This window comes from Delphinus delphis, chromosome 21 (genome assembly GCF_949987515.2).
Source record: "Delphinus delphis chromosome 21, mDelDel1.2, whole genome shotgun sequence".
NCBI lineage: Eukaryota > Metazoa > Chordata > Mammalia > Artiodactyla > Delphinidae > Delphinus > Delphinus delphis.
In genome coordinates, this window is record NC_082703.1 from 12,092,303 (window position 1) to 12,147,464 (window position 55,162).

At 42.7% G+C, this 55,162-nt stretch overlaps 1 protein-coding gene across 1 annotated transcript; it reads left to right on the plus strand.

Moving 5' to 3' along the window:
• Positions 1-1,369: 1,369 nt before the first annotated feature.
• On the plus strand, positions 1,370-46,477 carry GSR (glutathione-disulfide reductase). The gene is made up of 13 exons (XM_060001070.1): positions 1,370-1,688; positions 17,200-17,226; positions 19,800-19,888; positions 21,422-21,491; positions 24,176-24,323; positions 27,188-27,242; positions 32,418-32,517; positions 36,781-36,867; positions 38,323-38,481; positions 40,042-40,153; positions 41,864-41,995; positions 43,083-43,216; positions 45,547-46,477. Exons 1-13 carry the CDS (start codon positions 1,392-1,394, stop codon positions 45,694-45,696), a joined length of 1,560 nt encoding a protein of 519 aa, XP_059857053.1. The 5' UTR covers positions 1,370-1,391; the 3' UTR covers positions 45,697-46,477.
• The last annotated feature ends 8,685 nt before the right edge of the window (positions 46,478-55,162 follow it).

Below are 55,162 nucleotides of genomic sequence, written 5' to 3' on the forward strand. Positions count from 1 at the left end.
TTTTAAGGAGTACAGGCCAGTTATTTGAAAATTTCCCTCAATGTAGCTTTTCCTGAGTGTTACCTCACGAACAGACTCAGGTTATGGATTTTTAGCAGGAATATTACGTAAGTGAAGTTGTATACTTCTTACTGCATCGCAAAACCAGGCACACGATGACAGCTGTCTCATTCCCAGCAATATTCACCTTTGACCACTTGGATAAGGTGGTGTGTGGCCCACCGTAAAGCCACCATTTTCCCCTTTGTGATCAATAAGCAATCTGTAGGGACATAGTCTGACTGTAAACAACCTTTTCCTCATCAAACTTTCACCCAGTGGTTTTAACATTCACTGATGTTTAATGACAGTGATCACTATGATAGTTGTAAAGTGATGATTTTTCTAACTCTTGTTTAGTCTACATTTATTACATGGCAGCCTAGTGGAAGGAGGATCGTTCCCTTTTTTCCCTCTATTACTTTTTAATCAGGAAAACAAAACAAACAAAAAACCTAAAAAAATAACTGGATACCATTCTAACTGGCGTGCGGTTGGTCGCCCTCCCCTTCAGCGAGCTGGGCCTAGCTTCTGAGACCCGGACCTTTACTCCTTTGCCTCCAGTGCTCACAGCCTTGTGGGTGATGGGCGTCAGCCACACAAACTGACTGATTTACTATTTTGTTGTGCAATTGGTTGCTCCAGATATTCTAAAATGACACCCCAGTCTCTACAGCTTGGGAGGAAAATGCTTTTGTGTCTCCACCTCTACGCTATCTTTATGCTTCATCTGTGGAACACAAAAACATTTGTTCCAAAGCCTCCCAAATTAAATGTGCTGAAAGCCGGGGTGGGGGGTGTTTAAAATGTAGATTGCTGGGGTCCTGCTCCAGAGGGTCCGATTTAGTAGATCTGGGTTAGGGCCCAGAGATGAGGTGGTCTGCGGATCAAACCTTGAGAAACATCACCCTCAAAATGATGGTGGGCAAGTCTCCCTTCCTGGAGAAGTCGGCGCCACTGGCAACTCCCAAAGGGCGCGCTCAGAAAAGGCTGGGGAAACAAAAGGGGGCGTTCATCCTTCCTCGCCCCATCAGCCTTCAGAAACCTACATTCGGCTGATGCCACTCGGGCGCGGGGACCCAGATGCTGGGGTGAAGACGGAAGCGGAGAGTTCCCAGAAGAGAGACCCTCCCTTGGAGCAGGGCGGGCTGGCTCGCGCACAGCGGGACGGAGTGGGTCGACTCCCCCTGCCCCGGTCCGGCCAAGCCGGGTAGCCCCATCGCCAGCCCCCAACGCCGCCGCGCGCCGGCTGAGTGCTTAGTCACCGTGAGGCTGCGCCGGCCCCCGCGCGCCCTCCTCCTTCCCCGGGCCCGCCCACGGGCCGCAACCCCGCGGCGCGCACTTCCGCGTGCATGGCCCTGCCGGCCCGGACTCTGAGCGCGAGCGAGGGGCTCGGCTGGAGGCAGGCGGCGCGCACCTTCTCCGGCTACGCGCCACCTTGGGCCCGGGCTGCCTGCGCCTTCTCCCGCGCCATGGCGTTTAGGCAGGGGCCGCAGTCTTCGTGCCCGCCGCCCGCCGCAGGCGTCGCGGCCTGCTACGACTACCTGGTGATCGGGGGCGGCTCGGGCGGGTTGGCCAGCGCGCGCCGGGCGGCCGAGCTGGGCGCCCGGGCCGCCGTGGTGGAGAGCCACAAGCTGGGCGGCACTTGCGTGAGTACCCGCTCGCTCCCGGCGCTTCTCTTCATGCCTGGGTTCCTGCAGCGCCGCGTCCCGCCGTCCCGCTTTGTCTCATCCTCTCTCTGCAGGAACAGCCTGTGCCCTTGCCTAGTGCGACCTCCCCCGACTCCCTGAGGATGGGCCCCCAGCCCTGCGCTGTCCGCTTTCCCACGCGGGTCGGAGTTAGGATCCCAGCGGGGTTTGATGAGACAAGTGTAAAGGGGCTTTTCCGCAGACCCCGAAGCTGAGCCTGTGTCTGTTCCAGCGCAGGTATCATAATAACGCTGGCCGGAGCTGGTGAAATCTAACATAACTTTCCTGCATCCTCACTCCTCAAGGTGGAAGGGTTCCATGCTCGATCTCATCACCAGATCCATGAAACATAAAACTGCATCTAGAATAGTTGCAGCTGGTCTGAGTCTCTGTGGGGAGAGGGGAAGGGAGGATGGAGCCCGTGTCACTGAATTAGGATCCCGGTCCTCTCCCTTCAGTTTCAAGGGCGGAATTTACAGCAGCGGTTCTCACTGTTGCCTGCACATTGGAATCACCTGAGGAGTTGAAAAAATTCTGCTGCCTGGGTGCAGCCTCGGCTTTGGGTGATTCTTAATTGCAGCCAAGGTTGAGAATCACCAGCTACAGTTGACATTGATGTAGAATTTATCGTTAAATGACTTTACAGACGTTTTGTTTTGGAGGGATTTTAAAACTACCTCCCCCCAAAAGAGGGTTGTAAATCCTGCGATTGAGGAACTATTACTTTAAAAAATAAGTTTAGTTCCCAAGTTATTGGTGTGGGCTCTTCTGTCACAAGACTTGGGCGAGGTACTTGCTGTTAGTATTAAAATGTATCCGAGTGTAACCTGGGCTTGGGCATGGAGTTCTCGAAGTTCCTTTGGAGAGGGATGCTTAAATTACACTACACTGGGAACTCCTTAAGGGCAGAAATGGGTTCATATGTTTGCAAACTCTCATCGCCTTAACAAAGAGCTTGCTCAATAACCGTATGTGAATGAAACTCAAAATTAACAGCTGTGAAAGGGCTGTCTCCAGTGTCCCGTGCTCACTTTTTAAGTTCAAAACGGAAGTGGGAACGAGGAAAGGAAAAATCCCTCTTAATTATCAACTTGCACCTTGACACCTTAGTCTAGACAGACTCTTAGGAGAAGTCTGGCTCTGCAGAAAGCAGATGGAGGGGTGTCACTAAGAGGCCCCCCGGGCAACTGGTGACAACACTTGATAACTACTCATCTTTGTCCCTCTCTACTTTTCTGTTTTCCTCCTTCGCCATGTGTGTCATAATCAGCTTGTGGCAGCCTTCATGGTTGCCTGGTTCCACTGGTATTGATCAAGAAGGGGCTGACCCCATTTTTAGGTTCCTGTTAGAAACGTGAAATGCTTTAAGAGATCAACTACTTCCGAGAGCAAGTAAAGGACAGCTTAGGAGTCAACCATTTACTGCTTCCTTATGGAGTGCCTGGCCTTGCTTATCTCATTATGCTGCAGCAACTTTTATTTTTTAGTAAGCATTGATCTCTTGGGGTAAATCCCCTATTTAATATTTTTATTTCATTCCATTTGGGCTCTTCTCAAACTGCCTTTTGGTTTTGAATTCAAGGAAAGATGTAGTATGCCTTAGAATATCAGAGAAGATAAAACCGACTGATAAGACCTGTTTAGATTTGTCTCCGTATTCTAGTTATCTGGGTTATCCACAGATGCATTAATAAACTTCTTAGTGCAGTGATTTCCAAACAGGTGTTAGGGAAAATCGAGGCATTCTGAAGCATGTTTCATTTGTTGCTGTCTTCACTTCTCGTAATCTAAGTGCTAAGTATTTGGATTGGGGCTGGTTGAGATAAAAGGGTAGATACCAACACTTGTAAGACAAAGGTCCCTTCCCTCAAGGAATTCGCGATAAGGTGGGGGGAAGCAAAATGTAGACAGTCAACCCCAGAGTGAGGGGGTCTATGTTAATTGCTGTTATGGTAGTTGAGAGAAGAGTGTAATTATCACTTCTGCTTGGGCACATTGGATAGTTTTGGGATGGAGATAGTATCTTTGTGAACTTGAACTGGATGAATATCATTTTTTGACAGGGTAGGTCAGGGGCAGAGGCACAGAAGCAAGGTATGTTGTGTAATCAAATTTGACTGGAGGGCTTCCCTGGTGGCACAGTGGTTGAGAGTCCGCCTGCCGATGCAGGGGACGTGGGTTCGTGACCCGGTCCGGGAGGATCCCACGTGCCGCGGAGCGGCTGGGCCCGTGAGCCATGGCCGCTGAGCCTGCGCGTCCGGAGCCTGTGCTCAGCAGCGGGAGAGGCCAACAGCGGTGAGAGGCCCGCGTACCGCAAAAAAAAAAAAAAAAAAATTGACTGGAGCAGAGGGCGTCTCCTATAAAGCTGATGGTCAGGTGGTAGTAAAAAGGTAGAGTTTCTGGAAGCACAGTGAACTGTGGAAGGGTTCTGAGCAGGAGAGTGACACGATAAAAGTGGCTTTGTACTGGAGATACTATTGAGAAATGTCCCTTGGGAAAGTCAGAAGTTTCTTTACTGTTGACTCTCCAACCAGGTTTTTTTTGTTTTCCTAAATGCTAATTAATGCATGTTAATTCTAAAGCTTGGTAAAATTTTTAAGTTGCTGTGGATACCAGTTTTTGTTTTTAGCGTTCCTCCATGAAAACTTAGACTCATGGACTGATGGAGTTGGAAGTGATTTTGGAGATCTACTAATCCAGTCTGACTATAGTTGTTTTTTGTTTGTTTGTTTTTTTAATAGGAAGCACTTACATAAGCTTGCTGACTTAATTTTTTTTAGAGTAATGATCATTAAAAAAATTCTTCTATCACTATCATTTTCATCAAGAACGATTTTTTGATTAAAAGTAGGAAGCTTATAATTTCAAGTAAGGGATAGCCCTTTATTTATTTAACTCTTTTTTGTGGGGGGGGGGGGCTGCCACGCAGCTTGCAGAATCTTAGTTCCTCCACCAGTATCAAACCCGTGTCCCCTGCAGTGGAAGCAGAGAGTCCTAACCACTGGACTGCCAGGGAAGTCCTGACTGTCCTTTAAATTGAATACTTTTAGCTTTATAAAAACGGAGCATGGGCCCCATTGCTTTCATTTCATTAAGGATCCAACTTACACAAATCCTTATAGGAATTTAGAAGCACTGTTCCAGCCCTGGACCCTCATTTTTACCAAGGAGCAAATTGAATGTCAATTAAAATGTGATTGAAAACAAACCAAGTGTAGAATAACCTATGGAATTAGCATAGGTTATTAGCTGTGCTAATTAGCAGCCAAACCATGGCTTCTGTGTAATTGTGTGGAGTAATTTATGATTTGATGAACATTTTTAAGCATTCTTCTCAGCTACAGGGGAGGAACCTTCCTACTTCTGCCTCTTAGGAAACAGTCATTATTTACTTTAAAAGCACTTATCTACTAGGTGGGTCTCCACTTCACAGCTCCTGATCTAATAGGTCTGGAGTGAAGCTCCAGCAGGTGTATTTTTAAAGAGCCCCATTCTGATTCTGGTGTACCTGAGCCCAGCTCAGCGCTGGGGGTTTCATGGGGAGCAGGAACTGTGTGAAGACTTTAACCCTATGGAAGCATTAGAATCAATCTGGAGAACCCTGCACAGTTGTGGGCATCAGATGGTAATGAGTTTGGGCCTAGAGTCATTCATTTCCTGGTTTCATAATTTCATGCTTCTGGAGTAAGAGCCTTCCATGGGGGTCTGTATGGTGTGACTGTTTGCCTTGATCTCCTGACTCCTCCTCAGTTTTCCTTTTCCGGAATGCTTTTTTTTTTTCTCTTCTGTGATACAATGGAGTAGGCCCCTTCCGAGCAAACGGGTAATTTCAAGATGAGTGACCTGTGTTGGTGTACCTGAGAGTTCACTTTTCTTTGATGGAGTTTATCACTTTAAGCTGTTAAGAAACTCAGGTATGAAATGACTTTGCTCTGTATTGTGTTAGGGGAGGAAAAACTTTCTCTCTTCCCATTTATGTTCAGTAGCTGGGGCCTGCAAATTAAACAGAAAATGGACAGATTATGGGAGAAAAGGTTTATTTCATATGCACACATGAGTGTCACAGAAAAGAAGTGGGGAAAAAAAGGAACTCTTAGGCCTGGGAGCTTAATGCCAACTTAACAAAGGGTGACAAATTGTGGAAAAGTGACTAGACAAAGGAAAGGGGGCTTGGGCTTCTAGAGGCGGTAAATTGTGGGAAGGTAAATATATGGGGGGAAACTAATGGAAGATAAGGGTTACTTTAATAAGGTTTTTTTGTGCAGATTCATCTCAGTGCTACCTTTCCATCTCCAGTGATAAGGGTTTTTCTGCTGCTGGTACAGGATAAGGGTGGGAAACACCTTCATAAAGGGAAATTTAACCTTTGCTTTTAGGTAGAAAGGGGGAGAGCAGAGTTTCTCCTGTGTCTGCTGTTTCTTAATTGTCTTCACCTCAAAATAATTTTTATGTCAAAGGAGCATGTTTTGGGGTGGCATATTCTGATCGCCTCAAGTTCAGAGTGAAATAAGCAATGAGAGCCAGTACTGCTACTAAACTTCTGTTGGGTAAACTAGGTCAAGAGGCAGGTGTAGCTCTAATAACATTCCACTCTTTTTTTTTTTTTTTGGCCACATTGCGTGTAGCATGTGGGATCTTAGTTCCCCGACCAGGGATCAAACCTGCGCTCCATGCAGTGGAAGCATGGAGTCTTAACCACTGGACTGCCAGGGAAGTCTCCAACATGATTCCACTCTTTTTTTTTTTTTTTTTAATTTTTGGCTGTGTTGGGTCTTCATTGCTGCACGCGGGCTTTCTATAGTTGTGGTGAGCGGGGGCTACTCTTCGTTGTGGTGTGCAGGCTTCTCATTGCAGTGGCTTCTCTTATTGTGGAGCACGGGCTCTAGGCACGCGGGCTTCAGTAGTTGTGGCACGTGGGCTCAGTAGTTGTGGCTCATGGGCTCTAGAGCGCAGGCTCAGTAGTTGTGGCGCACGGGCTTAGTTGCTCCGCGGCATGTGGGATCTTCCCGGACCAGGGCTCAAACCTGTGTCCCCTGCCTTGGCAGGCAGATTCGTAACCACTGTGCCACCAGGGAAGGCCCAGATTCCACTCTTAAATTACTCTTTATTTTTCTGGATCAGGCAAAAAATTATAATAGTACTAGGTTAGGCATTAAAAGAGGGAAACTGAAAGAAATCATCTGTTTTTCTAGGATTCAATTAAAAATAATCTTTTAGTGCCTACTGCGATTAAGTAATTTCTCAGAGCAGAAAAATACATGAGTTAATTTTCAAGTTCAGATTTTGGGAGTCTCCAGAAAGGTAAATATAGGCATAACTCATAGCACTTTGCAGGTTCTGCTTTTTTTTTTTTTTTTTTTTTACAAACTGCAGGTTTGCAGCAACCCTGCGGTGAGCACATCTGTTGGCACCATTTTTCCAACAGTATTTGCTCATTCGTGTCTCTTTGTCACATTTTTGTAATTCTCGCAATATTTCAAACTTTTTATTAATTAATTAATTAATTTATTTTGGCTGTGTTGGGTCTTCATTTCTGTGCGAGGGCTTTCTCCAGTTGCGGCAAGCGGGGGCCACTCTTCATCGCGGTGCGCAGGCCTCTCACTATTGCGGCCTCTTGTTGCGGAGCACAGGCTCCAGATGCGCAGGCTCAGTAGTTGTGGTTCACGGGCCCAGTTGCTCCGCGCCATGTGGGATCTTCCCAGACCAGAGGTTGAACCCGTGTCCCCTGCATCGGCAGGCGGAGTCTTAACCGCTGCGCCACCAGGGAAGTCCCTAAACATAACTTTTACATGCACTGGGAAACCAAAAAAATTGTGTGACTCCTACGATATTCACTTTATTTCGGTGGTCTGGAACTGAATCTGCAATATCTCCAAGGTCTGCTGGTATAATGCTTCTCATGATCAAGTGCAAACCAAGAAGAAATGCACAGATGGCCCAAAGCCAAGGTGAATTAGAGCCCTCTGGGAGCTTTGTCTCTGCTATTCAGGGCGGTTCAGTTCTCTGCCCATGTAGATAAGGGAAGAGTCAGGTTGAGGAAAAAGTTCTTTCTGACTTACTATTCCCTTTGCCCCAGGCCTGTAGGAGCATGTGTTCCAGTGTTCTTTCTGACTGTACTGATTCTGTGGCAAAGACTGACCCACTTCTTGTGGTATAGGCGTACAGTTCTTACTAATAAGGACTGATCACCAGACAAAACCTTTTTTTTTTAAGTTGCAGTATAATTGACATATAACATTTTATTACTTTGAGGTGTACGCATAATAATTCGATATTTGTATATATTGGGAAATGATCACCACCTTAAATGTAGTTAACATCTGCCACCATACATAGTTACGAGTTCTTCTTGTGAGAACTTTTAAGATCTACCCTCTTAGCAGCTTTTATGGACAGCTACATGTAAAAGAATGAAATTAGAACACTTCCTAACACCATACACAAAAATAAACTCAAAATGGATTAAAGACCTAAATGTAGGACGAGACACTATAAAACTCTTAGGGGAAAACATAGGAAAAACACTCTTTGACATAAACCACAGCAAGATCTTTTTTGACCCACTTCCTAGAGTAACGGAAATAAAAACAAAAATAAACAAATAGGACTTAATTAAACTTAAAAGCTTTTGCACAGCAAAGGAAACCATAAAAAAGACAAAAAGACAACCCTCAAAATGGGAGAAAATATTTGCAAATGAACCAACAGACAAAGGATTAATCTCCAAAATATACAAACAGCTCATCATCAAAAAAATAAACAATCCAATGAAAAAATGGGCAGAAGACCTAAATAGACATTTCACCAAGGAAGACATACAGATGGCCAAGAGGCGCATGAAAAGATGCTCAACATCACTTATTATTAGAGAAATGAAAATCAGAACTACAATGAGATATCACCTCACACTATCAGAATGGATACTATAAAAAAATCTAGAAACAATAAATGTTAGAAAGGGTGTGGTGAAAAGGGAACCTTCCTGCACTATTGGTGGGAATGTAAATTGATACAGCCACTATGGAAAACACGGAGGTTCCTTAAACTGAAAATAGAAGTACCATATGACCCAACAATCCCACTACTGGGCGTATACCCTGAGAAAACCATAATTCAAAAAGAGTCATGTACCACAGTGTTCATTGCAGCACTATTTACAGTAGCCAGGACATGGAACCAACCTAAATGTCCATCAACAGATGAATGGATAAAGCAGATGTGGTACATATATATAACGGAATACTACTCAGCTGTAAAAAGAAATGAAATTGAGTTATTTGTAGCGAGGTGGATGGATCTAGAGTCTGTCATACAGAGTGAAGTAAGTCAGAGAAAAACAAATACCGTATTCTAACACATATATATGGAATCTAAAAAAAAAAACAACTGGTACTGATGAACCTCGTTGCAGAGCAGGAATAAAGATGTAGACATAGAGAATGGACTTGAGGACACGAGGTGGGAGGGGGAAGCTGGGACCAAGTGAGAGTAGCATCGACATATATACACTACCGAATGTAAAATAGTTGGATAGTGGGAAGCAGCAGCATAGCACAGGGAGATCAGCTCGGTGCTTTGCGATGACCTAGAGGGGTGGGTAAGGGAGGGTGGGAAGGAGGGTTAAGAGGGAGGGGATATGGGGACATATGTATGCATACGGCTGATTCACTTTGGTGTGCAACAGAAACTAATGCAGTATTGTGAAGCAATTATACTCCAATAAAGATCTATTAAAAAAAATAGTGACAAGCCGTGTAAACTGCAAAGTATTGATATAATGATTTTCTTTTGTTAAGTGAACATTTTTGCTTGCACATAAAGTATTTTTATGAATGTGAATCTTTATTATTGAAATTTAGTGTCTTATTTTTTCATTTTTAAATTTTTATATCATTAAAAAAATTACTTTCCGTTTACAGTTATTACAAAATATTGGCTCTATTCCCCATGTTGTACAATACATCCTTGAGCCTATCTTACACCCAGTAGTTTGTACCTCCCACTTCCCTCCCCCTATGTTCCCCCTCTCTCCCTCCCCGCTGGTAACTACTAGTTTGTTCTCTGTACCTATGAGTCTGCTTCTTTTTTGTTGTATTCATTAGTTTGTTGTAATTCTTAGATTCCACATAGAAGTGATGTCATTCAATAAAAAATACATCTATGGAATACAGTGTTATTAACAATAGTCACCATGCTGTACGTTACATCCCCGTGACTTGTTTTTTGTTTTTTGTTTTTTGGGCGGTACGCGGGCCTCTCACTGTTGTGGCCTCTCCCTTTGCGGAGCACAGGCTCCGGACACGCAGGCTCAGCGGCCATGGCTAACGGGACCAGCCGCTCCGCGGCATGTGGGATCTTCCCGGACCGGGGCACAAACCCACGTCCCCTGCATCGGCAGGCAGACTCTCAACCACTGCGCCACCAGGGAAGCCCAAGTTGTTTGTTTTATAACTGGAAGTTTGTACCTAGCAAAAGCCTTCTTGATCATTAATGTCACAGTGAGCTGTGCTGTACACACCAGTTGGAGAGGCCAGCAGGAGGAGCGGGGGCTTTGGAAGAGGCCTGAGAAACAGGCCCCTTGGTGGGTTGTTTGTATTCATCTAGGCCGAAAACAACTACTCAGCGACATGTAAATCAGAAACTAACTTGGAGGTGATAGCGTGTACTTTGATATTATAGTGTCTGTATCCCCAGTAGGCTGAACATGCTTTTCTTCTTCTTTTTTTTTAATGGTAAGAATACTTAACTCGAAATCTACCCTGTTAACAAATTTTGAAGCATACAGTACAGTATCGTTGACTGTAGGTACAACGTTGTACAGCAGATCTCTAGAACTTACTCATCCTGCTTACCTGAGATTTGGGGCCCATTGATTAGTAAATCCCCATTGCCCTCTCCTACTCCCTACCCGCCCAGTCCCTGGCAACCACTGTTCCACTGTTTGATCCTATGAATTTGACTATTTTAGATACCTCGTATAAGTGGAATCACGTAATATCTGTCTTTCTGTGACTAGCTTATTTCACTTATATTAGTATGCTGTTCCAAGTTTGAACATACATTTTTATTTTTTTTTAATGTTTTTTCACAGTATAATGGTTTTATTCATAAAGTTCAATATAGTATTTTAAGGCAATGTCGTTTGGTGTTAAAACATCCTTTCTTATATGAAATGAGCATGATAGTAAAGAGTTGTATGATTTAAAGTAGGTATTAGCAAGTAAAAAGTTGATGGCCTGTGTCAGTCTGGTGATATTTTGTTCATAAATCGAAAAGTCTGAACAAAGATGAGCAGACAAGAGTGGATGTCTTTTATGGGTTTGACTTGGAAGGAAAATGGTGCTGGGGAACTGAGATTATCATTATTGTAATGATTGTTGTGATTTTCATTCCTTTTGTTCCTCATAAACAAGGAGCAGCATTAAGTAAGGACTGTTTTCAGAAATGTTTGGGAATTACAGAACCAAGTTCACCTGAATGTGCTAAACCACATATACTTCATGTACTACAGCAGCTTCAAAAATGTTTTTCATTTTCTTCTCAGTAATACTGGCTCATTGTAAAAAGTTTACATAGAAGTGAAAGTCCCTTCTATTTGAACGTGAATTTTTAAATGGACATTTACTAAAAGGAGATCTCAGTTTAAGGAACCCTGCCATTAGTTCCTTCTGTATTGACAAGGTTCCCTCAAAACCAGAAAAGAATTCTAATTTGTTTCCTGGGTTGAGAGTTTCATAAAATGCGGCACGCCTGTGTTCATAAATGCCAAAGAAAGGAGTGATAAGAAAGGGTAGGGTTAGTTCAAGCAGGCAAATCCTATTATTGAAATTTGTCTTTTGATTTACCTTATTTTTTCTTGAATTTTATTTTATTTATTTTTTTATACAGCAGGTTCGTATTAGTTACCCATTTTATACATATGAGTGTATATATGTGATTTACCTTACTGTTTGTTTAATCTTTTGCATCAGTCTTAGTAATTACTGCTTTGCCGTCTGCCTCAGAACCCACTAAATCTGCAGGGCCAGAAAAAGAAAGACTTCCTCTTGATCCCTCAGAGTTCCTGTTTCTTTGCGAAAGGTACCTTGAACAAGTAGCAGCAGAGAATTTTTCTGGTAGAGTGGAATTAAAGGAATTTTACGGCAATCCTAATGACCTTCCGCATTTGTAAGTGGATTTCAAACAGTCATAATTAGTAACCATTTATTCACTGGGTGTTACAACATGAGATATTAAATAGGATATGGGATCCCAGATCCTTTTTCTTTTGAGCGGGGGAAGCAAGAGATTTGGGGCCAGATATAACTCAGTGGGTGTCAGGTGGTAGAGAAAACTGACACTCCAAAGCTGTGTCAGAACTGACACTCTTGTAGCTGTGTCTGGGTCTCCCCGGATGCCCCAGAGTAAGAGTTCATTGAAGTTTGATCCCTGGGACTGGAGACTTCACATTCATCTAAAGTTCTGCTGAAATAAGAATTGAACCAAAATAATTTTAGTTCTAACATTTGAATACCTCTTGTATCAGTTCATTTTCTTACTTTAGATTCTGCCGTACACAGAATACTTTCTCCTTCTTTCTTTCTCCCTTTCTTTCTCCCTTCCTTCCTTTCTTTCTCTTTCTTTCTCTCTCTCTCTCTCTCTCTCTCTCTCTCGTTCTTTCTCTCTCCCTCCCTCTCCCTCCCTCTCTCTCCCTCCCTTCCTCTCTCTCTCTCCCCTTCCTTCCTTGCTCCCTCCCTCTTTCTCTCTTTTTCAAGGTAGATGCCTTACTGGGCTAACCTTTATCTGAAATTTGAAGGTAAAAACATGGATGTTGAATGTTTAATATGTGCCAGAGTGTGATACTGGATTTATAACAAGAAATATGTATTTGGCCTTTGTACCCATTTCTAGCACAGAGTTCCTGGAACCCTTGGAATTTACTACATGCTGAGGGGTAGGGGTGTCTGGATATTGAACCACACCTGAGTTTGTGTTAATGAGGTGTCTTCTGGAAAGAACATCAAATGGGGGCTGGTTGGTAGAGGAGCCAGCCGTGTGATAGAGGGTTGAAACATCAGCCTTAACCCCCTGCCCTTGGCAAGGCGAGGACAGGGTCTGGAGGTTGACCATCACCAGTGGCCAATGATTTAGTCAGCCGTGCCTATGTAACGAAGCCTTCATAGAAAACCAAAAGGACAGAGTTCAGAGAGCTTCTGGGTTGGTGAGCACATGGGGTTTTGGGAGGGTGGCGTGTATGCCCAGAGAGGACACGGAAGCTCCACACCCCTTCCCAGGTACCTTGCCCTGTACATCTCTTCCATTGGGCTGTTCCTGAGTTATATTATAACTTTTTATAATAAACTGGTAATCTAGTAAGTAAAATGTTTCATCACATGTTTCTCTGAGTTCTGTGAGCCACTCGAGCACATTAATCAAACCCAAGAAAGGGGAAGGGGTCTTTGGAACCTTGGGTCTATAGCCGGTCGCTCAGAAGCACAGCTGACAACCTGGACTTGTGGTTGGTGACTGAAGTAGGGGCGGGGGGGATAGGACAGTCTTGTAGGACTGAGCCCTTCACCTTTGGGATCTAATGCCGTCTCCAGGTAGATAGTGTCAGAATTGAGTTAATTGCTTGATTGTGTGGAGAAATAAGACACACATCAGAGTTAGTGTCAGAATTGTGAAAGGACATGGGCAAGTGGTGTCCAGACAGCATCTTGCTTGATAACTGTTGGTGTAAAGCTGATAAAAACAGGGGTCTTTATCTGTTCTGGTCAGCAATACCGAGCCCCTAGAACAGTGTCTTGCACAATCTGAAAGAATGTGCTGATGAACCAATACTGTTTTGCTTAGTGAATGATGACTGGTCATCTTGTAAGTGCTCCTTCCTCATATCAGTCCTGAACTAGATAGGAACCATTAGGCAACTCTGTGATGGGGAACAGAAAGGGGGAAACCAGAGGAAGGAAGCTTCCTATTACTTAAGCACAGGTGACATTCTCGACAGGTGAGGTTGTAAATTAACCAGTGACATGGGCAGTGTGCGGTTTTTACTTATCTGGACAGAATTGAAGGTAAGAGCGCCAGCCCTAGGGAAGTGGAGAACCTCTGAATTTTGCCACAGGTATCATCAGACTCCTCACATGTTCTGTCCCTGTTTGGAGAGGCCCCCGTCCTCACTGTGAGCCGGTGCTGGCAGGCCCACGGAACGGAAGGATTCTGAGCACTAGATTGGAAGAGGGAGTTCTCAGAGACGGACCGTCAGTTTGCAGAGGGAGGCAGAGCTGCAGGAATCTCTCTGGCACTGGGTTGTCTCTGTTCCTATTGCTTATTGTTGGTGAGTGCCCACCTAGAGAATGCGGGCTCTGCAGGGGGATTTGCCAGGTGGAAAGCATGGTATGCTGCAGGTCTTAGCTGTGTGCACTCCTGGGAGGTCAGAGCCCTGACAACCCGTGACCCTAGTGCCCCATTCTGGAAGGCACGCTTTCTTTGCCATCTGTTGATCTGTTTCTGAAAGGGAGCCGGCCACCGGGGAATCTATCTCCTCTGTTTGCCATACGGCTTTTGTACCCGTGGGGAGCTGGCAGACTGCAGGAATAATTCAGAGGGGTCGATGGCATCATCACACCTATCATGAATTAGAAAAGAGGTGCTTTACATACATTATCTCTGATCTTCGCAAAATCTCTGGAATGTAAGTATTATCATTCCTATTCTATGGAATGGGAAACTGAGCTCAGAGGGGTTTAGAAAGCTACCCACCAACTTCCAGGAAGTGGAGGATTCAAACTCTTGTCTGTCTGACTCTACGCCCGAGCTCTCTTTCTGACAACCTAAGGCAACCTCAGCTGGAGAGCGAGACGGAGGCTTGAACAGGACTGCACAGAGCTCTCCACCCCGGCTTCCCCAGCTTTGTAGGTAACCAATTGTTCTTTTCTTCCCTTCCAAGTCAAAGAGCCATCTGATAATCAGTTGTGTTGCGCTGAAGTGTTCGAGGTTTCTGAAACCGTCGGAAACCCTGGAGGCCTATCACTAGGAGTGCTTCAAGGTCAAGGGCTTCCATTCTGCCATAGCCCCCGGACCCAAAGTGTGCCGTGCTGGAATACAGATTCTCCAGCCCCCGAAGCTCACAATTTTCTACCACCTTCTTCCTCTGATTTCTGGCCGAAGACTTGGAAATTTTAGGGAATGTGGCTGATTCTGCTGCTGTCTCTTGAGCCAGCATCTTGGATAGGCTGAGCACCTCTCCCAGGTCAGGACCGTGGGCTCCATGAGAGCAGGGACCATATCCACTGAGTGCTCTGCTTTGCATAATGCCTGGCAGCAGTGAGTGAGCACTTCATCAGTACTTCTGAATGAATGAATGGTCGCAAGTTAAAAAGTTCAGAAACTTCTAAAAAATTAACGTTAGTCATACACTTGGCACCAGACATGTGTTCTTTGGACACCAAGAGAGCCCGCCTCTTTCCTTATGGTCATGATCAGCAGAGCTTACAGGCACCTGACATCAGTTATGTCTAGAAGGCATTTGTTTCCATATAAAAGGAAAATAATTGTATTATAAAAAATATTGAAAATAAACAAGAGAGATCAAAGAATCACCCATCTAAATTCCACTACCCAGATAAAATCATTTTGGTTTATTTCTTGGTCTAAATGAATTATACAGTAATGAATGACATTATAAAAAGTATTTAGAGTGAAATATGAAATTTTTCTCCCTCCCCAGAGATGACTGCTGTTAAGAACATGGAATATTTGCTCAAACTGTTTAAATGTATGTGTACATTTGCAATTATATATAATGCAGATTGGAACATGCAGAACAAATTGTTCTGCAGCTTTCTTTTTGTCACCTAATATCCTAAGAACACCTTCTGTAACAGTAAATAGAAATCTACTGTGTCCTTTTAACGGCTGCAGAGTATTCCATAGGCTCAGCGTACAATAATTTCCCTGTAATAATGCTTCCGTACTGTTGGGTAGTTCACTTGTGTCCAGTTATTCACTGTGACAGCACTACAGGGAACATCCTTATACATGCATCTTTGGATGCTTGAACATAACATGTGACTCTTTCTTGTAATAAATTCCTAAATTTAGAATTGCTAAGTTCTAATGGTATGTGCCAAATGGTATGTGCAGTTTTAATCAGTCTTACTCTTTAAAAAATATTTTTTAATTGTATAAGTTTGACATGTAACATTGTGTAAGTTTAAGGCGTACAGTGTGTTACTCTGATTCATTTATAGGTTGTAATATCGCCCATGTAGCGATATTTATCATATTACATAATTATAGTACAGTGTCATTGTCTAAATTCTAATTAGTGTTACTCTTAACCACAATTTTTTTCCAGGTTATTTTAGGATGTGATCAAAAGGAAAAAACAGATATAAACAAAAATGTGTGTATAAACATATACATCACAGTTTACAAGGACTGTTGCAAGGAATTTCTTTCTAGTCTGAGGGGTATGAATAGTTACTTTCTTAAACAACTGTCTAATTTTTACGTGAAATCTTACAACTATTTGTGTTTTCCTTTGTGTGTAGGCTGCCAGAAGGCTGAGTCAAGTTTGTGTCTATCTCTAACAAGTATATAAGCATGGAGATAGATCAATAGCTAGCTGGCTAGATAATAGCATGGATGAACTTGACTGCTTGATTCATCAGTTGTCCTTTGATCTTGAAAAATAATGTAGTTTTCCACTAGAGATTTTCTCAAAGGGGACATTCTGGGTGTTTCACCCAGCATAGGCCATGGTAAGTTTCCCAGAAATCCTTTAGGACAGTTGCTCAAATGGTTCAGTTGCCTTTATTCAGCTGGTGGATCCTCTCACCTCCGTGCTGCTGTTTCTCTCTGCTTTGTTCCTTTGGACCTGTGCAAGCTCAGGCTTTGGTCACCTCCTGACCTATTACCATCCCTGCAGAGCATCCCCCTCCCCCGGAAATGGAATTGTCCTCCCTCCCTCCCTTCTTCCTTTTCCCTCCTTTCTTCCCTTTCCCTCCTCTCCCCTCCCCCTCCTCCTCGTCTCTTCTCAACTGCTTTTTTTTTTTTTTTTTTTTGCGGTACGTGGGCCTCTCACTGTTGCGGCCTCTCCCGCTGCGGAGCACAGGCTCCGGACGCGCAGGCTCAGCGGCCACGGCTCACGGGCCCAGCCGCTCCGCGGCATGTGGGATCCTCCGGGACCGGGGCACGAACCCGTGTCCCCTGCATCCTCAGGCGGACTCTCAACCACTACGCCACCAGGGAAGCCCTCAACTGCTTTTCTTGAGAAAATACTCATAAGTAAAATTCTCTGCCTCCTCATACAAGGAAAGTAATGTTCCTATGTTTTCCAACTCTAATAGAAAAAAGGAAGCAGCTGTAGAGTGTGACTTAGAACTCAAGGAAGTCTCCTGGGTTGATGCTTGGAGTTCATCTCCTGCATGTTTGTTTGCTGGTTTGAGTTTAATAATCTTAAAATATGTGCTTTTTATTTTTTTTCTAGGTGAATGTTGGATGTGTACCCAAAAAGGTAGAACTTTTACTTCTCCTTCCTTCCACACTCCTTTGACATATTTGGTAAATCATGATCAGAGTAAGGATGTTTTCAAATGTGCCAGTTAAAATTCTTGCTGCAAAAAATAACTGAGAAAGCTACTAAAAGGGCTTAAACAATAGGATAGTTTTTTAAAAATTTACTTGATTAATTAATTTATTTGACTGCATTGGGTCTTCGTTTCTGTGTGAGAGCTTTCTCTAGTTGCGGCAAGCGGGGGCCACTCTTCATCGCGGTGCGCGGGCCTCTCACTGTCGCGGCCTCTCTTGTTGCGGAGCACAGGCTCCAGATGCGCAGGCTCAGTAGTTGTGGCTCACGGGCCCAGTTGCTCCGCGGCATGTGGGATCTTCCCAGACCAGGGCTCGAACCTGTGTCCCCGGCGTTGGCAGTCAGATTCCCAACCACTGCGCCACCAGGGAAGCTCAATAGGATAGTTTTTATTTGTATTTTTAAATATCATTTATTAAGAAGCCTGGAAGAAGAAATAAAGAGGCCGGGAGATAGGCAGCTTCTGAGATTGGCTTAGCACTTAAGGATATCTGAAAGAACCCTGGCTTCTCTCCATCTTTCCGCTCTGGTATCCTAGGTGTATGGTCAGTGGTAACCCCTGCCCCCTCATGGCTACAGGATGGCTCATGGAGCTCCAGGCAGGATGTCCTCACCCAGCACTGCCCCTGAAGATTGCTTTAGATTCTCCTGGCCAGGATGAGCTACCCCTGCAGGGGAGAATGGGCAAGTGAGTGGCATTTTCAGCCAGGAAGAAAGGAGGGAGGGGCTGCTGGAGAGATAACCACAGAAATACTAGCTCCTGGATACTAATTGCATCATACATACAAAGGAAATTCATCCTGGCCATGAACCTTGTGGTTAAGTTCCCATAGTGACAAAGTCCCTGTGGGAACACAGAGGGGAGATAACCAGGAATGGAACACAGTGTCTGGTCTCAAGCTTCTGATGGTCTAGAAGGAACAAAGACCAACAGAATGTTTATAGTCATGGTGTAAAAGAAAAGCACTGTCCATCTGCAGGGGATAACTTTCTCAATAGAAGATCCAGCCAGGAAATAAAAAAGTTTATACCCCACTGTAAGCCCAAGTGCTGATATGACCAAGACCAAGTAGATGATGGTGGCAGATGGACGGATGTCCCTCTTACATGTGGCTCTGGTTAACTACATGGAACCTGGGTGACTTTGCACGGAGTGAGGTGTTTGCCTCAAGCCATCTGGTCTTTCACCTGCTCCAGGGCATCTCTGAATCAGTTTTTCCCAGGGAGACAAGAACAGTTTTTCTCCTGGAAAGACGTGTCAAGATTGTCATGGGTTTTTTGTTTTATTTTGATGTTAGTAGTTTTTGTTTTTAAACAGAAATCTATTTCCCTATAAATTATCCAATTTTAAATCATATAGCATGTGACATTGGGTATCTCCTGGCCACTCTAAAATTGAATTTCTCAAGTTGCTTGAATGATGTTTCTGAGGACAGTATTTGGATACCATTGTGGTAAGCAGTTGATAGAATTGCACCTCAGTTAAAAGAATCCAGCACAGTCATCAATTTATTCTTCTTTAGGCATAAAGGGAGGAGGGTACAAAGAAGGAATCAAAGGCTTGTCAAAAGTCGTGGGACTTCCCTGGTGGCGCAGTGGTTAAGAATCCACCTGCCAATGCAGGGGACACGGGTTCGAGCCCCGGTCCGGGAAGATCCCACATGCCACAGAGCAACTAAGCCCGTGTGTTACAACTACTGAGCCTGCGCTCTAGAGCCCCCAAGCCACAGCTACTGAGCCCGTGTGCCATGACTACTGAAGCCCACACGCCTAGAGCCTGTGCTTCTCAACAAGAGAAGCCACCGCAGTGAGAAGCCTGCGCACAGCAACGAAGACCCAAGACAGCCAAAAATAAATAAATAAATAAAAGTCATGTCTCTGGCGTGTCTGACAAAGAAGATGGTAGTTTGTCATCTAGAGTTCTGGATGCCGATTTCAATTCAGTTCTCGTGATGATCAGTTGGTTTACAGATTATAGGCTACATCCCACAGGAGACGCAGCTAACCTTTGAGTTCCACATGTCTGATTACATATATCCTTACAGGGACACGTTTGTAGTTAATAGGAATCCATTTTCTTAAAGTTTCCAGTGCTCAATTTTATCTAATAGTTTCCTTCTAAATCTTAAAGTTAACAGATGCAATTCCATTTCTTAAATTGAGCACAGAAGGCAAGGCTTAAAGAAATTTGAAACGTAAAATGAATGTAAGCAGTAGTAAATTGGAATGGAAGAACTGTGAGACATATAATATTCTGCTTTTACAGAGTATATAAACTGTGGAATTCAACAATAGAATTAATTTCCCCCAACATTTCAGAAGTCTCGCTATGAAATCTATCTGGTCATATTTCTGAAGTTTCTCTTTTAAAATGTTTAGTTTTGTTTGTAAGTTAAAGGTCAGTATCTTTATCTACTATTATATATTACCTTTCTGTAGAAAAAAATTTCTCTTTTTTCTCTGGACTCATGCACTACTGTCTTGGGTGCTTTTTTTTATAGGTAATGTGGAACACAGCTGTCCACTCTGAATTCATGCATGACCACGTTGATTATGGCTTTCAAAGCTGTGAGGGCAAATTCAGCTGGCGGTAAGTGTAAACGCTGAGAGGGCTCTGTTTACAAACGTACATTTTTTCTTTCATAGTGAAGTAAGCCATACATTTTTTGAGGGTGTATTATTGTGGCAAAGTGTATATAACATAAACTTTTGGAGGTAAAGGATATGTTTTTGGCATTGATTGCAGTGATGACTTACTTGTGCATATACTTATCTCTAAACTCATCAAGTTGATACATTAAATATGTACAGCTTTTTGTATGTCAGTCATACATCAATAAAGTGGTTTTAAAATACACAACACAACGTGAAAGGTTCATTTTAGCCCTTTTAAAGTTGTCAATTCAGTGGCATTAGGTATATTCATAGTGTCGTGCAACCATCACCAACATCCATTTCCAGATTTCCACCATCCCAAACAGAACAGTGTACCTGTTAAACAGTCTTCCCTTGCTCCAAACCCCTGGTATCTCTATGCTGTTTTCTGTCTATGAATGTGACTATTCTAGGTACCTTATACAACATCTGTCCTTTTATGCCTGGTGTATTTCACTTAGCGTAGCACTTTTAGAATTCGTCCATGCTGTGGTATGTGTCAGAATTTCATTGCTTTTTAAGGCTGAATGCTGTTCCCTAATATTTATATACCACACTTTGTTTCTTTATTCATCCTTCAATGGACTCCTGGGTTTTTTCCATCTCTCGTCTATTGTGAATAATAATGCTATGAATATTGGTCTACAAGTCCCTATTTTCAGTTGTTTTGGGACCGTCCCTAGAAGTGGAATTGCTGGGTCATATGGCAATTAATATTTAACTATTTTTGAAGTTTTATACCTTTTATTTATTTATTTTTATTGAGGTATAGTTGATATACAATATTATGTAAGTTTCAGATGTCCAACATAGTGATTCACACCTTTTAAAGGTTTTACTCCATTTAGAGTTATTATAAAACATTGGCTATATTTCCTGTGCTGTCCAATATATTTTTGTAGCTTATTTATTTTATATGTAATCGTTTGTACCTCTTAATCCCCCGTGTTTAACTTCTAAAGGAACTACCATAAACTTTTTTTTTTTTTGGCCACGCCTTGCGGCATGCAGAATCTTCGTTCCTAACCAGGGATCGAACCTGAGCCCCCTGCAGTGGAAGCATGGAGTCCTAACCACTGGACCACCAGGGGATTCCCTGCCATGAACTTTTCTAGCCATAAATTTTTTTTTTTAATTTTAGCATATTCATTCATTTATTGAGCAAATAACGAGTGGCCACCATATACTAGGCACTGTGCCAAAGCAGCTCTCCTTGCCTTCTTTGCAGAAAGAAATTTACGAACCTTGCGTGCCAAGTGAACATTCTCCATAGAGTAGAATAAGAGTTCTGCACATACGGAACGCAGACGGACACAGGGGAAGGTGTGCCTGTCTTTAGAGACACTCACTCCCAGGGCTCTTATGGACAGTCTGATTCTCTGCTCCGGCATGTTCAGGGTCAGAGGCCCTAGTTACGACTGAAAGAGGAGAGTCCAGATCCTCAGTCCTGACTCTGGTTTCATTGCAGGGTTATAAAGGAAAAGCGGGATGCCTACGTGAGCCGCCTAAACACCATCTATCAGAATAATCTCATCAAGGTGAGCATGCCAGGTTTTGAACTTTGAGAAGAAGCTGTTCTCTGCCGGAGAACCAAATCTGACCAGACATAGCCTTTACATTTATCTCTTGTTTCTTTTCTTTCTTTTGTGATTACTGGTTTTGATATTGACCTGTAAGAATGTAAGTCGGACTTAGTAGGCCAGTCTCATTTCTATTTCTACGGAAAGTGGGACGTATGTGCCTAAGTCGGCGAAGCAGGTCTCACCTGATGCCTGCCTGCACCTGTCTGACCCTCCACTTAGTTCCAGAAACCAAGCACATAAGAGCCTGATTATGTAACAATGTGCCAGTTTATGGGTTAAAATCAGGACCGTTATCTGGCTGGAAACCTGCCATAGTTCGTCTGCTGAGAACACCCTCATCCTTGGTGGCTAAATCTACTCAGGACACCATGTTATGGTTCAGAAGGACGTTTTTGTGAATGAAGTCCAATCAGGAAAATTGGGCAAAGTGTGTTTGCCTTCAGCAAATGTATGTTGTCCTTTGTTCTGCTGAGGCTTTTCCCACCCTCATGCTTTGATGTCATTCCTCTTCCACTGGACTGTACTGAAGCACCATCCAACTCTCCTTTTTCTTATTTATTTATTTATTTATAATTAATTAATTTATTTTTGGCTTCGCCGTGCGGCTTGTGGGATCTTAGTTCCCCAACCAGGGATTGAACCCACACCCTTGGCAGTGAAAGTGCGGAGTCCTAACCACTGGACCTCCAGGGAAGTCCCAACTCTCCCTTTTCTTGACAGTGTGACTCCCAGCACCCTTAATTGGTCTCTGTGGTCTCACTCTGCAATTTCTAAGACATCAACGTAGCTTAGGTTATATTAGATCAGTATATTTGGGATGGTATTTGGGCCACTGTAATCTCATTAGCACGTGTTTATAAACCCCTTTTTAGGGTGAGTTACTTGTACAGATGGCTAACCTCATAATTTTTATATTAATTCTTACCATTCATTGGGTTTATTTTTTTGGAGGGTGATATTTTCTGACCTTAACCCCCAAATTCAAGGGGAAAGTATTTGGTCTTCAGACCCCTGTGCACTGAGTTCAAGAGATTTTAAGGTGGCTAGACATGAAAATGAGATGCCATTTGCTATACTACAACACCCAAATTAAAAAAAAATTTTTTTTAATGGAGCTAGCTTAAAGTACTTTTGCAAAAGAGATAGGAAAATTACTCAGGAAATAGCATTTTTTAATCCTCAAAAATCTTGGTGTGTAGCAGAATTTACCATGACCTTATGGAAAAGGAATCACAGGCAATCCAGAAATTCGGAATAGGAAACTTTCTGTGAAATATCCTAGGAAATGAAAATAAAAATTTCATCAGTTTCTTCCCCAAGCGATTACCCATATTATCGCCACTCGACTCAGTCTCCTTTTTGTCTAGCATCCGGTAGGAAATCATTACCTTCTGAAGGAAAGTTTTTCAGGAGCCTCGTGGCTTTTGGCATCAATCTTGATTCACCTTGATTAAGCAGGGCACCTGCAGAACAGGCCTGGAGGGCTGATTAGAAAGGAGGAAATAGCTCAATTCAGAACCGGGTATGTTCCAAAATGTTGCAACGCTCCATTCTGTGATCATGCTTACAGGATCCCATTATCCTTGTGAGTTGCCCACATTTCTTGCCAGTATGTGTATCCTGGCAGGCAGAAGCTTGCTGGCAGTCCAAACTCAGGCCCAGGCACAGAGGCTGCCAGGAAGAGCAAATGAAGTCTGAGTTCTCAACACCTCTAGTGTAGAGCTTCACGGTCATGGAATTTTGTGGTATTCTTCCCCCCTTCGTTTGAAAAAACATAAACATTGCTTTTCCCTCCCTTGGCCAGAGTATTTCCCTTTGGCCTCAGCTCCCTGTACCTTTATCCTTTTGTTTTCTCAGCCTTCTTTCTTTCCTCCAGACACATCATTCTTCAGTGTGTTTTCATTCTAAGTGAGAAAGGCTTTCTCCTTCAACTCTTGGGGACAAAGATGTAATCTTCTTCCTTGTGGGAATGACTTGCATATATTTTTTTTAGTCTCTGGGTTTTGGCCCAAGATAGTCCCTTTGTTTTTTCTTACTGCATAGTTCTAGCATCAAATGGCAACCCCCAACCTAAGTATCAATTAACAGTCAGAAGTTCTGCAGAAACTCGAACGTTGGAGAGTTGTCTTAGCATCAGCAAACCATAAATCACAATCCTCAGTAGAGAATGGAAAGATGTAAGAAGTTGCAGCAAGTTTTGTTTTGGTTTTTGGTTTTTTTGTTTGTTTTTTGTTTTTTGGGTATTTTTTGACCGTACCACACGGTTTGCAGGATCTTAGTTCCCCAACCAGTCCTAACCACTGGACAGGGAATTCCCTTGTTTTATTTTTTAATCTTTTTCTTCTTCTTTTTTTTTAATTTTATCAAAGTATAATTGAATTACAATGTTGCGTTAGTTTCTGCTGTTCAGCAAAGTGACTCAGTTATACATATATATTTTTTTCATGTCCTTTTCTATTGTGTTTTGTCATAGGATATTGAATATAGTTCCCTGTGCTATACAGTAGGACCTTGTTGTTTATCCATCCTATATATAATAGTTTGCATCTGCTAATCCCAAACTCCCAGTACTTCCCTTCCCCACCCCTTTGTTTTTTAATCTTAAGAACAGGCTAATGTGACCATGCTTCCTTCTCCAGTCCCACATAGAAATCATCCGCGGCCATGCAGTATTCACGGGTGATGCCCAGCCCACAGTGGAGGTCAACGGGGAAAAGTACACCGCCCCTCACATCCTGATTGCCACAGGTGGCGTGCCCATGCTTCCTCAGGAGAGCCAGATCCCTGGTGAGTCTTCCAAAGGCGTATGCTTGTTAACAATAGTCAGAAAGAATTGACCGTTGTTTTCCACCTTACAAGTCATGCCAGGGGATCTGCCCTGTACCAGTTCCTTGTCTTGGACACATGAGAGAAGGTCTCTGCAGAACCTAAATGTAATTGGCCTAAGTGGTACCTAGTGACGGGGCAAAGGAAGATATTTCATCCAGCCCCAGGCTCAGACATACTACAGTAACACAGGGGGAAGAATCAGCAAAAGCCCCATCCTTCCCTTCTCGGCACAGCAGAGATTGTTTTCAGCCTCAGTTTGTCATGAGATATCTACTGTTTTCTTTAAGAGAGAGAAATCTTGTAGAGATGTAACTTCATCAGCTAATTAAGCCTTCTTATATGCATATTTTTCTCTCATATAAAGAATTAGAAAATTAAAGAAGTAAGGAATCTCCGAGACAGTCTTGTCTACCTTCGTATACACAGGGATGAGTTATAACATACTGCCTTGTTCTCTCATAGGAAACATTGTCCGTATCTTTTTCCCCAAGTAGATTATAAGGTCTTTGTGGATGGTGATCATAGTTTATACAACTTCTTCTTAAGACCCATGACCATGGATTGGCTTCTTACGACCCATGACCAACCTGAATTTATATGGAAAATTTTGAGTGTGTATGTATTTATGTATTTTTTTCTCTGGAGAGAGGATCGATAAAATTTCACCAGCTTTTAAAAGGGTTCATGACTCTCCAAAAACTAAAGAACAACTACTGTAAAAAATGTGAAGATGCTGTTGTCAAGTAACTTAAAATTTAGTTGGTAAGATTGGATATACACATCTTTTTTTTTTTTTTTTTTTTGCAGTATGTGGGCCTCTCACTGTTGTGGCCTCTCCCATTGCGGAGCACCAGGGAAGCCCCAGTTTATGTCTTTTTAAAAAGACAGGGAGACTGTACAGATGCACTAGGATCTCTGGAAGGACACTCAAAACCCTGCAGTGCCAACTCCCTCCAAGGAGAGGACCAGAGCTCTGGGTTGGGAAAGAGACCTGCTTTTCACTAGATGCTCTGTGGTGCTTTTTGAATTTTTTAAGATATACATTTATTGGGCTTCCCTGGGGGCGCAGTGGTTGAGGGTCCGCCTGCCGATGCAGGGGACACGGGTTCGTGCCCCGGTCCGGGAAGATCCCACATTCCGCGGAGCGGCTGGGCCCGTGAGCCATGGCCGCTGAGCCTGCGCGTCCGGAGCCTGTGCTCCGCAACGGGAGAGGCCACAGCAGTGAGAGGCCCGCGTACCAAAAAAAAAAAAAAAAAAAAGATATGCATTTATTAATTTAAAACATGTAATAAAAAACAAATGCAAAGAAATAAAATAAAAGGTAAGTGTTCCAAGATGATTGCCAGACAGTGAGGGTCGGGGTCCTCAGAGGTGGGACGGATTACTATGAGCTGTCATGGACCAAAAAGTCTTCCTGGGAAAAGGGCTTACAAATTGAGCACCATGTGCCGAAGAAGAGAAAGACCAGAAGAACCAGTGGGTAATAAATAGGTCTTTAAAGGACATTCAGTCAATTAAACCAGTTTTTCTGGCAGTGAAATCTGGAAGCAAGTACATTGAACTGAAACTGGAAGAAGGTTGGGGCCAAATTGTGGACATTTATGAAGGCAAATTAAGGAATCTCTGTCATTCACGAAAACCAGTTATTAATAGCCTATAAATGGGATAGTGACGAGACCTAAGTGATAATTATAGAAAACTAATCTGATAGTGATCTACAGAGGCAGAAGGCCAGTTAGCAAGTTGTTGCAATAGAATGTGCAGGAGGTGGTAATAGGTTCTGAACTACAGGGTTAGCGTCTGAAATGTGGTGGAAATACTCAGTTCAGCTCTGCAGACAGTTACTAAGCCCGTGGTATGTGCCAGGCGCTAGGAGGAGAGGACAGACATAAGAGACACAGAAGGATGAATCAGCTAGTATATTTCATTGACTCCAAGACACATTTAAAAAAAAATACTCAACACCTCTGAAATCAGGATGGGACCTTAATCATTGTGCATTGAATTTGGCGAAATGCAGTATTTTAAATAACCGATGAGATGGCTGTTGTTGAGAGAAGGAATTACGGATTGATAACTCAAGACTTTGGATTACTGATGGAAGGTAGTCTTTTCAGCTGAAGTGGTAAACAAGAGAGGGATATGGCTTGGGAAATAAAGTTAAGATTCTATGTTGAAAATACTGAGTTTGAAACAAAGCTAAATGGTATAGAAAGACAGTTAGAAATATGGAAGGAACTAGAACCTGGGGAGAAGGTCAAAACTGGAACTGCACATTTGAAGTCTCCCACAATGAAGGGAGAGTTGGTTAAAACCTTTGAAGGAAAAAAGCAGAGAGAAGAGAAGCAAGGCTGAGCCCATTTGGGGGCGGGAGAAGGAAGCAGAACCAGCAAGGAGTCTATTCATGAGAGCTGAGTTTTTTTTTTTAATTAATTAATTAATTAATTAGGCTGCCATTGGGTCTTAGTTGAGGCATGTGTGGTCTTAGTTCCGCTACCAGGGATCGAACCCGAGTCCCCTGCATTGGAAGGCGGATTATTAACCACTGGACCACCAGGGAAGTCCCAAGCTGAGGAGATCTTAATTCCTCAAAGAAATTTGATAGTTACTTAGTCATCAGTACTCTTATTTCTACAGAGGAAATAAAAATGTTGACTCAGGGAAGATTTGATGGGCAGCTTCCCAAGTGGAGACTTTAACAGAACTTGTCGAAACAGAGAGTGTGATGGCTGAGAAAGTGTTCGGTTCGTACATAAAATGTTGTGATTATTTTACAAGAGAAAACTCCATCTGTGTGACCTATATTGCATTTTCCTACATAGGTGCCAGCCTAGGAATAACCAGTGATGGTTTTTTTCAGCTGGAAGAGTTGCCTGGGTAAGCTGCTTTTCTTCCTGACCTCCGTGTTCATTCTCCCTCAGTTTCTCCCAACACTTCTACCTCCTCTTCCCAACTGTTAAATGTAGGAATTTCCAGAATTCTGTTCTACCTCTTCTCTTTTTATGACCTTGGGTCTCTCATCCATGAGTAGCCCGCAATAAATGACTCAAGTCTTTCATGCTTTTGGTCAGAGGCCATTGTAAAATTTTTAGGACCAGAATCAAATGCAGGGTGGTTTTGAGAATAAACACTGAAGCCCTAAAACTGTTTTCTTTCTTCAACTTGATAGAGCATCAGTTGATAATGTGTCTAAAGTGATTCTGGTCTTCAAAGCAGCTAGTACAGAGGCATCTGGATAAATGAAGGCTCTGTCAGTCTCACAAAAATAGGTTTTCTGAAATTGGCCTTTATACATGTTTGTCCTAATAACCTTAGTAGACTTCTGTCATGGATTTAGATAACACAGAGAGAAAAAACATAATGAGGAGGATTGTTTCTCTAATTTGAAGAAGCTGCCAATTGCAGGCTTCCTTGATTAGAGGGGTCCTCCCTTCACTCATGGTAAGTGATAGGGCACCTGGGAACTGGAGGAGGGACCCTGTTAGCCCAGAGTTTGGCCTTTATTTCCTTCTGAGTAGCACTCACCCTGGAGCCATCATTGCTCAACTCTGCTGCTCTCTCGGCAGATGCTGCCAGTGCAGTGGGAAGTCTTAATCCCGCGCTTTTGCATCAAGGCCTTTCTGGAGGGTGACTAATAATCCCTGCTTGTTCCTTTACCTTAATTCACCTGGAACCACAGGTGGTTCATCAGGGACAAGAGGGCATCTTGGCAATTCCATAGCTGCTGTGAAAATGTCCTGTTACGACATTCAGACCAGGTCATCTTCTGACTTTGAGAAAAGCAAACAGGCATTTTAGATTTGCTGTCTGTGGGGCAGGGCAGTGTGTTAGAGAGCAGCCTTTCTTTCCTCATGATCTGTTTGGTTTAGGTGTGAAGGATATGAGACATGTGAGAATATATGCAGAAGTGTGGTCATGACTCATCGTGTTTAAATGATAACAATTCAGTCTGGACGCAAAGAAGCTTCCTTCTAGATATCTGTCCATTGCCTATTTTTAAACCATTTATTAAACTCGTGCTGGTAGCACTACAAGTTGAAGAGAGGAATGTATGTGTGTTATAAACAGGACTCTGGGAACATAGGAAAATGAATTAACAATTGGTATATGATTTTTGTCTTCTTTTTTTAAGACTCCTTTATCATTGTTATGTTGGTAAGTAAGTAAATAATCAAAGAAGGAACAAATTTATAGGCGAGGTAACATGTGCTCTGGGCTGTATGGTCCAGCTTTTACCCTCATTGGGCTTATGGTTGAGGGGAGGCTGGAGCGTGGAGTCTGTGGAACATTGTGGGACAAGAGGTTCTGACGGCCATAATGAGGGAAAGAGAAGTGCTCTGGGGACTCAGCAGAATATAAGATTGTTTCTAGGTGGTGGAGGGCTCCCAGGTGTGGCTGCCAAAGTGTCTATGTCCTCAGGGTGAGCCATGGCCTCCCCGCTCCTCTCCTGGAGACTCTCCAAGACCAACAGGCATTGAGGGCACGAAGGAGATTGTGCTTGGTTCACAGTTTTTACCTAACTTACTGAGTTTTTCATGTACTGAAGACTGGTGTTTTAAATCAAGACTCCAGGGGCTTCCCTGGGGGCGCAGTGGTTAAGAATCCGCCTGCCAATGCAGGGGACACGGGTTGGAGCCCTGGTCCGGGAAGATCCCCCATGCTGCGGAGCAACTAAGCCCATGCACCACAACTACTGAGCCTGCGCTCTAGAGCCCGTGAGCCACAACTACTGAAGCCCATGCGCCTAGAGCCTGTGCTCTGCAACAAGAGAAGCCACCGTAATGAGAAGACCGTGTACTGCAACAAAGAGTAGCCCCCACTCACCACAACTAAAGAAAGCCTGTGCGCAGCAACAAAGACTCAACACAGCCAAAAATAAATAAATTAATTAATTAAAAAAAAAATCAAGACTCCGAAAGCCTGGATGTCAGCTCCCCAGCCTGAGCTTCAGCTTGTTAAGACCATGCCACTGTCTCCTCATTCCTCTGGCAGTCTCTGTATCACAATGCAGAGCTTGGGAATGAAGCCAACATGAAGTGCAAAGCTGAGCATCTTTAAGGGACCAGGTCCTGACACATCATTGGAACACTTAGATGCAGCCATACCTGAAGTCAGGACTTCTCGGTTACATGAATCAATAAATTCCTTTTTTTTTTAAGCCAAAAAGAAAAAAAAAGATTGTTTCCAGTGGTTACTTTAGTGGTACGAGGTGGACTAGAGGGGACTGTGGAAGCTGAGGGGGAAACACTGAGCTCCTTGCAGATTTTTGTCTCCTCTCTGAAGAAGCCAAGACGTTTCACACGTGTTTCTCGTATATCCATTCTGCTGGGAATACTTCTCCCAACCCTTGCCAGAGCTATTCATCTTTCAGGAATCTGGAGTGTTTCTGAGCCCTCTCCCCTGCAGGAACTAAGTGTTGCCCTCTGAGCTTTAACAGACCCCTGGGCATGTTTCCCCTCAGGAATTCCTCAAGGACAGGGATCGCTACCCATTGTGTCCAGTGCAATGCTTAACAGAAGTAGGACTTACATAAGAAATGTTTGGGGAAGAGAGAGAAGATGGAGAGAGGAAAGAAGAAAGTAAGGAGCGAAGACCCAAAGAAAGGAAAAGTGATCAACATATAATAGGAGAGAGGATGGTAGAGATGGAAGAAGAGCTACTTCCTTGTTTCCAAACTAGACATTTCTCTTTTTATACACTGGGCTGTAGGATAAGAGCATCCTTACCTCTAATACATAGCCATTCAGGTTCATACCTCATCCTCCATCCAGACCATAGCTCTCTGAAGGCAGGGAGTCACAACATAGGTACCTTACTTTTAGAAGGTACTAAAGAAAGATTTCCTTTCTTCTTCCCTGATTGCTTTCTTCTTACCCAAGCATTGCACCAGTGGTAGGACCATGCTTTAGAGAACGCCAGCCCTGAAAGGGTTAGCTCCAGCTGAAGGGCACTTACTCTGTATGCTGCAGTGATTACTCTAGGGCTGGGCTTAGCTTCTCCACCATGGACTCAGACCTTCACCCAAACATTTATCTAGTGTTTAAGATGCTTTTTTAGACCAGAATTTATTCAGGGCATCTAGTTTCATTGCAGATCTATGCTACAAGTTAAAATGGCTTGCTTAAATTGGCCTTTCATCATATTGCAAAGATTGAGAGAATTTAGCAATGATCAAGGGAAAATACTGAGCCAGAGGAGAATAACGGTGGTGAGGATTGTGATGCCAAAGAAAGGAACAGAAGAGATATTTGAAGCAATAATGACTGTCACTTTCCCCAAAATTAATGTCAGACACCAAACCACAGATCCAGGAAGGTCAGAGAACACTGAGTAGGATAAATGTCAAAAAAACTATACCTAGGCATATAATTTTCAAACCGTAGAAAATCAAAGAAAAAATTCTGGAAGAAGCCAGAAGGATGAAACACAGCTGACCTCTAAGGGGAGCAAAGATAAGAATTACAACAACTCTTCAGAAACTGTGCAAACAAGAAAGTGGAACATTTAAAGTGTTGAGAGGAAAAAAACCCACCAACATAGAACTCTTTACTCTGCAAAATTATCCATCAAAATTGGTGGACAGGGCTTCCCTGGTGGCGCAGTGGTTGAGAGTCCGCCTGCCAATGCAGGGGACACGGGTTCGTGCCCTGGTCCGGGAAGATCCCACATGCCACGGAGCAGCTGGGCCCGTGAGCCATGGCCGCTGAGCCTGTGCATCCGGAGCCTGTGCTCCGCAAAGGGAGAGGCCACAACAGTGAGAGGCCCGCGTACCACAAAAAAAAAAAAAAAAAAAAAAAGGCGGAGAAATAAAGACTTTCTCAGACAAGCAAAAAACAAAAATTGTGGTGCCAATTTTAGTATTAGGTGTGAAGATCTCTGCATAAGGAATTGTCTCTAGCTTCAAAGGGTTTTTATTTCCTCTGAGGAAATGAAGCTAAGTAATTTTTAAAACACCTAAAAATATATTTCCGTTCTACAGAAGGATATTTTCTACTTAAAATTACTGTATTATCCTGGATTGGATCTTGGGACAGAAGAAGGAAATGAATGGAAAGACAGGTGAAATCTGAATAAAGTCTGAAGTTTAGTCAACAGTAATGTACCAGTGTCAGTTTGTTTTTTTTTAGTTTTTTTTTTAGCGGTACTCGGGCCTCTCACTGTTGTGGCCTCTCCCATCGTGGAGCACAGGCTCCGGATGCGCAGGCTCAGCGGCCATGGCTCATGGGCCCAGCCGCTGCGTGGCATGTGGGATCTTCCCAGACCGGGGCACGAACCCGTGTCCCCTGCATTGGCAGGCGGACTGTCAACCACTGCGCCACCAGGGAAGCCCGCCAGTTTCAGTTTTGACAACTGTACCATGGTTTATAAGATGTTAACTTCATGTTTTTTTAATTGAAGTGTCGTTGATTTACAATGTTGTGTTAATTTCTGCTGTACAGCAAAGTGACTCAGTTATACATATATACACATTATTTTTTGTATCTTTTCTATTATGGTTTATCTCAGGACATTGAATATAGTTCCCTGTGCTATACAGTAGGACCTTGTCCATCCATTCTACATCTACTAACCCCAAACTCCCAGTCTATCCCTTCCCAAACCCCTCTGCCTTGGCAACCACAAGTCTGTTCTCTATGTGAGTCTGTTTCTGCTTCATAGATAAGTTCATTTGTGTTGTATTTTAGATTCCACATGTAAGTGATACCATATGTTATTTGTCTTTCTCTTTCTGACTTACTTCACTTAGTATAATCTCTAGTTGCATCCGTGTTGCTACAAATGGTGTTATTTCGTTCTTTTTTGTGGCTGAGTAGTATTCCGTTGTATATATGTACCATGTCTTCTTTATCCATTCGTCTGTTGATGGACACTTACGTTGTTTTTATGTCTTTGGTTATTGCAAATAGTGCTGCTATGAATGTAAGATGTTAACTTTAGGAAAGACTGGGCAGAGGGTATACTATCTGTACTCTCTTTTAAACTTTTCTGTAAATCTAAAATTATTCTAAAATAAGTTTATTTAACGATCTTAACCCTCTACTCTCACGGTAGCCGCAGTGTCATCGTTGGTGCTGGTTACATTGCTGTGGAAATAGCTGGGATCCTTTCCGCCCTGGGTTCTAAGACATCACTAATCATACGTCATGATAAGGTAAATTCTATCCTTTTCCTTGATGTGAATCTTTTTAAAAATCTACAGGGAGAATTTTCTCTTATGTTGTCATTAAATACTAGGGTGCAAACATGTGGAGCTGGTTGGTCTGTTCCACAGGGAGCCGCTTTGAAGGCATCTGAATAAGGGCTTATGTCCTTCCCAGCCACCAACTGCTAGTTGATGATACTGATTTAGATTTGATCAGACTGGCTGGTGTTTCCATCATGAAGTGGTAGATAGCATGCCTTAATACGACATACATCCTTAAATATAAATATTAGTTAAATTGAGCAAACTCTCAGGTTAATTTCTTATTCTGAAAATCAATTTAATATGATCAGATAGTGTTGGATTATTAACACTCAGTCAAAAAATTTACTAAATTCTTTGCATTAAAAGGAAACGTATCAAAGATATTTGCACACCTATGTTCATCGCAGCATTATTCACAATAGCCAGGAGGCGGAAACAGCCTGTGTCCACTGATGAACGGATAAACAGAATGAGGAATATCCATCCCATGGGATGTTATGCAGCTCTAAAAAGGAGGGACATTGTGACACATGCTGCAACAGGGATGAACCTTGGGGATATTATGCTAAGTGAAATAAGCTAATTACAAAAAGACAAACACTGTATGATTCCACATCTATGAGGTACCTAGAGTAGTCACACTCAGAGAAACAAAAAGTAGAAATGGGGTTGCCAGGGACGGGGGGGAAAGGGAATGGGGAGTTATCGTTTAATGGATACAGAATCTCAGGTTTTTTTGTTTTTTTTTATTGAAGTATAGTTGATTTACAATACTGTGTTAGTTTCAGGTGGACAGCATACTTATTCAGTTGTATATGTATATATTATTCTTCAGATTCTTTTCCTTTATAGGTTATCACAAAATATTGAGTGTAGTTCCCCGTGCTGTACAGTAGGTCCTTGTTGGTTATCTGTTTTATGTATAGTGGTATGTATCTGTTAATCCCAAACTCCTAATTTATCCCTCCCCACCACCCCCAGAGTCTCAGTTTTGAAAGAGGGAAAAGTTTTGGTTGCACAACAAAGTAAATACACTTAACACCATGGAACTTCGTACTTAGAAATGGTTAAGTTGGTACATTTTTTTTTAAATTAATTAATTTTATTTTTGGCTGCGTTGGGTCTTCATTGCTACGTACGGGCTTTCTGTAGTTGCAGCGAGCAGGGGCTACTCTTTGTTGTGGTACGCAGGCTTCTCATTATGGTGGCTTCTCTTGTTGCAGAGCACAGGCTCTAGGCACGTGGGCTTCAGTAGCTGTGGCGCACGGGCTCAGTTGCTCCGCGGCATGTGCGATCTTCCTGGACCAGGGCTCGAACCCCTGTCCCTTGTATTGGCAGGCGGATTCTTAACCACTGCACCACCAGGGAAGCCCTAAGTGGGTAAATTTAATGGTATGTGTTTTCCACCACAATAAAAGATAATAATAATAAAAGAAGCTTATAGATCATCTCATCGACTGGAACCTCATATTGTAGATGAAGAAATTAAGGCCAAGTGAGGTTTCATGACTGCTAATTAATATCAAAACTAAGAGTCAATGAAATTCTGAGAAAGCTCAGGCCAATAGTCTTTCTGGTAAAATTCAGCCTCCATGTTTCTCAGTACTTGATTAAGTGTTGCTTTATGTGTTTTGTTGATTAATCGTGACTGAGCACCACTAGGTTGTGGCACAGTATTGGAGCTTTCAGAGACACCGTGTGGGGCAATAACAAGAGTGTTGGCCTAAGAATCTGGTCCCTAAGAATCTGGCCTTCCCCAACAAGTGTGTGACTTGGACAAGTCATTTAATGCCTTTGGAACATTTATCAGATCTCTGACAACTCAAATGCAATGACTCAAATTCCTGAGTATTTGAGCAAATAGGGGGGCAGATGAGGGAAACCGATAATACTGGTCAGTGTGGACTCCAGAGGACTTTCTCTTTGGCTTTTAGACTTGTCCTAAAATTAACCCCCAGGAGATTTTTGTCCTGAAGAATGTTTTTCATAGGTCAGTATTATTTTGCATTGCTGGAATATGTCCAGCAAATTAGATGGCAGGAGAAAGGCAGAGGTATAGATAGCCTGAACCTAATATATAAATAAGTAAATAAATCACATCAGTTTATCAGTAGAGTGGATAATTCCTGCATTTGGAAAATTGGCTTGTGGCAGAGAGCCACATATATCTGGGCTTTCTGCCCTCCCCCACCCCCAGTACATTCTCCATCTTCTCCCCTTCCTGGTATAACTCCATTCTAGAGCTACTCTATGAATAAATCACGACCTCCCACCTTTAACCCACCTGTGTGTTATCCCGAAGAAATCTCTAGAGAAAGAAGGAGGAAGTCTAAGTAAAGAAAAGTTGCTAGGGACTTCCCTGGTGGCTCAGTGGTTAAGAATCCGCCTGCCAATGCAGGGGACAGAGGTTTGAGCCCTGGTCCAGGAAGATCCCACATGCCGCGGAGCAACTAAGCCCGTGTGCCGCAACTACTGAGCCTGTGCTCTAGAGCCCGCGAACCACAACTACTGAGCCTGCGTGCCACAACTACTGAAGCCCGTGCGCCTGGAGCCCGTGCTCCGCAACAAAGAGAAGCCACCGCAATGAGAAGCCCATGCACCACAACAAAGAGTAGACCCCACTCGCCGCAACTAGAGAAAGCCCGCGCGCAGCAACGAAGACCCAACGCAGCCAAAGATAAATAAATAAATTTATTAAAATAAAAGAAAAAAGTTGCTAGACAGTAACAACTATTATTATTATTTTTTTTCTTGCGGTACACGGGCCTCTCACTGTTGTGGCCTCTCCCGTTGTGGAGCACAGGCTCCGGACGTGCAGGCTCAGTGGCCATGGCTCATATAGAACAACATCTAGCATTCCAGAAGAAAAACCAGTGTTTTCAACTTTGTTGGGAACCTTAATTGGAATGGAGCCCATTTTTACCAAATTTAGAACCCTAAAATACATAGTTTGAAACCTTAAACAAATACTAAGACTAGTATTAAAAAAAAATCTCTAAGGCCATGTAGTTGACTTTTCTGCCTAGAATGGGAGATTTTGTTCAAGAATCTTCCCTTAAATTGTATCAGCAGGAAAGCTGGCCCTGGAATACTGAAAGGGGAAAGAGAATTTCTGGTCCCTATTCTTATGGAAAAGAGAAGAGCTTGGGAGGAGAGGAACATGGCAAAGACAGTAGAGGCGTGAAGGTTGCCTATGGATTTAACTCTAGAACAGGAGTGGGTGAAGTCAGGTGTAATGCAGACGTTGGTGGTGATGTCGGAAAACAGACTTATTAAAACTCCACTCACCAGAGAAAGACAAATATTATATGATATAACTTACATGTGGAATCTAAAAAAATGATACAAATGAACTTAGTTATAAATCAGAAATAGACCCACAGACATAGAAAACAAACTTCTGGTTACCAAAGGGGATAGCAGGGTTGGGGGGTATAAATGAGGAGTTTGGGATTAACATATACACACTACTATATATAAAATACATAAATAAGAAGGACCTACTGTATAGCAAAGGGAACTATATTCAATATCTTATAATAATCTATAATGGAAAAAAATCTGACACAGAGTGTGTGTGTGTGTGTATAACTGAATCACTTTGCTGTACACCCGAAACTAACACAACATTGTAAATTAACTATACTTTAATTTTTTTTATAGCAGCTTGTTTAATTTATTTATTTTGGTTAAATCTTTTTTTTTTAACATCTCTATTGGAGTATAATTGCTTTACAATGGTGTGTTAGTTTCTGCTTTATAACAAAGTGAATCAGCTATATGTATACATATATCCCCATACCCCCTCCCTCTCGCATCTCCCTCCCACCCTCCCTATCCCACCCCTCTAGGTGGTCACAAAGCACCGAGCTGATCTCCCTGTGCTACGCAGCTGCTTCCCACTAGCTAGCTATTTTATATTTGGTAGTGTATATATGTCCATGCCAATCTCTCACTTCATCCCAGCTTACCCTTCCCTCTCCCCGTGTCCTCAAGTCCATTCTCTACGTCTGCGTCTTTATTCCTGTCCTGCCCCTGGGTTCTTCAGAACCATAATTTTTTAAAGATGACTAAAAAGAAAAAAAACTCCACTCATAGTGCAGCCGTGAATGAAGAAGGACATAAGAGGGGGGTTGATACTGAAATTTCCCTCCCAGGTTTGTAGCATATCTTTAATGAAGTTTTATTCTTTCCCACCACCCATTCCTCTGCTGCCTGTGTATACAGGTGCTCAGAAGTTTTGATTCAATAATCAGTTCCAACTGCACTGAGGAGCTGGAGAACGCTGGCATAGAGGTGCTGAAGTACTCGCAGGTATGACCGAGCCCAGGGCGAGCTTACGGCCCTTGGTCGTCTATCTGTTGTGAACCCCACTAGCTTTATAAACACAAACTACCCCTACCCCAGTCAGTTTATTCTTTTCTAGAGTATTACCAAGTCTTTTCTTTATCCTCAGAAGCTGCATTTCACATTAATGTTTTAATGAAATCCAAGGTATAAAAGATTAGAAATCTGGAAGTTGAATTTAGTTTAGTTAGAACTAAAACTACAATTTTTGTGCTCAAAGGCCTCATTGAACATCCTTATTTTTCAGGTTTATACTGATTTATATTCATTTATTTATTTCAGGAAATATTATTATGGAATCTATTTTTTTAAAAGTCTTTATTGAATTTGTTACAATATCGCTTCTGTTTTATGTTTTGGCTTTTGGCCGTGAGGTATGTGGGATCTTAGTTTCCCGACCAGGGATCAAACCCACACTCCCTGCACTGGAAGGTGGAAGTCTTAACCACTGGACTGCCAGGGAAGTCCCATGGAATCTATTTTTGAAAGAACACCTTTGGGTTTTGTAGATGGAAACAATGACAAAGTTACTTTGTATTTTTTTTATTCTCAGGGAATCACCTACATGTCAGATTTTTCCTGGAGCATTAGCCTTGCAAAAATGACTTTCTTCCCCAAAGCTTTGCCCTTTCAGCATAGGCCATATCATAAATAAAACAATAAATGTGAAGTTGCTTTGTAAATGCTGAAGTACTGGACTGGTGGTTAAGGTCAACATCAGAATCCCCTTGGGACTTTCACTAAACTATGTATGCCCTTCCCTCTCCGGATCTGATTAAGAATGTCCAGGGAGGAGCAAGGATGGTGCAATTTTTAAAACTCTCTTAATGATGCTTCTACAGCCGTTTCCTCCCCCGATTCCAGCTGCAAATCACTGTGCTTAGATTTGTGGTTTAAAATTTTATCACAGTTTTGAAGAAGTACGCTTTAAAATACTGTTTTTCTTTTTTCTTTTTTTTTTCGGTATGTGGGCCTCTCACTGTTGCGGCCTCTCCCGTTGCGGAGCACAGGCTCCGGACACGCAGGCTCAGCGGCCATGGCTCACGAGCCCAGCCGCTCCGCGGCATGTGGGATCTTCGCGGACCGGGGCACGAACCCGTGTCCCCTGCATCGGCAGGCGGACTCTCAACCACTGTGCCACCAGGGAAGCCCAAATACTTTGTTTTTAAGCTGAAGCATTAGGGTCTTGATATGAGTTGACATTTCTGGCTGCTGGCTGATTTGGAGCCACCTAGGATATCATCTTGGTTCCAGAGAGTTCCAGTGTTGGTGGCTTTTGGGCAAAACTAAATGTGTCAGCGTGTAAGACTCATATGTAGGATTCAGTGGAGAGTTGTTAAATGTTAAGAATTCTAGTTTCCTCTTTATTTGCTTTCCTTCCCATCCCCACACCCCCAGTTAACAAACTGTATCTCCCAATAGGTCAAGGAAGTTAAAAAAACTTCTTCAGGCCTGGAACTCTGCATGGTCACTTCAGTTCCTGGTAGGAAACCCACCTTGACCACCATTCCAGATGTTGACTGTCTACTCTGGGCCATTGGACGGGACCCAAACTCCAGGGGCCTGAATTTAAACAAACTGGTAAGCTGACCTAGTCTGCCTACAATGTTCTATTTTTTTTCCCCCAGTTTTATTGAGAAATAACTGACATACATCACTGCATAAGTTTAGGACATACAGCACCATGGTTTGATTTACATACATTGTGAAATGATCACCACAAGAGGATGAGCTAACATCCATCTTCTCATGTAGATACAATAAAAGTAGAAAAGGAAAAAGGAAAACATTTTCTCTGTGTGTTGAGAACTCAGGGTTTACTCTCCTAACAGCAGTGTTATCTGTAGTCACCGTGTTGGACGTTATATCCCTGGTATTGTATTTATTTATATTGTAACTGGAAGTTTGTACCTTTTGACCACTTTCCTTGCCTAAAACCTTTTTGAATCGGTCAGTAGTCCTGTGATTTCCCCTGATCCAACCCCAGACCCCCCAAAACTTGAGTGGGTTCTGTTGGATTCTTTTCTGTTTAGTCCATGTGTCCAGTTTGTCATTAAATCCCATTGCTTCTGCCTTTGGAATGGAAATAAAGGGTTTTTTTCCCCTTTCTGGTGTCATCACCCTAGATCAGGTCATCGTCTCGCCATTTCCTGACTAGCCTTCTCCCTACAAATTTCTTTTTTACTATGATACCTGTCTCTTTAAAGCCCTATAATGATTTCTTCTTGTCTGCAGCTCTAATCCTAATGGATGGTTGTGTGACTCGTCATGGACATTGTGGCACTCGGGGATGGGTACAGATGTGAAGCTCATCTACCAGTGCTATAGTTAGCATTCTTTTTTGTTCTTTTAAATTTTGAAGGACAGTCAAGTATAGTAGCCTGGGGTGTGGGTCAAGTATTTGTTGATAAATGGGTGGTCTCATAACTAGTAAGTGGCAGAGCTGGGACTTGAACCCAGATCTCCCAGCTCCAAAGGTTTTACTCTTAAACACTACACTACCTACTCCCTATGCCTGCTGGCCTTCTACTTCTCACATGGGAGTATATACACCGGGGATCTGCAAAGCCACAAGATAAGCATGACACATATTCTTGGGGCAAAAATTTGACTCAACGTATAGGGAGAAATTTTGGTTAAAGGAAACATTGATATCTTTTAGAGTAGAATACAAATTTTGCTTGGATTTTTAAAGATAAAACTGTAAACTTCAAAGAAGTCTACTTTTGATGACCGCTTCAGGCTGTGCCTGTCTAAAGTATGAGTTAGCATGCTTCAGGAGGAGCACTTCCAAGGAACTGAAAATCACTGTCTTAGGTGGACTCCACGGGGATGCCAAGTACCATGTCTGATAGTTGAGTGATTCCTTTTCAGGCTTGCCTGGCCAGCTGAATCGTACAATGCAAAGACAAATCCTGTTCAAACTCCTCAAAACTGAGTTAAATATTTACCTTTTAAAGTAAGCAAAAGATATGAAACCTGCCAGCTTGCTAAGATGTTTTTCATCTTGTGGTTGAGTCTTGTGGTTTCTTGGAGATTCAGGCTGAAGAGGTGCCTGAAGTGAGGTGGATCCAGAGATGTGAGCTGCTGTTTTTCTGTAGATGGGCCAAATACTTACATGTTGTCCCTTTACAATTTTAGGGGATTCAAACTGATGACAAAGGTCATATCCTAGTAGACGAATTCCAGAATACGAATGTAAAAGGTGTCTATGCAGTTGGGGATGTGTGTGGAAAAGCTCTTCTTACTCCAGGTAATGTTTCTTCTTTTGGGGGCTAAGGGAGGCTCTGTGTGTTATATAAAACTGTTCAGGGCTTCACTGGTGGCGCAGTGGTTGAGAGTCCGCCTGCCGATGCAGGGGACACGGGTTTGTGCCCCGGTCCGGGAAGACCCCACATGCCGCGGGGCGGCTGGGCCCGTGAGCCATGGCCGCTGAGTCTGCGCGTCCGGAGCCTGTGCTCCGCAGTGGGAGAGGCCACAACAGTGGCCTGTTGAGAGGCCAATGTACCGCAAAAAACCCAAAAAACTGTTCAGCTCTTCATAGTCAAATCAGCTCAAGCAGAGTTAAAAGGCTGAGTGTCTTCATGTCATCAAAATGGTAAAATGTGTTGAGATAGATGTTGGTTGGGAACCTGACATGTTATGAGTAATATTCATTTTTTCCTTTAAAAATGCTTTGAATAGTATTTATTTTTCTTTAAAAGATTTTAAAAATGCTTGGTGAAGACTGAAATTTTTATACAGATGATACAGTCATCTTCTGAAGAATGCTGTAAATTAGAATCCGAGTTGTGTTGGTGACAGTGGAAGGAAGTGGCTTTTTTTTTTTTTTTTTTTTTTTTTTTTTGGCGGTCCGCGGGCCTCTCATTGCTGTGGCCTCTCCCGTTGCGGAGCACAGGCTCCGGACACGCACGCTCAGCGGCCATGGCTCACGGGCCCAGCCGCTTTGCGGTACGTGGGATCTTCCCGGACCGGGGCATGAACCCATGTCCTCTGCATCGGCAGGCAGACTCTCAACCACTGTGCCACTAGGGAAGCCCGGAAGTGGTATTCTTATATGACTGTTTAGTCTTGATACAACCTGATCCCCATCCTCGGAATCCCATACTTCAGCCTACTTCATGAGTTAACTGGCGTCATTTCAAGCTCTTTGTCCTGCTTCTGCTGGTGGTATCCATCCATCTGCTTTCACCTGTACCCCTCCGGGGCCTCACCATCCTTTCCAAAATGGCCCGGGTCTTACTAAGAATGGAAACACACACCCAAAACTTTTTAGCTCTTTTAGGAAGCTCTCTCCACAAAAGCAAACTAACAAGCAAAGTTTCAGAACCTTTATAACATAATCTAACAGCTGAAAATTTTGTCGAGGTGAAAAAAATTTCTTGTGTATCCTACTGATACCTTATTTTGGAAAAAAAATTATCAATTTGAAGTCTAAAATTAATAACTGATGCTTTTACTGAACTCAGGTGGTTTTTTTTTTTTGACCGTTAGGAATAAAAACAGGCAAAGGAGGATAAACTTTAAAAAAAAATCAATAAGAAATAAAAATAATTTTAAAAAGAAACAAAATATTCCTGTGAAATGACTGTGGTTATAAAGTAGAATTGAGGATGCTCAAAACTAATGTAGTTTGCTCCATAAATATATCAAAAAGCTAATGTCTGCATTAAGAGGTGACTTGCCAGATGGTTGGGAACTTGTAAATGTGTCTTTTGTTTCTGTTTTTGTTTTTTTGGTCATAATAGAGTGTACAGAATTCACATAAGCCAATAGTTTTGAATTGTTAACTAAGGTATTCATAGGTCTTTTATTATATTGAACTAGATATTGTAATGAGCATTGACAGAAGACTTTGTCAGAACTTTGTATGTTAAGCCAGATGGATAAACGGTTAGTAGAATAATCCTGCTATGTTAAGATGAACAATAAGCTAAACACTGATTTAAAAATATCTTTGTAGTTGCGATTGCTGCTGGCCGAAAACTTGCCCATAGACTTTTTGAATGCAAAGAAGATTCCAAGTTAGACTATGACAACATCCCTACGGTGGTCTTCAGCCACCCCCCTATTGGGACAGTGGGACTCACAGAAGGTAGGTGTTTAAAAATAAAGGTCATTTATGGTTTCTTCCCTTCCTCTGCTAATGTTAAACTAAGTGTGTGTCAGCTGACTAAATCTATCTTAGCCCCCGAGTTATATTTCTTTTTAGCTACTAACTTCTCATCACAGGTCCAGTTTCCTCCCCATCTACCAGTACTTTGAGAGTATAATTCCTTTCCCCACTCCACCCTATCTGTTTGATTTTTTAAGCTTTTTTACTTGAACTAATTTCAAATTTAAAGAAGAGTTGCAAAAATACTACAGAAGACTCCTGTCTACTGGTAACACTTTTGCTGTATCATTTTCTCTCTATACACATGCACACACACTTCAGTATCTGTTTCCTAAGAACAAGGCCGTTCCCTTACAGAAGCATAGCTTCAAATGAGAATATTTAAGTGGATACAATATTATCTAAACTTTAGACCTTATTCAAAGTTTGCCTGTTATCTCAAATAATTTCATTTTTAACATTTTTCCCTTCAGGTCCAGGGTTCATTCCAGGATAATGTAGTATATTTAGTTTTGATACCTCTTTGGTCTCCTTTAGTCAAGAGAAAGAATTCCTCAGCCTGTCTTTTGTCTTTCATGACATTGACATTTATATTGTAGATTGTCCCTCATTGTGGGTTTTTTTTTTTAATATATTTTATGAATTCATTTTTGGCTGCTCTGGGTCTTTGTTGCTGCGCACAGGCTTTCTCTAGTTGCGGCGAGCGGGGGCTGCTCTTCGTTGCGGTGCACAGGCTTCTCATTACAGAGCATGGTCTCTAAGTGCACAGGCTCAGTAGTTGTGGCCCGTGGGCTCTAGAGCGCAGGCTCAGTAGTTGTGGTGCACGGGCTTAGTTGCTCTGCGGCATGTGGGATCTTTCTGGACCAGGGCTCGAACCCGTGTCCCCTGCATTGGCAGGCGGATTATTAACCAGTGCGCAACCAGGGAAGCCCCAGCTCATTGTGGTTTTGTTTGATATTTCCTTGTACTTTGATTCAGGTTATGTATTTCTGGCCATCTCTCTGATAGCTCAGTGGAATTGTTTAAGTTTCTGATAGATGCTTTTTTTCCCCCCTGTGCATTATAGATGAGGCCATTTATAAATATGGAAAAGAAAACGTGAAGATTTATTCCACCACCTTTACCCCAATGTATCATGCAGTTACCAAAAGGAAAACAAAATGTGTGATGAAAATGGTTTGTGCCAACAAAGAGGAAAAGGTATGGGAAAAATCCAGTAAGCTCAAGACTGTCTTCAAGGTTGGCAGGGATGGGGTATTTTGGTGAGGTGGGAAGGAAAGACCAGGTAAAGCTTTCTCTGATTCAACTGGCACAGTCCCACCTTTATCTGTCTCTCTCTCTCTATTGCGGTTCTTCATAATATTTCACATAGAAAGAAGGTTCCACTACTTTCAAAACATAAGTGGAGGGCGGGAAATTCCCTGACAGTCCGATGGTTAGGACTTCGCACTTTCACTGCTGTGGCTCAGGTTCAATCCCTGGTCAAGGAACTAAGATCCTGCAAGCCACACGGTGTGGCAAAAAAAGCACGTAAAATATAAAGGGGAGAGGTCGGGATTGTCATTGACCAGTAGGCCAGCATAGATAGGCAACTCAGAAATATTGGTAAGTGTAAGAACTTAATGTAAAAAATTTAGACTTAACATATTAACATAACCAATCAGTGAGGAAGAAGTTTATTTAGTAAAATGTTCTGAGATAATCAGTTATCTATTTTTGCTTTAACTTTTTGAGGAACTGCCAAAGTGTTTTCCAAAGTGGCTGTGTCATTTTATGTTCCCTTCAGTGACGTGCGAGGGTTCCAGTTCTTCCTCACCTTCGTCAACACTTGTTACTGTCTTTTTTTATTGTAGCCATCCTACCGGGTGCAAAGTGGTATCTCATTGTGATTTGAGTTTGAATTTGAACAGGTTTTTTTTTTTTTTTTTAATAATTTTTGAAATAGGTGTTGTTTTGATATTAGGTCAGCCTCTTGGGCTTTTCTATAAATTGAATTAAATATTAAAGTGGAACTTAGCAATATGCCTTGGGAACATGGCTTTGTGAGGAACAGTAATTTAACTGAAGATTCAGGTATGGTTTCCAACTTTTCTTATTAAAAAAGAACATAGTCTGTATCTAAATCAGTGGCCCTTACACCGAAAGCCACAAGATGGTCCCTGGCTTCTGGCTTATAAAAATCAACATCACTGACAGTTGACAGAAGCAGAGAATCAGTGCAAAGAGAAGAAAGTAAGTGGTTTGGCAGGAAGATAAAGGTTGCTGTTTCTTGCCCTGAATGTTCCTCAGTAGCCTGAGATTTCCAGTTGTTGAATCAGCAAGGCCCTTACTTATTTCTTCATATCAGTTATTTCTTTATGCCATTTATCATTCATTCATTTGGTAAACATCACCTGACAATCAACTGAAGAGTAAGAACTGGGATACCGTATGGAGAGAAATAACATAAGGCTCCTGCTATCACCAGAAGCTCTTTGTAAATTCAATTTAGATCACAATATCTAAAAATTTGGCTGACTGTATATACAGTACATGATTTGGGATTTCTTTGTCTTCTTTTGAGATACACTTTTTTTTTAATTGTAAAGAAACGTATAACATTAAGTTTGCATCAATCATTTTTACGTGTAGTGTTCATTAATATTAAGGATATCCTTGATTTGTTTTTAAGCAACGTATTTTTGTGGCTAAGTTTTATATTCTCTAACTTTGCTTTTCAGTAGTCTACTGACCCTAAAAGTATTTGCTGGAGGTGAATATTAACTAGTCATTTTAAAATATATTTAGAAACCTGACTGAAAAATGTGATTAGAAACAAATGCCTCTTGTTGGTCATTTGTCCAGGCAGCCAGCACGTATGGGCTGAGTGCCTCTAAGGGCTGTTTTTGTGCTCGGCCAGGAGGGTAGAGTGAGGAGCAGAAGTGCGCAGGGTCCCCTCCATCTAGAGATTAACATCTCCTGGGAAAGATGGACTGTAATTGTCCAGTCCCCAGATGAATACAACTTTGCAGTTGTGATAGAACCATGATGGAGAAATATTGGGACTGAGAGCTCACATGATGGACAATTTAACTTGGTCAGGAAGGCAGGTGTAGCTATCTGAAGAATGAATGGGCTTTAACACTTAAAAGAGGGGAGGAAAGAGTGTCCAGACAGAGGGAACAGCCTGTGCAAAGGGGAGAGCATGGCGAATACTCAGGACAGGAGGAAAGCTGGTGAGCCCAGAGTGGGGAGAGCTGAGTGAGGTAGGCAGGGGAGGGACGTCAGGGCTGCGCGGGCCATGTAGGCTGTGTTATGCTGTATTGGGATTAGAGATGTAAGTTTTTTTAGAGGTTTTTAAATATCAGGTATCTCTCATGACTAATAAAAAGTTTATTAGTGTACCTGATAAAAAAAATTGTGTGTGAGTGTGTGTGTGTGTGTGTGTGTGTGTGTGTACACCTAGAAGGAGATTTATTACAAGGAGCTGGCTCATACAATTATGGAGATAAAAATTTTTACTTGAAGGATTTTTGTCTTTTCTGTCACAGGTGGTTGGGATCCACATGCAGGGAATTGGATGTGATGAAATGCTGCAGGGTTTTGCGGTCGCAGTAAAAATGGGAGCAACAAAATCCGACTTCGATAACACTGTTGCCATTCATCCTACCTCTTCAGAAGAACTGGTCACCCTTCGTTGAGAACCCAGAGACTCGTATGGCCAGCAGCTGGACCACTAGACCTTCAGAAAGGAGCCAAATCATCACGTTTACTTACCATTCCCATTGTATGTATTTCTTTATTGTAATCAGGATCTTCCAGTAGTGGAAATTTTCAGTAAACTTATTTATGTAATTAGAAATCTGTTTTGTTATCCAGGATTGATTTTCATTTGATTACATCTCTCAATAATTACTATTTGTTTTATTAATAGCTCTGTGCTAGCTGTTTTTTGTTTTGTTTTAGCCTCATCCTAAGTATAAAACCATATGAAGTACAGTGAAATTAATGTACTTGAATGAATATCACTTGCTAATTTTTATAGAGGAAGATGACAGCTGCTCTTCACATTTAAATAATGCAAGTACAGAGTCATTTTTTTTTTTTTTTGAAGCCAGTACTGCGCTCTGCATATTACAAAGCTGCTGCAAGGATGTGAGTTTTCTCTAAAAGCATGTAACTTGCGAGGCCTGCCTCCTGTATTTTATTCTTTCTTTTGTTCTAAATGATTAAAAATGGTTTGTGTTACTTTTATGAGATGAAGTTCATCGAATTTGGGAAAGATTTGAGGACGCTGGTTGCACAAGTGAGAGGGACATGTTAGAAGTGATCCGTGTTTTCAGATGTACTTCAAAAGTCCTTTCCTCTGCTAAGAGTTCATAGTTCGGTGAATGATTTCAGTTTTTGTATGTATTCTTGTCATTTTATTTTTTGAAAACTATTTCCAAAAATCTGAAAATAAAATTACAGTCTTTTCTTCTTATAAAATTTGTTATGAGTTTATGGGTAACAGTTCATTTTCTAAGAATATTTCACATAGAAGGGTCAGATGCCAATAGTGAGCTACCCTAAGTTGGCTTAAGACCTTATGGGGGAGAAAAGACATTTCACTTTTATAAATAAAGACCAGAGGTATAAAAGAAACATTTAGCAAATTTAATGGTTGAGTTGGAAGCACAGTCTAGAAATCATATAGGTTTTCATTTTGATATTTATTTATTTATTTATTTTTTGCAGTACGCGGGCCTCTCACTGCTGTGGCCTCTCCTGTCGCGGAGCACAGGCTCCGGATGCGCAGGCTCAGTGGCCATGGCTCACGGGCCCAGCTGCTCCGCGGCATGTGGGATCTTCCCGGACCAGGGCATGAACCCGTGTCCCCTGCATGGGCAGGTGGACTCTCAACCACTGCGCCACCAGGGAAGCCCAAGTTTTTAGCATTTTATTTCCATTAGCCTTTACCAGCTACATAAGCTGGTTAAATTTTTCCATGGCTTTCAGCAGTGACTTAATGCTACTGACCTCTGTCATTAAGCTTTTACTGAATGTCTTTCTGGTTAGCCATGGCTAGGCTGCTGCACTGACAAATTAAGTAAGTCCAGTTTCAAAGAAAGAAAAATACCACTGGTAACCAGGTAATGTAAATGTTGCAGCAAGCAAACAGGGTCTAAAAACCCGGACGTAGACTGACATGACACTGCCCCCTCTCCTCCACCAGCCTAAAAGGTAGTGGACCATGGTCCTGAGCTCCACTGACCTGGTGGGTTTCTCACTCTGCACAGGGCCCAAGCTTTGGGTGTGATTCCAGAAGGAAAAAGGAGAGGGCCCAGCGGTCATGTGTACTCTCACACCATGTGTTTTTTTTCTTTTTTTTTTTTAAGTTATTTTATTTTATTTTATTTATTTACTTATTTTTGGCTGCATTGGGTCTTCGTTGCAGCGCACGGGCTGTCTCTAGTTGCGGTGAGAGGGGGCTGCTCTTCGTTGCGGTGCACGGGCTTCTCACTGTGGTGGCTTCTCTTGTTGTGGAGCACAGGCTCCAGGCACATGGGCTTCAGTAGTTGTGGCACGTTGTGGCTCACGGGCTCTAGAGTGCAGGCTCAGTAGTTGTGGCGCACGGGCTTAGTTGCTCCATGGCATGTGGGATCTTCCCGGACCAGGGCTCGAACCCATGTCCCCTGCATTAGCAGGCAGACTCTTAACCACTGCACCACCAGGGAAGTCCACACCATGTGTTTTTTATCTCAGGAACCCTCTGCACTGCTTTTTTTCTGGTTCTGGAGTAAACCAACCTGGAAGTAACCTTTTCCAAGGGTGGGTCTTCGTTCTCATCAGTTCTCGGCTCAGTCCAGCCCGCAAGCTGATCTGACCCTTTGCCGCCTCCGTTCCACAAGGCACTGGGGAAGGAACAGGTACACAAGGCAGCACATTGTAGGTGCTCAGTAGATGTTTATCGGAGGAAAGGCATGGTACTTGCTTTCTTTGAATAACCATATAATCTAGAATAGGAGAAAAAATTCTACACAACGAACTGCAGTTCAAAGCAGTGCATTAAGCGTGGGGTGACCTTATGGTTTATTGACTAGGATGGGACACTTTGGGGAGTGAGGGGGCCACCGTTAATTAATTGGGACAGTAGACACAGATTTGTACTGTTGGAGGAAAATGGGACAGTGCCACCCTAGCGAGGCATTGGAGAGGTGGAAGTATACAAGTTCAGAGAAGGCAGAAAGTACCATTTTGCTGGGAGAACTGAAGAAGGCTATGAGAAGGAAAGAGGTCAGGTAAGATCTGGAATTTGGGGGTTGTGCAGGAGGTCAGAGCATGGGGCAGGCACAGTGGGGCAGACGTGGGCCACGTATCCATTGGGAATGATAGAGCTCAACTTGGTTGGAGCGCAGGAGTATGTGATAGCCTTATATGGAGTGTTCTTCCCCACTTGTGAGCCTCATGATCTGGTTATATATTGCCACATAACAAACTACCTGGAAACTTAGTGGCTTAAAATAGCAATCATCATATCTCATGATTTTGTGGGTCAGAAATTGGAGCAGGACTGAGCTTGCAAGGATGATTCTTCTGTTGATGTTGATAAAAATCACTTGGTGGTAGTCAACTGGAGGATGGGCTGGTCTAGAGAGTCTAAAACCGTCACCCACGTGTCAGGCACTTGGGCAAGGATGACTGCCTGGAAGGCTGGCCTCAGCTGGGACTGTCAACCAGAGTTGCCCACGTGTGGCCTCTCCAGCATGGTCGTCTCCGAGTTAATGGACTTACGTGGAAGCTCAGGGCTCCCAGAGATCGTTCCGTGCTTCCTAGGCAACCGCTGCAAGCTTTATGACCTAACCTTGGAAGTTCTAGAATGTCACTAATGCTAAGTGTTATCAATTAAGCAAGTCACAAAGGATTTAAGAGGGAGTGAATTGGACTTCAGCTCTCAGTGGGAGGAGGGGTCAATTTGTGGTCACCTTTAATCACACACACTAACAGCAATCTACTCATTTTACAGGGCTTGACTAAAACCACCTTTGCGAAGACTTTTCTTTTGTGGTCTTATGCATGTATTATGTGTTCCCATAACACCTTGTCACATATGAGGTCTACACTCTGTGTTCATCTTGTGTATGTTACTTTCTACTTAGTGTCAATCATTTCTGTATTCTCTATTTCAGTTTCATAATATTCCTGGTATATCATACAGTAACTTTGGCTGCAAGAGGACAAAGGTTTGTTATTGTGTGATTTTTGACACTAGGATCTATAGTATAAAAAAGAGCCAACATTTTAATCCTTAACCTTTTTGAAAAATGGGTAGGCAGGATTTTCAGGTCTTCAACAAACTCTGCATGAATCTTTCCGTGAATCTGACCTCCTGGATATAAATGCAGAGCTGTAAGAGGTGGATATAGAAGATTTCCATTGTGCCCTACTCTAAGAAATACTATTTTATTGCCATTACCATTGATACAATAATTTAGCATGTTGATTCATCAATCAAGACCACAGTCAACATTTTAAAGGTAAGAATAATTGTATACAGTCATTTCTGGGTTTTATATAGTGTATTTTAAGTGCTATTTAATGTGTTAGGAGCAGTTTCAAAAAATAAAAAGTGGTGGATGGTAGAGCTGGGGTTAAATCTAGATTTTACATAAAATTTTTATGCAAAGAATTTCCCTTTAAAGTTCTTTCTCTGTAAGTTGTGTAAGTAGACATTTGTCCTTTTTGCCTGTTCAACCTCAAGACTCCATAAGTTTGGGGAATGCCAACCTTGTGAGCCTTGGAGACAAAGCCCAGTTCCCCACATAGAACCCCAAAATGCTAGGTGCGTGACTTCTCAGGCTCCCTTGCAGCTAGGGAGGAGGCATATGACATAAGCTTGGCCAATCAGATGCACCCATTCCTGACTATTCAGAAACCAGTGACGCAAAGAAACAGGTATAGGAGAATCCATTCTAGTGGCAAGTGATGGCAGTTGTGGCAATAATATCAAGGGGCAGCCTGGCGGCGGTCCCAGTGCCTGCCATGTTGGTTTCTAGCTACAATGATTACAACACCATGACAGCAATGCTGACCTCACTGGCCCATTTGAGAGTCATGGTTTTGGCCACTGTGTCTCTGGCTGCCTAACTTCTGAACCTGGGTCACCAGCCCTCCCAAAATTCTGTGAGGTAACGTACATAGTATACCATTCCTTTGACTTAAATTAGCCCATGTCAATTTTCAGTGGTTCTCTAAGAACTGTGACTGATACAGTTTTATTTTCTTAAATTACAAGAAAGCTTATCCACCTATTACAGCACTTGTGCATTGCCATTAAGTATGTGTCCATGTACCTGTCCTTTGCTCCTTTCAAAGCCAGGGAGCACGCCCTACACATCTTTGTACTGTGTGTTCCTCCTGTTTACTGCAGTGCCCAGTACTGTTGAATTGAATGACTGGGAGTAGTGGAAGATGACACTAGAAAATTAGGTTGTGATGTTTGGAGAGGACCTTGATAAATGGATGAAAAGATTAGCAATGAGGAATTATTGAAGACTGTGAAAGGAGGAAATGCCATCAAAGTGGGATTGGAAGTTGAAGGTGGAAATAGCAAGAAAGTAGAGACTTGGGTGGGGATGAGCAGTGAGGCTGTGTCTGTCTTTGTGTGAGTTCATAAAGGGCCTGGACTAGGGTGGTGGTAGTGGGAATGGAAAGGAACACGTGCAAGAAAATTTGCAATAGAAGAATCTGCAGAATTTGTGAACCGATTTGAGTCTGGGGCTTGAGGGAAAGGGAAGAGTCAAAACTAGCCCTGACCTTTCCAGCATGAGAGCTGGGAGAAGGATGATACCATTAATAGAAAGACCATTAATAAAATACCAAGACAGACAGAAACTGGTTGAAAGGGAGCAGGTGCTAAGTTTTAGACATGTTGAGTTTGTGGTCTCAGTAGGGATCTGGAAATAAAAAAGCTGGAATTTGGGAGAAAAGTCAGGACTAGGGAGACAGATTTGTGAATTACACGCCTGGAGGTCATAGTTAAAGCCACGAGTATATCCATGACCCTTAAGACAAGGAGTGTGAAGAGAGAGAAGAGGCCAGAGCATCAATAATGCCCACATTTAAGGGATGGATAAAGGGCGAAGGCCTTGGAGGAAAGGGACAGAATAGAAGTAAAGTCGTGGGGAAGGAGCTCCAGGAAGAGAGAGAAAAGGGTCTTAGGCCACTGAGCCTAAAGGCAGAAGAAAGTTCACAGCAGTGTCAGTGTTCTTCAGCCAAGGGCCACAGGAATCTCTGTCTTTGAACAAGGTGGGTTATTACTTGGTGGTGGTGAGGAGTGACATAGAGGGTTATGGGGCGTGTTAGTAAGAGTTCTTTCTGACAGAACCTATTATAGGATATGGGCTTTCACTGGGTATCTTTGGGGAGGGTCTCAGGAAGCAGAGGTTGGCTGTAGACTGATAGCAGAAAGCGGGGGGCAATTCTATGACTGGGTATTGCAGTGGGGCGGCAGCTCCCCTAACCCCCATTACTGATAATTGGTAAAGAAGCAGCATTAACTCATTCAGTAAGAGAGGGGATGTTTGGTATTTTGTGCTGCACAGCAACCTTGTCTAAATCTATGAGATTTTTGTCCAACAGGAGAACGATATGGTTCAGCTGCGAGCCTCAGATCCATTCTCAGACATCAGGGCTGTTCTTTTCTTTCCCAGGAGGTTATTGGGGACTTTTGAGATTCCAATTTTAGTAGATTTGTAGGGAGAAAGAGCAAAATAAAAGTGGCTAAAAGGAGATTCCATGGTTGAGAAAGCAGCAACTTCAAACTACTCAGTCATTCAAAAGAATTCATTTTCTGCCTATTAAGGCCCATCTCTGAAGATAAGAAGATCGCTAGGGAGGGCTGGGTGAAACTATTTGAAGATGAAAAAAAAAATCTGTGTATTTTTCCTGAGGGGATGGAGCCAGTAACCAAGGAGGGAGGGGAATTGATGCTGACACAAGAGGTGATAATGGAAGGAATAGACTCTTTCACAACAAACCACAACAAACACTGAACATTTTTTAATGCCTCTTATTTTTTGGCCACACCATGCCGGCTTGTGGGATCCTCGTTCCCTGACCAGGGATCAAACCTGGGCCCTCGGCACAGTGGAAGCACGGAGTCCCAACACCTGGACCGCCAGGAAATCCTCTTTTAATGCTTTTTAAGATGTCTTTTTTTTTTTTTTTCATTTTGTGTGGGCAAAAAGATCTGTTTGCTTCAAGATTAGGGATAATGATGTGTTTATCCTTATTAATGCCATGCCAACCTCCGAGATAGATCCATGGTTCCTCAGATAGACAACCCCAAACTTGAACACTGGCCCCAATCTACCTTTCCAGCCTTATGTCCCATCTCAGACTCCACATTCCAGCCAGACTGGCAGGACAACTCTTCCATCCTAGCCAACACCTTCTGTCTGGTAAAGATAGTGTATTCGCCAGTTCCAGCACCATCTCCTCTCATGGCCTCTTCTGGGTCTCTGCCTGTGCTATCCTGCACTTCCTTTCCATAGCGCTGACTCCTGTCTCCCGGCCAAAGCACATTCTCTGACGTCTTTCCAAAGCACATTCTCTGACCTCTTTCCAAAGCACTTTTCTTTTTTTCTTTTGGCCTGGCCTCGGCTTGTGGGATCTTAGTTCCCCGACCAGGAATTGAACCTGGGCCCCAGTAGTGAAAGCACTGGTCCTAACCACTGGACCACCAGGGAATTCCATGAAGCATTTTGATTACCTTCTAGAGGACTTTTCACAGCCTGACTTGCACTCAAGATCTTTGTTAAACTCTTCGAAGACAGAAGCATGTTTTTTTTCACTCTAGTATTTGTTTATTCCTCCTCACACTCAAACATCACAGATGATAAACGTTTATTTGTGGGATCAAAGTACACCGGAGACAAGTGAATCAAATTATCCCAAAACATTAAACTTCTCCCTGTTGATAAAGTTAACACTTTTTGACAGGTCTATCTATCATCTATCTATCTAGAGATTTCTCCAGTATACTGGTATCCAGTATATAGTATATACTATACATAGAAATAGAGATGTATCTATATAGAGCTCTCTCTCTTTCTGTATATATATCCTATAAATTAATGAGAAGCTGTTCATTTAAAGTAGGCAAAAGAAATGATCAGACCATTCACATAAATGAAAACTGAATGGCTGGTATACGAGAAAATGTTCAACTTCTCTAGCAATCAGGCAAATAAAAATGGGTATAGATGCCCATTAGGTTTAAAAAATATATGTCTGATGATATATTCTTCTACGTACATGGGTGCAGACCGTGGTGATTATCTGCTCAGTAATTACTCCCCTTCTTAGTTCTGTTGGCAAAACCTCAATTTTGTTCTAAATTTCACTTTGCTTATTCATGCACTCAAAAAAGGCTACTCCCTTCCCACCCACAGAAAAATGAATCATGTTTGCCTGAGGTTGTCAGTGGTTTCTTTCCCTTTAATAGTGATTGGTTTAGGCAAAGGCATGAATCAATAACTTCATCCCGGCCAAGAGCTACCCAGGAGGAAGTCTGTTTGTGTGTCGAGGTAGGGGATCAGAGCTCTGGTAGAGGTTTTCTTTATCCATTAAAAGTGATACAGGGGGGCTTCCCTGGTGGCGCAGTGGTTGAGAGTCCGCCTGCCGATGCAGGGGACGTGGGTTCGTGCCCCGGTCCGGGAAGATCCCACATGCCGTGGAGCGGCTGGGCCCGTGAGCCATGGCCGCTGAGCCTGCGCATCCGGAGCCTGTGCTCCGCAACTGGAGAGGCCACAACAGTAAGAGGCCCGCGTACCGTAAAAAAAAAAAAAAAAAAAAAAAAAAAGTTGTCTAGGCATTCTGTCAGTTCTCAGGCATTCATCCCCACCACATTATGGAAACTGCCCTTGTGAAGGTCACCAATGACTATATGGTACGAAACCTAATGGTTAATTCTCAAGTCTCATCTAGCACGTCCTCCCACCAGTATTTGACATTTGGTCAACATTTCCTTCTTGAAATATTTCTTCACTTGTCTTCTGGGACACCCACTCTTTCTTGGTTCTCTTTCTCTTCACTGCCCCCTTCTCAGCATCCTTGGTGGTCTTCCTTCGTGGGTCCTAGCGCTCAATCCTTGGCCTTCTTTTCTTCTCTATCTTCATTCACTCCCTAGATGAGCTGATCCAGTTCCATGGCTTTAAGTACCGTCTCTAAACTAACTCCTATAGCCAACTGCCTACCCAACAGCTCCATCTAGGTAGCTAATAGGCATTGTCAACTTAATGTGGTCAAATGAACTCACTTCCTCCTCCAAACCTGCTTCTTTCCCGGTGCTTGCCATCTCAGTACATGGATCACCGCTCACTCAGTTACTCAAAATAAAGATTTGTAGTCATCCTGGACTTCATTCTTTAAGTGAAAGTTTTTCTGATGGCTTATAATGAAGGCGCTGCCAGGCAAGGGGTTATTGGGACAACTCACTTTCATACTATGGACCCTAATTGAGAAAAGGATGGTGTTAAAGTAGAGAGAGACTAACTATAGATGTTGTGTGGGGAGATCAGTTGACTACTTAGGAAGAGTTTTGATGAAGTCAGTAGGACATAGGTTGGTATTTAGCTTTATGGGAGCAAAAGCTAAAAAGTTTCAGTGCATTCACACTCTGTCAGGCTAGGGATGAACTCAGTGGCTTTCAGCCATGAAGTTTATTTCTCATACATGCTACATGTCTATTGTGGATGGGCCATAGCTCTGCTCCATGTCATCTTCACTCCAGGATTGGGTTGACAAAGTGCCCCAATCTGGAATACGGCAGGGGAAAAGCAAGACGGTGAATCACAAGCTAGCTCTTAAATTAAAGCTTCTCCTTAGATGTTACACATGTCCATGAGCCAAAGCAAGTCACATGCCACGCCTATGTTTAGCAGGGTGGACAGTATAATCTTCCTTCAGGAAGAAGAGGTGAATCATTATGAACAATTATACAACCTACCACAGAGGCCATTGGATTTGGCAATTGGGAAATCATCAGTGACCTTTGAAAAGAATTTAACTGGAGACTTGGGTTCTAATAATAAGAATAACTATAATTTAGTGATTACCTGCTATAGTCCACATACTGTGGTGAGTTCTTTACATTTATTATTTCATGTAATCTTTGTTACGGGC

What these genes read in the sequence shown, in the direction of transcription:
- GSR (XM_060001070.1), top strand. Translation starts at nt 1,392, where the DNA reads ATGGCCCTGCCGGCCCGGACTCTGAGCGCGAGCGAGGGGCTCGGCTGG. An exon ending in ACAAGCTGGGCGGCACTTGC is followed by an intron (nt 1,689 to 17,199) that starts GTGAGTACCCGC and finishes TTTTTTTTCTAG; the next exon opens with GTGAATGTTGGATGTGTACC. An exon ending in AGGTGCTGAAGTACTCGCAG is followed by an intron (nt 36,868 to 38,322) that starts GTATGACCGAGC and finishes ATCTCCCAATAG; the next exon opens with GTCAAGGAAGTTAAAAAAAC.